General features: G+C 32.1%; 6 protein-coding genes and 1 pseudogene across 13 annotated transcripts in view; 3 read left to right on the top strand and 4 right to left on the bottom strand.

Annotated features, from left to right (window-relative positions):
* Positions 1-1,646: 1,646 nt before the first annotated feature.
* Positions 1,647-3,780, bottom strand: LOC100801528 (ethylene-responsive transcription factor RAP2-1). 3 transcript variants are annotated; one of them, XM_006577973.4, is made up of 3 exons: positions 2,842-3,680; positions 2,307-2,377; positions 1,647-2,085 (listed from the first exon to the last, which is right to left on the bottom strand). In XM_006577973.4, the coding sequence occupies exons 1-2, from the start codon at positions 3,321-3,323 to the stop codon at positions 2,350-2,352; spliced, it is 510 nt and encodes a 169-aa protein (XP_006578036.1). In that variant the 5' UTR covers positions 3,324-3,680; the 3' UTR covers positions 1,647-2,085; positions 2,307-2,349. The 3 variants fall into 3 exon arrangements, with proteins under 3 accessions (XP_006578036.1, XP_006578035.1, XP_025983950.1); XM_006577972.4 differs by lacking the exon at positions 1,647-2,085 and having other exon boundaries at positions 2,225-2,377; XM_026128165.2 differs by lacking the exon at positions 1,647-2,085 and having other exon boundaries at positions 2,225-3,780.
* An 11,881-nt stretch (positions 3,781-15,661) lies between these two features.
* On the bottom strand, positions 15,662-18,681 carry LOC113001471 (long chain base biosynthesis protein 1-like; annotated as a pseudogene).
* An 8,816-nt stretch (positions 18,682-27,497) lies between these two features.
* LOC100802585 (kinesin-like protein KIN-4A) lies at positions 27,498-39,562 on the top strand. Of its 3 annotated transcripts, none has more exons than XM_003523912.4 (26): positions 27,498-27,890; positions 28,840-28,986; positions 29,072-29,221; positions 29,359-29,612; positions 30,218-30,399; positions 30,485-30,609; positions 31,391-31,427; positions 31,930-32,021; positions 32,117-32,224; positions 32,495-32,608; positions 32,802-32,889; positions 32,990-33,099; positions 33,552-33,650; positions 33,733-33,846; positions 33,947-34,063; positions 34,146-34,226; positions 34,480-34,551; positions 35,487-35,580; positions 35,818-35,849; positions 35,929-36,026; positions 36,110-36,205; positions 36,356-36,577; positions 36,815-36,977; positions 38,263-38,418; positions 38,490-38,806; positions 39,080-39,562. In XM_003523912.4, the coding sequence occupies exons 1-25, from the start codon at positions 27,774-27,776 to the stop codon at positions 38,703-38,705; spliced, it is 3,084 nt and encodes a 1,027-aa protein (XP_003523960.1). In that variant the 5' UTR covers positions 27,498-27,773; the 3' UTR covers positions 38,706-38,806; positions 39,080-39,562. The 3 variants fall into 3 exon arrangements, with proteins under 3 accessions (XP_003523960.1, XP_014629944.1, XP_014629945.1); XM_014774458.3 differs by lacking the exon at positions 27,498-27,890 and adding an exon at positions 28,488-28,505; XM_014774459.2 differs by lacking the exons at positions 27,498-27,890; positions 28,840-28,986 and having other exon boundaries at positions 29,074-29,234.
* A 1,139-nt stretch (positions 39,563-40,701) lies between these two features.
* LOC100817172 (probable inactive receptor kinase At5g67200) lies at positions 40,702-44,377 on the bottom strand. Its single transcript, XM_003523558.5, has 2 exons — positions 42,712-44,377; positions 40,702-41,551 (listed from the first exon to the last, which is right to left on the bottom strand). Exons 1-2 carry the CDS (start codon positions 44,087-44,089, stop codon positions 40,971-40,973), a joined length of 1,959 nt encoding a protein of 652 aa, XP_003523606.1. The 5' UTR covers positions 44,090-44,377; the 3' UTR covers positions 40,702-40,970.
* A 2,406-nt stretch (positions 44,378-46,783) lies between these two features.
* LOC100807362 (cysteine proteinase RD21a-like) lies at positions 46,784-50,521 on the top strand. The gene is given in 5 exon segments (NM_001255731.2): positions 46,784-47,280; positions 48,405-48,640; positions 48,735-48,875; positions 49,093-49,360; positions 50,222-50,521. Coding segments are annotated over 4 exon segments (1,104 nt in total). The 5' UTR covers positions 46,784-46,802; the 3' UTR covers positions 49,342-49,360; positions 50,222-50,521.
* Positions 50,522-55,146: 4,625 nt separating this feature from the next.
* On the bottom strand, positions 55,147-58,365 carry LOC100817704 (protein RICE SALT SENSITIVE 3). 4 transcript variants are annotated; one of them, XM_006577974.4, is made up of 9 exons: positions 58,113-58,365; positions 57,818-57,871; positions 57,573-57,710; positions 57,321-57,429; positions 57,134-57,175; positions 56,998-57,054; positions 56,699-56,912; positions 56,511-56,590; positions 55,147-56,073 (listed from the first exon to the last, which is right to left on the bottom strand). In XM_006577974.4, exons 1-9 carry the CDS (start codon positions 58,253-58,255, stop codon positions 55,996-55,998), a joined length of 915 nt encoding a protein of 304 aa, XP_006578037.2. In that variant the 5' UTR covers positions 58,256-58,365; the 3' UTR covers positions 55,147-55,995. The 4 variants fall into 4 exon arrangements, 3 of the variants coding, with proteins under 3 accessions (XP_006578037.2, XP_014629946.1, XP_040870731.1); XR_001387779.3 differs by having other exon boundaries at positions 55,149-56,073; positions 56,396-56,912; XM_014774460.3 differs by having other exon boundaries at positions 55,151-56,073; positions 56,511-56,912.
* A 12,105-nt stretch (positions 58,366-70,470) lies between these two features.
* The window catches only part of LOC100818770 (protein DCL homolog, chloroplastic), a 4,470-nt gene continuing 2,851 nt past the window's right edge, over positions 70,471-72,089 (top strand). The window contains exons 1-2 of the mRNA XM_003523561.5: positions 70,471-70,877; positions 70,954-71,068. Coding sequence (XP_003523609.1) covers positions 70,552-70,877; positions 70,954-71,068 — 441 coding nt within the window. The 5' untranslated portion in view covers positions 70,471-70,551. The remainder of the gene's footprint in view (positions 70,878-70,953; positions 71,069-72,089) is intronic.

The following is a 72,089-nucleotide window of genomic DNA, read 5'->3' on the forward strand; positions in this document are numbered from 1 at the left end:
CTCCTGCCCCCTATCTCACCTTGGAGGAAAAGTTTTGAAGTAGAACTCTAAATTTCTAAAGCATGGAAAAAATTTGGAGCTGAACCCAACTGAATGAAAGAATTAGAAAATTTGTGAAAATGGGTTCTGCTGTAATTTCTTCATACTCTGATTCTAGTGTTCCGGTTTAGCCAAAAGCCTATACTACGCAAGCTGCAATAATCTTCAGTGTTGTACAATTACATGTCTTAGAATTAAACTTTCAGCAAAGAAACAAGATCGGTAACAGATAGACATAACCCAACTAAGCCTTAAAGATGCATCTGAATTACTCCAACTGTGTATCATTCAACTTAAAGATGCATCTGAATTATAATGTATATAGGATAACCAGATTAAGCCTTTGTGAAACCTTTTAGCTTTAGGTGTTTCTAGATATCAGATATTCATAAATGATATCTTTGTATTTTTTTTTTTTTGGCAAAAATAGAGATCTATGAGAAGATAGTCGATCAATTGTGGCATGTGAGATTGATATCAAACTTTCTTGCTGCTTGTTAATTAAATGGAGCAAGATTGAAGATATGCTGAAATCAAATCCTGTGTGGCATCCCCAACTGCCTTGTAAAAAAAGTTAAAAACACATTTATTTGATGATTTAACAGTTGCTCATTCAATCTTTCTTTCTAATTACATTTGTGCACGGCATTCCCTGTCGATCATAATTATAACTTTGTGCATTGGTTCCTTCATAAGTTACTCCACCAAGGTTTACTTGCTTCTTGTTTTAACCCATGCTGGCAAATGCCCTGTGAAAGTTTTTAAAAGAATGTGAAGCCAAATCCCCTTCTTTTCTTGTTAACACAGATTCAGAAAATATTACATAATTCAATAATTAAATTTGTTGAATTCATATTTATAAGAATTAAACAAAATTAAGGGTTCATTACTTACTTTTAAGCGGATTCATTTCGTTTATTTATTTTAAAAAAATTATTCGTAGCAATATATAATAAATTTATATAAATAGAACATATCATTCATTTTTTTAGAGTACAAGTATTTGTTATTCACAGTGGAATTTGAAGTTTGACCAAGGGGAATCAATGATTGGAAAGGGACAGTGCCGCATATAGTCGCATTGACTGAGGGCATCGCGCGCTCACCCCAAGCTGAAGATGATTTCTCCAACATTACATTTGGCATATAGCACGTAAGATTATGGTGCATATGAGTGCCAGCTAGCATAGATCGTACATGTTAACTGAGAAACATTAACACACTCGTCGAAAAAATAAAATAAAAATTAGCAACACGAATTTGTAGTTCTGTTTGGTTTCATCTAAAAGAAGAAAATGCTCTCATGTTAAAAATATTTGACGAACATTTTCACTTGATTCTGTATGGTTTTCTTTCTTTCTATTTTATAAATATAAAAATAAGAAAATAATTTTTAAATATAAGACGAAATAAGAAATTTCTTATGCGTCAAAACGAAAAAAAAATCATGTGCATATTAGTGGTTACATTAAAATATTAAGTTATAAGTTGAAAAAAATATGAAGAAAGAGACGAAAAGCATAGAATCACATCATTTATATGCTATTTGTTGAAATGTTTTCACACTATGCAGCTATTTTTTAAGGAAATGTATTGTACAAGAATACTAAGGGGAAAACAAACAACGAAAGTATCATTCAAAACTAAAGAAAAAAAAAATGAAGAGCTGGCTGAGGCCCTACCCTTACAATGTGTATCTAAGGCAAGTACGCAGCTACCCTAAACTCCAACTTTCCCATGACTGTGACAAGTGACAACCTCACTTTGAGATAGAGCCACACTGTTCTCCGCCTATATCGCATATTCTTTAAAGAAAAGGAAAAAAAAAAGTTTTGTGGGGTGCCATGGGTAACTGATGCTTTTGGTGCTCAATTCTTCCTTATCTCTATATCCACTTGCTACTACTGTTCGACAAGTGAAACATTAGTGTTTGTTTGTTTCATATTAATGCGGCTTTGTTGGGCCACTGCTGTTCCTATCTTTATCTCTTCACCCTTGCCCTTTTTCCACACTGATCATGAATTCCATCATTTGCTCATATTTTGGCTAATCATCATGATAACATAAACAGGATCGGTCGAATTAATATAGTTCACACACATGAACTATGCATACAACTTATATATGAAATCATTTTCACCACATGTATGTGAAATTATCGAATTCATCAGAACATAGAAAAAAATTAATCTAAAACAACAAAACACGGTTAATTTGATCCGATTGTGTAACGGATATCTCGTTACAAATTACAACACACCACCGACCTGAGAAAAGACCACATGATATGCCCCCCATCATAGCGAGAACCTACGTAGCTACCAGTCCACGACTCCAGCTAACATACACATATTGAAAGAAAAAAAAAAACTATAATGAGTTTCTTCGTGAGATGAGCAACAACAGCAAAATCAGGTCAACAGCATGAATTACACGATCTCATTTGGTTAAAGGTCAAACGTTGTTCTTCATGTGGTGATGAGCAAGTAATAGTATATATACCCCTTAATTTATATATATTTAAAGGAGTTACTCGCCTCATAAACAAGTTAATTAGCCTCATCTCAATTCTCAGGTGTGTCTGTATATTTCTTCCTACACGTTCTAATATTAAAATAAATAGACTGGAAGAAAAATATCTACTAAGATATATATATAATCATATGACAAATATAAAAAGGTTTTTTTCTTCTTCTTCAAATTAGCATAGGTGAAGAGGGCAAGTTGAAGCCCTATATATATGTCACATCAGGACGCGTGATTGGTGGATCAATATTAATCTTGAAGGTGGAAGAAAATTACTAATCTTCAGGTTTGGGATACTCGTTCAAGTCTGGTTTGTCAGAGCTGCTGACGTGGCTGGAATTAGCGGAGTGTGAGGACGAGGATTGCTGAAGCGCGGTTTGGAGCGCGTCGACTCTGGCGCCGACTTGGGTGGCTTTTTTGCGAATTGAATCGGCGGACATGTTGCCCTGTTGTTGGGTCGAAACGTCGTCGTCCTGGGACAGCAATTCGGGGAAGTTGAGGCGAGCGGAAGGGCCTCGGAGGTGGAAGACGGCGGTGTCATAGGCGCGTGCGGCGGCGACGGGGGTGGCGTAAGAACCCAGCCAGATCCTCGAACGCTTATTGGGTTCTCTAATCTCCGCCACCCACTTGCCCCACTTCCTCATCCTTATTCCTCTGTATGGCTTCTCTTGTTGTTGGTGTTGCTGCTTTCGCTTATCGCTCTTCCTCGTAATCGTCGAATTCGAGGAACAACAATCTCCTAAACCTGCTTCTTCCATATCTGGGACAACAACTATAACTACCAACTACCCTATTCAAAACCAGCTACCTAGTAATTAATAAACTTAACTATGTGTGACCATGAAGTAATACATATATATATATATATATATATATGTATATATATTTATATTTGAGTGCAGTTGCAGTTGCGAACTGCAGCAAGGCAAAGGTGTTGAGAGGAGATTCTGTTCATATTAGTACCCTCAAGAAACTGAAACCATCATGTTGCTGTTGTATTGGTTTCTATTTATATGGAGGGTGGAAAATGAAAATTGTTTGCGTGGAAATAAATAATAGTATTAAATTGGAGAGAAGAGAGGGTGAAGTGAAGGGAATGAGTTTCCCACTTGGCTTCTAGTCTGTCGTCTGGTACGGCCGCCACGTTGAGCTTTCTTTAAGAAAACCAAAGATGGCCGACACAATCCATCACACCTCTCTCTCTCTCTCTCTCTTTGAAACCCATTTTTGTTCGTATCTTATACATTCCACGTAGCGTTTTGTGCCCACTGTGACCGCCGACGTGGACGGGTTACGCCTCTCTATACTCCACCCCGTATCTCATTCTATTGCTTATCTCTTTAAATGTTTTACTTTGTTTTAAAATATTTATCATTAAAAAATGCACTTATTGCGTATTAACAATATTTTTTTTACTAATTTTTTATTTAAATACTTATTTTTTCAGTTAAATATTTAAATACTTAACTAAACATCAAGAAATCTATCTGGTTGATTGAATATGTTATATGAATTATTATAAATTTTTTAATATTTATTTTTAATTCTTACGGATAAAAAATATTTAATTACAATATTTATTTTAATTTTATAAATATTTATAATTAGTAATTTTTTTAAAAAAAACACGGTAACAATGAATAATATAAAATATTCCCGTCACGAGATATCTCATGTAAATGAATTTGAAAATGCCTATTATGACCAATGCATTTAATGTATGTTTTGTCTAGAGTTTTTTTTTTTTTTTTCCATCCAATAGTATGTACCTCAAATTCATGTTTGTCTCCATGTTAAATCTTTTCAAAGGGCATTTTTACTCATACATGATAGTTTAGAAGCGCTCCCTTGATTCTAGGGTAGCATCGGTACATGCCCAAAACTATAAAGTACTAATGAAATCAACTACCAATCGATTTAATTAGTCATTAAAGAGTATTAAAAAGATTAGACTTTAACTAAACATACTTAAACATATATACTTCAAACTTAAAAGACCCAATTCTTTATTGAACATATGCAATCACAGTCAATCAAGGAACTAACAGAGCAAACATATAATTGAGTACCTTTTTGAGAATAATCCAGTATGATAATGAATTGATGGTCTACATAAACTCTCAAAAGATACACAATTCTCTGGTCTCAAACCTAAAGTACAGACTTTATTCAACCTACAATTTGTACTACATAAAAAATAAATGCATTCATAAATAAAATAATAATGTGTTTATATGCCTTGCCAACTTTTTTTTATCTTCTTTTTACAAAATTACAAGTATATTTTCTAAGAGAATTTTTTAATGAACTGGATAACACTATGATATATACAACAAAACTCTTCCTTGGAATATTTTTCTTTCTCTTGTTTATATTGTCAAAAAATTGTTGTGGATTTTTTATAAAAAAAATTGCTCGGAAAGGGGTGGCCTCGTTGCTAGACAGTTGACTATGAAAATAATTAAGAATTAATGAATATTTTTTCACTAAAAGATTTGTATAAAAATTTGGGTAGAATTTAAAAATGCATATATCAAATTTTTTTAATTAAATTAAAATACTAAGTTAAATATGAATAGTAATAATAATAATAAAGGGTTAGGTAAAACGAGAAAATCACTTTTAGGTAAAAGTATTATTAATTTATGAATATGAGTAAGTCTTATACATTTTTAATTAATTTTTAATTCCTGAATAAGTTTTTTAAATATGTTTTTAAAATATTAAATATGTAAATTTAATTCAAAATACACTTAAAATATAAAAAATAGACTTTCATCCAACTATAAAGTGTTATATATTGTAAATGTATTGATTTTTAATGATATTTATTTTAAAAGTTTTACATCCAAAATAATTTTAATTAATTTTCAATAAATACATAAAAATATTTATTCAATAATAGGAGAAATATTTATTAGAAAACTAGTATTTTGTAAGAATAAAATATTAGTCAATAATTAAATAGGGGATTAGTTTAGAGTTTGTCAGAATGATAATTATTAATGATATTGGTGGATGGCTTGAAGCTTTAACTTAATGCAGGAAGGAGGGGATGAAATCAAAAGAAGACAGTAGTCGGTGGTATTGGACGGATGGAAGGGGTGCAAATAGAGGAAGACTTTCCGTCCACGCAATGAAAAATACGCTGTATGTATGGTTGAATTTCCTATTTGTTTCACTCTATGACAGCTATAGTTTGAGTTTTTCTTAGTTGAAGAATTTAATTAACATTTATTAAGAAATCGCATGCAAACATTACTTGACGATCAATCAAAGCAGAAATACTTAATGAAAATATCTCATATTTAATATTAGGAACCATTTTATTTAATATTTTTAATTCTAATAAGCATTTTAAAAAATCATTACTTCTTCGATTCCAAAACTATACATGTTTAAGGTTAGTATACACTCATTAATAAATAGTAATCAATAAATTTTAGACTAAAATACCCTTATTTAATCATGTTGTTAGAATTATCATTAATAATAAATATTTAGATAGTGAAGAGTCTAGAGATAGTATTAAGTGAATATTTTATTAATGAGTAGAGATAATATTAAGTGAATCTTCTATTAATGAGTAGTTAGGTGTTGGTGTCTATTTTGAATAATAATAAATATTCAATACACTAATAATTATTACTGTATAATTGAAAAAAATTATAAATTTAATCTTGAATTTGTAAAGCATCTATAATTTTGGAATAAAACTAAAACGCTAAAATATGTATAGTTTTGAAACGCATAATATTTATCATATTTTAATTATAATATAAATATTTTCTTATTTAACGTTGATAGAAAAATATATAAAGCAACAATCAATCAATCAATTTTTAACTCTTTAATTTACTACTAGTCTAACTTTCTCATAATTTCTTTCTGTAGAAAATTATTCTTATATTTTATCTTGAACATGTCTTTAGTTAATTGTATTTTAATTTTTATTATAACACGTGTCTTTTTATTATTGAAACTATCAAGAGTGTGAATTATGCAATTACCTCAACTTAACTAATCGGTAGTTTAGTTTACGGTTCAAGTTTTAAGCATGTGATCACATTAAATACTTAAACAGAAAATTTTATTTTTTATAATAATTTTATAAAATTCAAATAAAATTATCTTTTTCAAAAAATATTTGTGATTTATGAAATAAATAAATAAAAGTGTTGCAGAGATTGCACTCGTGCTAATCTGTATAATAATTCTCTTAAAAGCAAATGTTGCGGAAGTCCAAAATTACAAGTTTTAATCCAAGTTAACACAATAATATACCAATAGCAAGGTAATTAATCTACATTTATGAAAATATCTCAATTTTTTTAAAAAAATAAATACTAAAAACATACTATTTAATACACTTTTTGAACATATTTTTCCTATTTGTTGTATAATTTATTAGAAATCAATTTTTTTTCTCACATCCTATTTAATAACTATCTTTTTAATTTATAGTTTTCAATAAATTTAAACGAAAGTATGTTAAAAAGGATATTCCTAGTAATTTGATTTTATTTTTAATTCAAACCCACCCAAATTTAGATTTGGTAATAAAAGTAGGCTAGTGAAGAACCTTTTTGTTAAGAGAAACCTTGTTCTTGTTGTTTTTGTCCCCCAAAGATAGCTTCTTAAATTTGCTGACCATCCGGTCGAACCACAATTTTCTCACCGACACACTGGTAAATCTATTGACTTCTAGTTCTAATAAAACAACCGCCTCCCTACGACTAGAAACAACAGTGGAAATGCTTTGAGGCAAGGAAAACGAAAAGGAGTGACAAGAGCTTGTAATTATATTATTAAAGTTAAACAAGGAAGAGAATATTTCCATTCTATAATTGAAATATTATATCATAATTTAGCTCATTAAATGATTAATAAATAAATAAGCTTTTGATTAACTTTAAATTTTAAGTTTTCGACCTCCTTACACTTACTAATATTATTACCAAACGTGTTGACTGACACAACTTTTGAGGCCTTTCTTTTACAACCGTACAAAGGATTTAGAATCAAAATGACGTTTAGAAGCTCCCGTTGAATCTTATGGAAACGGGGAAAAAATGAGGATTAAAAATTTAAAAACACCGGTAATTTGTCTTCATTTATTTTTATCTCCCCTTTTTTGTTTTATTAATTTAAAAGTGACAAGTGGTTAAAAATTGATATTCTTTTTCTATGGCTGTTAGTTTTCTTCTTACATGTTAACTATTGATTGGATGGCATGAATTAGTTTTAGAAAATTTATATTATAGTGTATTAATGAGTTTTAACCTGCGCATTAATTTCCACTACTTGTTTTAAAATTCCAGTAACTGATTTGTCTGAAAAAATATATACTTACTAAAAATTGATGTATTTTATTAAGAGTATACGAAAACCTAATTAAAATAAGTTTTTCATTAAAAATGTATTATATCTGTCTGTGATTACTTTAATTATAAACTACAACATCGTAATAATTGAAATTAACTCTAAAATAATCTGATAAAAACTATAACACGTAATTTAATTACCTATGGCATTGGATTAAATATATATTTGGACAGGATAAAATATTTATAAGGATTTTTTTTTTCTCAAAGACGGTGATGTTAGTTTTCCTCCGACGGCATGTAATTATGTAAATATGTAATGATTAATGAGTTCTAATTGGTCCAACTGGATAAGGACGACGAGATGATCGATTCAGAATTGAACGTTCCACTAACGACAACCAAAATTCCGCATGTACAAACCAACAAGGGTTAAGGTCACCGAAAATTTTTCGGGAAGAGGCTTAAAATGCTCAGAGAAAGAGACTGCTGAAATGAACATTGAACGGTGTATGTATGTGTCGATCAAATGGGTAAGTGTTGTAAATCAGTTTAGTACCACTGGTAGGTGCAACTTGCTTAACTGAAATATTAATTATTTGATAAACAAAACATGTTAATTGGATATATATTTGATAGTTGCAGAATTATTCTTTTGGGTGTTGTGAGATGTTCTTTTAAAAAACAAAAAATGTTCATGCTGTGGTGTGGGGAAGGGTATATAATTATATATTTATGTTGGCTAGTTTGGAACGAGACACTAATAATTAGTAATAAATAAGTTTAATGTGAACATCAAGCTCAAGAATAAATAATTAACAATGGACCAATGCAAATGTGTTGGATGCTGGGTCCTTATCAGCATGATAGAGTTTCAGCATAGGATCACTCCGAACAGCTGACATCCTTTTCTTGAACTTTCATTTAGAACAAGTGAATATATCATATAGTTTGGTTTTGAATCTATCCCTTTTTTAGATTTTTAATTTATTTTCCCGTTTAGAATCTGACAAATTTTTTTTCCAAGAAAAAGAAACAACTTTTACACTAGATTTGTCGACGCTCACAAAAGAAATCAGGCCATGAACGAAAAATGATAAAACCCTAGCTAGTTTGTACGTATTTTCACATATTTCAATAAGGATATTGAGAAATTCAATTCAATGTATCATATAAATACGAAGAAAAACGATGGAGAATTAGCTGACTCAGGAAACGTGGGCTCCACCTAACTGCCCAAGATGGAGGAATTTTAGTCGGCAGTCCAAGTTGTCCACTAATTAATGACATTATTATAATAATAACAATTCTCAAATAATTTTGCCTTGATAAATCATGACGCATTTGACATTATTTTCTAGCGTCTTTATCAATGGCTAAACACATCCAATAAAGGAAAACCTAACTTGGCTACTCACTCACTAATTTGTCATCTAAGGTTTTGCAGCAGTAATCAAGAAAGATGCATGAATTGGACACTAATGGCCAAGAACAATGCAACTTGCAGCAGTTCCTTCCGCAAATGGATATCTAAGCATCTCCATGTATGTATTAACCACCATATAGTATGTACCTATCCAACCGTCATAAATACATGAAAACACATGTTTTGCGGCGACGAGACAATCAGCAAATCCCATATTGCTATCAGGACAGGAATTTAACATCGGTAGTCCCCACCGAGGTTCCTGTTAAACGTATCCCCCGGCTAGCTACGACAGGGTACATGAATATCTATTTGATTTAATTTTTAGTTTCAAATTAGTATAATCAAGGGCCTTAAAAGAATTTAACATGTTACTAATTTGAGTGTTATTGAGTTTAATCTTTTTAAGTAAAATCTCAACTTCAAAACTCATGAATAAAAAAAAATTGATAAATTTTTGGCGGCTTATAGACTAATTCTCTAATTTATTGACTAGGCAACTTACTCTTTTTCCTCACACATTAATTAAGCCAAGTTAAGTTATGTCCATGTCCTTAAAATCAATTAAGGAAATCATATCAATTTTTATGCTGCATATTTACAAAATTTGAAGAAAAAGATTGCCAGATTACAAGACTGATGTCAACATTAGATTAATCGATGGAGAATAAATTGAGGAAGATAATAGCTACAAGAACAATATTGTTGTAATTGAAGCGAAAAAGACAAACACTATAGTTGACTACAACTGGAAAGCTGATTAAATATAACTAGTTAATCAGATTTAATAGTAAGTTGATGAAAAGCTTCTGCTACACTTTACTCAAATGAACTCCACTTAAAAAAAAAAAAATTGATAAGAAATATTTATTAATTTTGACAATAATTAATCCCTTTTGTGTTTTGACTACTTTTGATAAGATTTTTGTTTTTAATTATGTTTTTTTCTTCTACTTGATATTATTTAAAACCATATCTTATGTTTCCGTTTGAAAGAGTTTATCAACAATTTATTTTAACTTATCTTATGCTATAAGGACCTACGTGAATGTTTGAAAGAGTTTATAAAAATATGTTATGGATGATCCATAAAATTTTTTGAGCTTATTTAATAAGCTATTCAAGGTAGCTTATTAACAAGTGCTTAACAGGTACTTTTAGTTTTGGATATGCCATGGTTTGAATCCTGTCAAACCCAATAAAATGTTTCGGTTTTTTATGTTTCATTTTTCATTTTTATTTTTTCAATACTTCTGCACCGCATAACAATTTTGGTTATAGGTAAATGGTAATTAATGATTTTTTATTTTTAATATTTTTGTGATATATAATGTTAATTTTATAAATTTTTAGTTGTTTTTTATAAATTATTTTTAATCATATTTTGATTATTATTTTTAATTTGTAAAATATAATAGCATTCTGTAAGTGTTTATACAATAATGTATCCAAACACTTTAAAATTGTGTTAGCACTTTTTAACATGTACATATTCATTTTCTTTTTATCTCTTCCTTCTTCTTTTTCATATATATTACTCGTCATGACATCATATTTATCACTTTCTCTTTTTCTTTCATTCATCCTATACACACCAAAATAAGGTGCGTGGTCTGCATTTATCCTCTTTTGAATGCATATCTTGCAATTATAGTAATAAAAGGTTCAAACAAGGGAGTACTTATCACTTCTATATTTTCAGTGGTTATTGAACAACATAATAGTGGTCAAAGATTGCAGGCAATCTCAACCCTATAGTTGTTTTAAGCTACCAAAGAAAAAAATGTTAATCAAGGAGTTTGATGTAAAAAATTAAAAGTCTCACAATATATCTTTCCTTATTAGTTTCCTTTTTTTTTTTTTGCTGTATGAGTTTCCTATTTAGTAGTAATTATTTCTTCAAATATTTAATTTTACTTCTTATGATTTAGATATTAATTATTTTTCATAATAGTATAAGATTTATCTTTTTATTAACAATAATAGTTGATATAAAGTAATAAGAACTTGTATTCTTTATTGGATACGAAATAAATCTTGTTAAAAGAGAAATATTTATCTTATGTGCATTCACAATCTTTATTGTTTTTTATGAGATTCTTTTGTAACAATGAAAAAAATATTTATCTTTCTTAAATAACATTTCTTCCTTCAACTCCAATGTTCTTTAAGCATGGTGGGAGCCTAAAAATTCTTATAATAGTTTGCATTTCAACATTTTGTGGTGTCAATCCTTTTGTTGATAAAGGAAAACACATTGAAATGACATCTCGGATCTTCCCCTTGACAATTGTTTAGAATTGATTGTTAGGCGTAATAGATCAAACTACTTTTTCGTTTCAAAGCTGGTTTGAAAAATTGAAAACAAGAGTACTTTGAAAGAAAGTTAGCCTAACCTTGAAATTTCATTAAACTACAAGTTAACTTTATTTCAAGGTATAAGACTACATTTTTAACAATGACATTCTCGGGAATACTATAACTAAAAAAATATTATTCTTGAGTACATTAAAAAAATGAGTTCAGTTAAATTATAATATTCCTAGTAATATTTTTAAAAAAAATTAAAAAAATAATAGAATAAAAGTAAGACTAAAAATGAAAGTTATAATTGGGTTACATATAAAATACATTTCTACATTTTTGTAGGAATATATAACTGTCTCACTTCTTATCACGTGAATAAAAATAAATATAATATTACCACCTTTTTGAAATTGAACAATACCAAAGAATAAATTTTCAAAGCTCATAATAAACATAGAAATATTATATTTTATGTTTACGTTCCTAAAAATAATTTGTGAATCTATAAAACAAACACACTCTAATTAATAATTACTTATAACATCAATGGCTTTTGTCACACTTCATGATTTGTAATTACCTTTTGTACTCTCTTTTTCGCTGCACTCCCCACATTTATATTCTGAAAATTAGTTTGTAAAATGTATAAAATAAAATGTAAACTTCCTGCAAGACTTTCTCATTCAGGGACATGCTTCAAACGCTTCTTAATGTTGAGGCAATTGCTTCCTACAACTTCGGATTTGCATCCTGCACTTTTTTAACCTTCTGAAAAGCCTAATCCAAAATCCAAAATGTAATTTTACATTACGGATTAAACTTTTCAGAATATAATCAGGAATTACTAATCCAGAATGTAAATTACATTCCAGATTAGGGTGCAGAAAGCAAGTCTAGAGCTGCAGGAAGTAATTTCCTAATGTTGGTGGTTCCATTTATTTTTTATATGTGCCTTTCTCTTCAGTCCATGTGTGTCTAGTTGGATCAAGATGGGCCACGTTCTCCGAATCAAACAAAAAAGGCCAGCCTTTTTTTTTTTCTATACCTTTTTACATCATGGTCGAGTTCATGTGTATGTTATTTGACATCAACTAATTTTTCTCTCAGCTAATTTGATTACTTTAAAATATGTTTTATGAAAATAATAATTAATAGTACTGTATAAGCTAAGAGATAATTTCTTTTAAATATTTATCATTATAGATATAAAAAAAAGTATCTTTTCTTTATCTATTTCTTTAAAATATATACAATTGAATACATCAATTATATATATATATATATATATATATATATTAAGCTAATGTATTTTATTTGTTAAGAGAAGAGAGTATATAGATTTTGACACAAGAAGGAAGACGATGAAACTCATCTTTCAAGAAATAATAGTTCAAAAGATATTTTGGTAATGTTTGTTTTAGGGATGTTAAATGAAAAATTATCCTATAATAGTAATACTAATATTAGATAAGATAATTATTCTTTAGCACTTTTGGTCTGGTCTTCATAGATTGTTTGATCAAGTTCAAGTAGCTCAGTTATGACTACTAGCCTGTACTGTATATATGTTCAAAACTTGTACTCACTTTGGGTACAAAAGCTATCTCTATACAGACAGGGAGTGCATTTGGTACTCATGCTCGTTAATTAACTCTTGTGCTGACGCATACGTGACATAGAGTAACATGTCATATTCTTTTGTTCTCTGTTAATTAATGTTTGAAACATCATCCTTTCTGCAAAAAAGTGATGCGAGAAGTATTCCCTTATCTAAGCCTCTTCCCTGTTTCGCTCCCCCCATCGTTGATTGTATTCAACTCAACTAAAAATAATTTACAATTCTGTCTATATATAACAATTACAATTACGTAAGTGTCAACTAGCCTCAGTTAGTTAGTAACAACTAGCATACAGTTGTCATAACTATTAACACTTAACTATAGATTAACTACTAACTATAGTTAAGCCTTACAGATTAGTTGAAGGAAAAAAGAAAACTATTACACCAAGTAAGAATACTCCTATACCCCCGCAACCTCATAAGGGGTTGATAGAATGCTTTTCAACCACCACTTTGAGCTTTTGGACCTATAAGAGTCTCTAATAGAAAAATTTATTTTTAGTAGAGAAATTCTCAAAAGTTTTTCTAGCTTGTATTTAGGATTAGTTGTATAACCAATGTAAATAATTGACTTATAAAAATATTTAAGAGTTCAATTGAAAAGTCAAAGTTCCAAATTACTATTTTTTTTTTAAAAAAAAAGAAAGAGAAATAAAGCACCATTTATAAATTAATATTTATTATAGGCTAAAATATTTTATTTTTTCTTCTTCTATATTTTTTTTTTTACTTTCAAAGGAACGAGTGAAAGTTTCAATCTGCAACCTTGTTAGATGCGGAACTTTATCATATAAATATTTTTATCTTAATAAATAAACATGTACACCTTTTAAAGTTTAAATTTGTTCTCTCTCTTTTTTAACATAGTATTCTAACTTATTAATTGTAATGTTAATTCTTTCTTTCAAATCCTTTGTCTCAACTAACATTTTTTTTTATGTCTGTGAGTCATTAATATGTTAGCCGAGTCTTAATTGGTAATTGAACTTTTCAAAACATTGTCATTTCAAACAAACAAAAGAATAAAGTGAAACTTCAAATTAATATAGAATATTAAATTAATAATTTTGCACAAAGAAGAATTTAGGAGTCCCTTTTTCTCATTCTTCTGCTGATATAAATGTGCAGGTCATAGATGTTTGTGGCTATGGCTTTTGTTTGGTAAAACATTGAAGGGGAAACTGAGGAAGCACGGGCGTTGCAAAATATTGTAAGGATATTCATAATTATAGCTTGTTCCTCAAAAAGTAATAATTTAAAATAAAACAAAAATTATTATTATTATTATTATTATTATTATTATTATTATTATTATATTTTGTGTGAGATAATCTATATCTTTCATGGAGAATTGATTGGATTCACATTTTACTTTGAAAAAAAAAAGAATTCCTTTAAATGTATCTATATCTTTCATGGAGAATTGAATCTTCTATTTGTTTATTTGTAAAAAAAAAGAATTCCTTTAAATGTATCAAAAGAAAAGAAAAAAAAAATCTTCTATTTGTTTATTTGTTTTGTAAGATTTGACCTTTCACAAGTACCACAACAAACAATTGAAAACGAAATGCGTGTGGTACAGTTTGAACGACAAATTTTTAAATGAATTAATGAAATCTATATTGTACAACTAACCTAATTAAATTTTATTAATCCCCCTTTTCAATCATGACAACTAAGTCTAACTAGTGTGATTAGACATTAGTTAAAAAATTAAAAGAATTTTTTTATTGAAATATTTAAAATTATACTATTTATAATTTTTTTAGATTTTCTTATAATTTTCTCACTAAATATTTTTTTATCCTTTAATTAATACCCTAAAGACACTTGTTATAAGAACATCCTTCAAACATTTGTTCCATCCTCCTCCCCACCATTGCATCTCACGGCTTTGGCAGGATGCTGTTGGAATCATTTTTCTTCTTGAGTTTTGTTGTTAGTTCTAGGGTTTGACTCCTCCTGTGTCTACCATTATCTTTGATGGCCACTTAAGAAGAATTTCATCTGTTCTGCTTTTGCCTTGGGTAGTTGGCAACTGGGCATTTAACAAACCTATAAATTAAGCAGGATCAATGTACCAAAAATAAAAATCAACATATAATCACGTGTCAAACTGCCAATCCTTAGTTTAAATTCGTCAAAGGTCAGAATAATGTTTTTTACTTTCTGAGTGGTCATAAACAGAATAATAAAACCACTTACTAATTATTATTTATTTATTTATTTATTACAATAGAAGCCACTTGCCTAGTTGATTCCTTGTGTCACCTAACTTTAAGAAGAGCAATTTTAACTGTGGAATGGTTGCTCTTCGCTCTCGTCAATTTTTTTTTTTTTCTGAAAAAAACAGTGAAAAATATATTTGGGAATCTTTTTATTTCTTTTTCTTTTTATTTTGCACCGTTATTTATAAAAGCTAGTAAACTGCATCTGTATGTGGTTGTGTTTTTCAACAATCTAGGGAAGAATTCCTGTTAATGATGCTCTTAAGGTATGCGTGTGCAGTGTGATGCACATTAGAGGGTTCAAAACTTGTGTTGCCTTATTAATATTGGTCTGGTTTTAATTTACTTTCAATAAATTTGGGTTTTTAGAAATCTGATTCAATGTATATTAAGGTCGGGTTATGTTTTGTATCGAAAATAAATTATCAACAGCTACAGAGCGATTGATCAGGCCAGGGTTTCAAATTCCTCATTTTAACATAGAGGAGAATGCAAATTGAGAGACAGCTGGAGCGGTGAACATGTTCAGTTATGACACCCCAGGACTAGTGTTGCAACTCTTTTCAGATACCTTAAGAAGATCTTCCTCTGAATGCCCTAAGGAAACAAACAATATAATTCCTACAGGTAAACAACATTTGTCCAACATTGATCTCTTGGAGGTCACTACAAATACTGAATCTTTTGACAGAACCTGTCAATACAACATATTAGGAACAAGCAAAAGTAATAATAAGCCATTAGCATTGTCAAACAACATTCCCTAATTATAACAGCAATTGTGAAGTGACTTCTCTAATCTCAGATAAACAATTGGTGACTCTGCATTACTTGCAATTGTGAAGCCTGATATTTTTGACAATCCTGTAGAATCCAACACATCTCCAAAAAACTAAAACCTTTGTTTTATGGTTTTCATTAGAAAAAGAAAAAGTAAACAGCAATTCACACAATCAGATGATGTGCAAAAGTGCTACTATACAATACGATTCCGCTAAAGGAACATGCATTGAGATCAAAGCTCACCTTAATTTCCATAATAGAGCTCACTCAGCTCAGCAATGTTATTATTCAGTTTTGTAATTAATTAGATTGGGATTTTCCTCCCGGATGTCAATAGCTGTAATTGCAGCACTAGCAAGATATGGGGGCAAAGAAGCAGAAAAGACATAGCCAGAACTACTCAATCGCTGCCAAGGTTGAAATAGAGATATAAATGTGTGGAAAATGGATAAGAAATAATTGCAGGCAACAATTAATAAAATAGTGATTGAAACTCCAAACCACATCTCTCCATCATATAACTTCTACAGTTCAAGCTTATATTGTAGTAGTATTCGGAAAGAGCTGATAGAAAAAGATGAAAAAATGAATAAAGAAACTTTTGTAAAAAAAAATGACTAAAGAAACCAATCCTTAATTTCCACACTTGTGGATGGTTCCATACTTGGTGTTCTATAAATCTAGCACAATGTGAAAAGCAGGCCGAGTTGGGCTGGCTTGAATTTCTAATTGGCTACAAATTTGTTGGCTTGGTTGGCCCATCAAAACAGGACAAATTGGCTCTTTATTTTTTCCCTCAAAATTTACATAATTTTTATAACAAGAAAATTAAAAATTCTAGACCAAATAAACTTAGTTATGTAACAAAAAACAAAAAAGACCAAATAAACTTAATTAGCAGCTTTCAAGGCTACATTTCATGGTCTCAACAGACCCATTGGCCAAGCCATATTGGCCCAGTTTTTGGCGAATCTAAAATCTAAAAGTTTAGCCTAACCTTATTTGCTTATTTTGTCGCCTCTAATTCCTTCATTTAACTTTAAGCACAAATCAACATACATAATAAATTATAGAGAACAATGTTAAGAAATTAGAAAAAAAAGTTATGAACATAGAGTATTTGAATCTAAATACAATACTTTTCTGTTTATTAGTTTGATGTGATGTGTTAAATAAAAAATAAATTTAAATCAAGATTAAATAAAACTAATTTTATTTATACTACGAGAAATATCTTTAATTTGCTCTGATATGGCAAGATTCAAATTTAATAAGAAATAACATTAAAAAATATTTACGTTCCTAAGTAAATAGGTAAATTTATAATATAAGAATAAATTTAATATAGTTTTTAATAATTAAGATTATTGAATTAAAAGTAATGAAATGTTTTTACCTTTTTAGCGCGCGCGGCACACCAATTATTTCGTTAAACGTTAGAATGGGCCGGGCTGTAATACTCACACATGAAGGAAATGTTCAGTCCAGAAGAATACGGATCAAACTAAAAATCAAGCTTGATTATGTCCAAAAACTAGAAGGCCACACTATCAAGCTTTTCGACTCTTGCTATTTACAAAAGGTAGTTTTCATTAAATATCAACGTGTACATAGGCATGGAAATATCAAAAGTATTAGCTTACGTGTACAAATTAAGATGGTAATAAGAGCTAAACGAGAGATGGTTGTTAGATAAACTATAATTGACTAACTTGAATAATTATTTTCGGTAACTAAACATGTGTGCTTTTAGACAAAATAAGTTATTAGATATCAACAAAGAAGTTAAGGGACATAAGATTGGTCGAGTCATGAAGAAAAAAAAAAAGAGAGAAAAAAGTAACGGATTTGAATCTTTCACTAATAAAAAATTAATAGCATCAACAACTAATATTTATTAATAAAAAAATAGTGGATATAAATCGTTGTTGGGTCCATTAAGAGTGTTGATGATTAGAGTTTGATTAGTGATGGTGTATACGGAAAATGTTTTAATTTGTTAAAGAAAACTCAATTTGTTGATCTTTGTTTTTTTTATGTATATTTACATTTCAAAAGGAATTTATGAAACATTTGAAAGCTTATTTGAGTTTATAAAAATCGTTTATAACTTGACGTGAAACTATTCTTTTTTGTGTGTGTGTGAATAAACTGTGAAAACTATTAAAACAAATTTCTTTTAAGTTGTTTTAATAAATAATTAAACAGTTACGTTTATGCGTAAGCTATTATTTATTAAAAACTTATAGAATAACTGAATAAGTGCTTAACGAAACTTAAAACACTTCTTAGTCTCTCTACTCTCAAACTATTGACCGAGAGAGGCACTCATTATTGCAAGTAACAAATAAATGAAGGAAAGTGATTGGATATGAAGGGGTGAGTAACAAATGTTTCCCAATTAGCTAATCATACGCAAGTACTCATTGTCCTAAAGGTCATGCATATGTGGGTACTTATCTAGCAATGCCTCCGACAGCGCATGCTAATGACATCGATGAAAGCTTGCAACGTTGCACATGCTGTGTCTCCAACTCCAATTCCACAGCAAGAGCGAGAATATATATACTTAATTGGTAGATGTGCAACTAATCATGCATTGCAGATTTGATCCCATACAGGATATAACGAAGAGAGTATTAAATTAAGCAAGAAAACACAATAAGATTGCGTGTTTGGATTGAGTAGGCAATTGCAAGGGGTTGCGGACGGGACACCTTGTATTATTATGGGAACCACATTGATTTTTATGAAACAAAACATATATATTGTGTTGATGTACATGTACGTACTTGAAATGAGTGTGTGGGAGTCAATTAATCTTAATAGTATCCGCGTTATTAGTTCTAATATAATTAATTAATGATTGTGATAAATAAAGTGAGGAGTTGCATGGGAGAGATTAATTGATAGAGCTCAAGGAGGCAAAAAGATCGATGTGGGATTTGTCAGAAAAAAAGAGCATTAGGAATGATGTTAGCGATGTAAAGGAAGGTGGAGCATGTGATTGAAAGGTCCACATGGATAAAAAGCACGAGGAAAAGAGAGTGGTAAGGGATGATGGGTTGAGAATAAAGAGAACAGTGGCGCAGAGTTAGCAGCCTCACTCTCGAAGCACCAAGGAAAAAGCTACACTCCCTATTAATTTATTATTGCCACGTTTTCCAAGATATCAATCCTATGTTTTTAACCATGTGATTTTGCTCTTGCTCTAGGGGGAATATTTAAGCAGGCTCGCATAATTAAGATGCAAATGGAAGATTTAAAATTTTAACAGTGTTTGATGGGCAGAACTACTGGTATCTACCAGTTACCTGCATGCACTTTTTTTTAATATATATATCTTTCATTATTTCCCTATATTAATTTTAATTAGACACTTTGCTAAAATGTGGGCCTAGGCTGATAGAAAATACAGTACTTCTTTTCTTTATTAGTCTCCAGTGTGCTTGCTATTGATCCGCGCTAGTTTCAAAGTGATAGGTTTTTGGTTAGTTGAAATATTTCAGGTCGTGTTTGTATTTATTGCAGTAACATTTCTTTCATTAATGCAAACTCATCTGATAAAATGTAGGGTTTATGTTAAAAAATTGAGCATGAATTGAATGAGAGTTTTTAACCCAATATGGCTAAGCTTTGATCTAGATTTAGTTTGTAAAAGCTTGGCCTTTTACAAATCAAGCTTAAGCATGGTTTTAGAAGTACAAATTGAATTTGTTTTTTTTTTTTTTTTCTAACTCGCTATAGCTTGCGACCTATATTAAGTTCATGATTGCTTACCATGAATCTGTTGAATGAAATGTAAGACTTGGCTACATTTTGGATACAAATTAAATTTTAGTCTTTTTAATTAGCCATATAAGAGCTTAACCTTAAAAAAACTTGTATTAATCAACTTTAATTAAGTGCGAGTCTCATTTTAAAAGTCCTAGTTAAATTTAGGTATTTTGGCTTCACCCACTATAACATACGATCCACATCAAGTCTATGATTAACATGACTCGAATCTATTTTATATAAGATTTGAGCTTCACATTTTAAGTACAAATTAAATTAGAGTTTTTTTTAGCTTAATTCAATCTTAATTGATTATAGAAATCTAAATTGAATCTTGATTATTTTTCCTAAATTACTATAGCTCGTTACCCACATTAAGCTCATAATCAGTCTAAAGTCACTCGATGAAATATAAAAGTGATCGTGGGAAAAAAAAACTCACAAAATTATATTTTTATTGATATTTTTAACCTAATTTGACGCAATAACAGTAATAACATGATATGACAAATAATAAGATAAGTAAATTATATTCCATTGATGCACTAAATAATTAATTAATTACAGCATAATAGGATAGGATAGTATTGTATATTGGATTAGCCTCTATTAAAGAGACATATAATTATAAACTCCCTTGTACGTATTACACCAGTTCTTGCTCATAGAGGTTGGAGGCGCGCGAATAAGTTTATTCTTTTAATTACGTTCATACTTAATTGTATGATATCATAATATGAGAAAAATATAAGTGAGAATAAAAGAAAGTGAAACTGGAAAAGAAAGTGAATAAAAGTGAGAATAATTGACAAATATTAGTATACAAGAATATATACTTTTTAGATTATTAGTTAAGTTTTCAGATTCATTTAAATAGTATAACTATTACTATTTTTTTAAAAAAAAAAATTGAATCAGTCACGCTTATTATTTTTTTAAATAAATTCATATTTTTATTTATACTTTTTTTTTCATAATATAAGATTTTTTTTATAATACATTTATATGTGATGAGAGATGAGAGAGATTGAAAATTTAATGTACATGAGAGGAGAGAGGAGAAAAGTAGAGAGTGTTTGAAAATTTTAATGTTGATTAGAGAAGAGAAAAAATGATTATTTAAATTAAATAATAAAGTACTATAATATCCTTAAGCTAAACTCATTACAAATTTACAATAAAGAATTTTATCAATTTTCTGTCCAAAATTTATGATATTAGTTACTAATGCATTAATACTAAAAAAAGAGTGTGTGCATCAACATTTCCATATATATATATATATATATATATATATATATATATATATATATATATATAAGGTTTTAAATAATTAAAAATTATTATATATAATAAATTACTTGATTTTTATATAACTACATATATATCTTTAAAATCGTATTAAGGATGATAAGGTAAAATGGGGCGTTCGTGACCTCCCTCTCGAATATGCATGGGAGGAGCCTCCGAGCTTAATATTAGAGGTGCATGCTTCTATCTAATTCTCTGTAATTCTTTAGTTCCGTCTTTTCTTTCCTCATAAGAGAAAAAAATTGTAACAAAAATAGTATAGGAGTAAATATAATTGCCTTACTTAATTTTGATGCACATTAGTGAAGTATTAAATAATTGTAAATTAATGAGGAAAAATTATTATTTTATTGAAATTTGTTATTTAATGATACAGGGGAAGAAAACTATTAATTAAATGAGTGTCAGACGTACGTTATAATCATAAGTTATTTTAATAATTCTTAAAATTGACATATAATTGATTGTTTTAATCCTATTCCTTGCTATTAAGGGCCTCTTAATTTGATTTCCGACTTTAGTAATTCTCCGTCATTTTAATACCTAACTTTGGAAGGTATTAATTAGTTTAATCACTGACAATTTATTATATATCAATCATTTCGATCTTATTAGCAAGGACCAAAACAATTAATAGATGTCAAATTTAGAGAACAAATTACAGTAATTGTCAATATATAAACCAATTTGATTGATTTTGTAATGACAGGGACCAAATTAATTTGTAATACCAATTTCAGATACTAAACTGATTACCAATTGCCAAAGTTAAAAACTATTCATGCAAAATTGTCGGTAATCAAGTTAAAATGGAGATAATCGTCTCACCTAGTCGAGTCCAAGAGACCAATGGGTGAGGTAATTAATTGGCAATGATTATGAGAGTTTTATTTTGCACAAGTATATCTTGGACTTCGGGGATAAAAATAGTTTATATTCAGATTACTTGTTTATTAAGAATTAAATTAGTGATTTGGACTTGTATAAAACAGATTAGAGAGAAAGAGAGTCATTTGGTTTGTCGTCTAGTAAGCATTAAGGACAAAAAAGTTGGTTAGGTGAATGTTATAATCATAAATCAACTCAAAAACCTATGTTTTCAGCGCAATTTTCATTACAGTTGTATACTAGTGCCATTTTGGCATATTTTCAGTCACATACATACCTACCTAGAAGAAACACTATTACAAATTTCACCTGATGGTTACTGTCGCTAGTGTCCATTTTAACTACAGGAGCTAAAAAGACGTGCTGTCCCGCTAAGCCTGGATAAACAGTTAATGGGGACCACTCTGTGGTTGCTTTCTTTGCATCTGAGGTAACGTTCTGATGGCAAAATCCAATGAATGAAGAGTTAGGTTGAGACTTGATGAGAGGAAGCTTGAGGTTGGGGTTTTAATTTTATGCACCCACCTCACTCCACGCTCCTTCAGTTCTAAATAAAAGGAGGCAGAGAGAAAAAAATGCTGGAAAAGAAAAAACAACTGCCAAGTTTGCTTTCCTTGCAGTCCACCACCACATGAAGAGAAAATTAAAGGCACACAAAGTGACAAACAGAGGAGAGGTCGTTTTCTATATATTCGGGATTCAACAATAGAATAATCGAAAATGTCACAACCATTTACCCAGTTAATGTTCTTTTCACACTAGCAAGGCCACATTGCTGCTATTGTTCTTTCTTAAACTCCTGACCAAACTAGTCATGATACCCCTAACTTAATACTTTTCAAGAATACTGCTTAAATGTTCACAGGTACAGTATATTGTATGAGTATTTTTTAAATAATATAAAAACACATTTTGTAATTGAAATGAGTACAAATTTAAACCGAATTCACGTGTTAACTCAATTACATCACTTTTCTATAATCACACTAATTAAGAGAAGAGTTAAATTTTATCAAGAAAAAAAAACTCTATTGTTATAGATAATAGTACAAAAAGTAAAAATTCAAAAAATATCTATTTAAAGTCATTTGATATGCTAAATTAAAATTGTAAAATACACTCACCAACGTAATCATACGTTTATCAGAAACTTTGATTAAACTTCTTCACAGTAACGATTATTTTAGTTTCTACTCAAATTAAGTACAAATTGATTACTGAATAATTCAATATAGTAAAACATAATCAGATTACCTTCAAACATATCATTATTTTAAAAAAAACAAATTATATAAAAATAATTGAATAAAAATGTGTAACTTATATTGATGTAAATTGTTTCTTCTTTGCATGTGTGTGTAAGAGATTTCGAAATACAATTTTAAGAAATTTTTATACTCAAAATAATTCAAGTTGGTAATATTGGGTACGTATATACCAAGGAAATGGCATTTATATGAGTTTAATTTATATATATTATTAGTGTAAAATACTACATACATTTAATAAAAAAAATTAAATTCACATTGTATTAATAATATAACATGATAAAATGATTAAATTTTATTAAATGTCTGTATGAAGAAGTTTTATATTAACCGTGTATATGATTAAATTATATTTATAATGGCTTTAGTTTCATAAATCAGAAAGCAAGCTCACCATGTGTGGACCTTCAACTCAAAGCATAGTCTAGTTAGTCATTAAGAGAGTAAACCCCGCCGGAGCCCCCCGTGCAACAACTTTGATCTGTTTTTCAAGCTCTCTTTAATGTTCCACCTGTTACCGGCTTTTTATTACAATCAGAATCAGAATGAATAACTCCGACCTTAACAGGACGAGGACAAATAATGTTATTCATATAGAGACAGATGGATACTACGATGTGCACTGATCGAGTCTCATGTTAATTTAATTTGTAGCAAAAAATTCAAGTAGTTTAAATGCCCATTTAAGATAAGGTTCTAGCTAATAAGTGTTCTTTGTACATTGTTTAAGTAACTGAAAGAGAAGAGAGAAAGTATTTATTATACAAAATTATATGATAACTTAAAAAAAAATATGAATAACATAATTTTACATATTTTAATAATTTTTTAATTAATATTCTAAAGATATTGATCAATATTTGTCTTTTGCTCTCAAACAAAACTTTAATTCTTACATGAAAAAACTGTTTATGATTTAATTGTTTTCTCCAAATTATATCAACGTTAGACTTGATTTTTACGCTCTGCAATATTTTTTTATTCTAGTCCTGATAAAACAAGTAAGATGTAAGTGGATTCCCCCTCAACAAACACGAGTCGACTTTCACCGTCTTTTCTTGTTTTATTGTTGTCAGTAATAGAAAATCAACGAAGTCATCTACTCTATGTATGAATTTCTGAACTTCAATGTTGAATTCACACGTCGCTCATTCACGAGACAGGGCCCTTAATATAATTAAATAAGATTCATTATTTAAACATAAAAACTAAAATTAATAAAACGTATTTTTTTAATATATAAAGTAAACATGTAAAATATAAAGATGATTTTTTTTTAATTTAGTGTTCAAATAAAAAAGACAAATATAAAATTTAAACATTGCGTATTCTACACTGCTAGTGCTACACATGGGAAATCCATTCCTGAAGATAAGGCAGACAACAACATCAATTTTTTTTTTAAATATTAATATTAATCAGAAAAGTTATAGAGTACGTTCCTAAATAATTTCTCCGTTTCAAAAGTCATAACAATTAGCAAATACAGTTGTCCAATGAAAATGAAATATTTTTCCACTTGCAATACCATGTGAGTATAAACAACATATTCAAGAACTCTGAATATAATGTACTTAGAAATATTATTTTTCTCTCATTTTTTTTCCTCCGTTCAAACGTACAGTAGGATGATACGTACAAATAAAAGCGACGCGCGTATGCATTATATCACTCAAAACTTATTGGTCGATGTTGGGACACGACCGTTGGGATTTTATGTCGTTTTTTTTTTGTTTTTTTATTAACGATGCTAATTGTTGAGTGAGAAAATGAGCTGGTTTTACAGGTACACACATACGAAGCTTGACACTGACAGGGAAGGGGGTGATACCATGCTTAAAGTGGCATACTACAAAGATGAATTTATGAGCTGCCACTGCCACTGCCACAGATTGTGGGGACTATCACAGTCTCACCAATTGGCCCCACCATGTTGTTCAACCTTAGCTTAGCGCCATGTGTGGGAAGGACACTAACCCAGCTGGTTCTTTTGCCCAATAGGTAATTAAGTCTTCCCTCTCTTCTTTCACTCCTACTCCTACTATTCCCATTGCTTCTAATGTGTTATGTTATCCAAATCAATGCTTATACTGTTATACATTATACTCTTGCTTTACCGGTATCGATCGGAAAGAAAAAAATAAATAAACAAAGATGTACTCCTCTACCATTAACATTACAAATATTTTCATCTTAATTGCCACTGAAGTCGCTATACTAGCACAAGATTGTTGCTGCGTAACTAGTTATTTCGAGTTTAAGTTCAGAATATTAGACTCAAGTAAAACTAAATTGTATCTCTCGTAAATAGGACATGTAATCAATACCATAAAAAACCTTTCCTTGTTAATTTATTTGTTCTGCTCCTGGCTCTTTCGGTGTAATCTGGATCTTTAGTCCTTTTCTTTTTTCAATGCCCCCTCTCCCTACATAATTTATGAATAATTATGAGTTAAAGTTGTCTAAGTTGGCTAAAGTAACGCCTTCCAATATTTTACGAAAATAAATACCCTTCATTACATTATAATATAACAAGATTATATTCATTTTTTTAAAATTCTTTTAATTTGAAATTTTTTATTTTTCTAACTTTGTATATTATGCTTGATTAGTAAATACTTGTTTTTGAAAATAATTTTTCTTAAAAAAATTGATAAAAGATATATGTATTTTCTTATGAAGTTACCTGAACTAAGATAAAAATCAATGTGAACAGCGATTTTTTGGGTCTGAATACTTGACGCATTACGCGACTGTATATCCAGCTGCAATGATACATGTATTTTCTTAATTATAATAAATTAGTTAACAAAAGAAAGGCAAATACAAAATTTAAACATGATATACGATAAAATTGTATATTATTTAGTATTTACATTTGCATATGCAGAGATAATAGTAGAGCAAGATTTGGGGCACAAGGGCGTGGATCGAGGATGAGAAATTAAAAACCTAGAATCTTTTCACGACATATGTGCACACATGCAAACGCGGTATCACAGAAACAAAAGAACAAGCACATACTATGGCACTTGTGAAATGTGGACGTCAGTGATTATGACTGGGTACCGTCAAAGACGCAAACCTCCCTCCTTTCTCTCCATAATGGTGTCTGTATCTGGTTCCGCGTCACGTGGCTTTGTGCGTTGTGTTATTCCTTTTCCTACCTTTGTTCTCAAATCCACATCCCAACTAGATTACGTTAGGTTTGTTCCATTTTCTATAGCTTCCTCTTTTCCCCTTTCATTTACTTATTTTTTTAATACCATTTTCCGTCAAAAAATTAGGTGAATTCATTGAGCATTTTCTAAATTTTGGACCACGTCGAATATCTTTTATTTTTTCTTTTTCTAACTTTTTGGAAAATAAAAAAAATACTAGTGTATTTGGTTAAGCTCCCATATACCTCATGCTTCTATTTATTTTTTAAAAGTGTCCTAGTAGGTTAAAAGACGAGAGTGTTTACAAATGATCATTATTATGGATTTGAAGGGATATAAGATTTTTTGGTATATTGAAACAGTAATTCTTCTTGTCCCGCCCTCTATCGAGACCAAGGCGCTAGAAGGCCATGTGGCTTATTATGTATATGGCTTGGGCCCTCATTCTAATATATAGATGTTGTGACTTTGAATTTGCTTAATCGCTATGTTTATTACATTGGAGATAGTATATTTTAGCTCACAGATTTCATAATTTTGTCTAAAGATTTTGATGATGAATTAAAAATGTTTAAAAGTTGCTCTTGGTCTCAATTCCTATGCCATATAATGTTTTTTTTAGTGTATAGGAACAATTAACGCAAAGTTTTAAGGATGTAAACCAAAAATTATTTGCTTGTAATATTAAATTAGACGAAAAACCAAACACATTAAGAAAACGAGGGTGCGGGTAAAATGGTAAATACGGCAAGAGAAGCTTTGATGCGGGGGTACAGTTGTACAGGGTCGTTGAGGAGGGGTAAATTGGGGAAAAAGGTGAGAAAAGGTTGAAAGCACGCGACCACAATGCAGTGAAGGTGAAGGGAAAATGATGGTGGTTGTTGTTCTTACAGATACCTGGCGCGCGTCGCTTATGAGGCCCTTTCGTTTCCACAACTACCCTTTTTTCCCACACGCTCTCTCTCACCTCTTCTAATTATATTACTTTCTCTCTCTAGCATTGTCGGAGGAACAACACTCTCTCTGTTTCACACCTTTCTCCTGCAACCGAATTCATCTCTGATACACACACACTCTCTCTCTCTCTGTGTCTCTGTTACTACGCTGCTTCCCCATGGAAGCAGGGGAAGATTGCTGCGTCAAGGTCGCGGTTCATGTACGGCCACTCATCGCCGACGAGAAGCTTCAAGGATGCAAAGACTGCGTCACCGTCGTTTCAGGGAAGCCGCAGGTGCACTTACTCTCTCAACTCAATCGTGTCGTTTAACCTTCGCTATAGTCAAATGTGAATACGAACTGAAGTGCATTGTCGTTGACTTGACAGTGTTTCAGTTCCGCATTCTAGCTAGTATTAATGTGAGAGATCTGGATCCGAAACTGCTTACGCAACTAAACATGCGTTATAGAGTTCGGAATTGGAATCACTTTTGTGATCTGATATACTTACCTAATTTGGATATTTTTGACTCGTGTCTATTTCTGCCTTCTGTCATTCTAGCCTTACTTAGGCTTGACTCGTAAGTTTCTGAAGCGTTATTTTTGGGGAAATAAGGTTTGCATTTGGTAGCTTTTTTTTTTTTTTTTATTACTGTGTTTTTGGTAGCTATATTTCGTCTTGTATTTTCAACGAGAGAAGGTGAAGAAGGCTTTTACCCTGTTTGGCAGTTTCGCTTTTTTGTTTCGTACGATCTTCAGTCCGTAAAGTTACTATGATGCAGTATTTTGAACAGTTAACTATATATATATATATATATATATATATATATATATTCTATGGTAATAATTCATCAATCATTCTACGCAACTTTGCAGAGGCACACTAATTGAACATAATTGATTACCACGGGTAGGAAGATTTGTGAATGAAAGTAGCTCTTTAATTTTTTTGCATCATCAGGACTTTGGTTCCATTGCTTGCTGCGTTATTTTTGCCGTTCCTGTTTTTCGGTTTCTAATGTTAAAATTACACTGCTGTATCGCCTCAGATATTATCGGCAGTTTTTTTTTTTTTGGTGTAGAATTTCTTCTTCTTTATAAAGTCATTACAATGGATATTTCTGTGTACATACATATATATATATATATATATATATATATTATCTCCAATAGAAATCTGTTTAGTGATTCTCTTATTTTCAAAGAAAGCTAGTGATCATATTCTAATTGTCACCATAATACAGGTACAAATTGGTGCTCACTCCTTTACATTTGATCATGTTTATGGAAGCACCGGTTCTCCCTCAAGTTCCATGTTTGAAGAATGTGTAGCTCCCCTTATTGATGGTTTGTTTCAAGGATATAATGCTACTGTTCTCGCATATGGTCAGGTATAGTTACTGCTAAAGGAAACAGAAGTTACATGCCACTAGACTGGTGGTCTCTTTTGCATTTGACACTTTCACTCCACTGCAGACAGGTTCTGGGAAAACGTACACCATGGGAACTGGCTTTAAGGATGGTTGTCAAACAGGAATAGTACCCCAAGTTATGAATGTTTTGTTTAGCAAAATTGGGACCCTAAAGCACCAGATTGATTTTCAGTTGCATGTTTCCTTTATTGAGGTGTGTCAATCAGGTCGTTACTGCTTGCAGCATGGTTTTCATTGTTTAGTTGTGCTTTAGTATATGAAGCTAATAGATTTTATATGCGCAATAATATTTAGATTAAGTATCTGACAATAACATTTAATTGTGAAAAGATTCTTAAAGAAGAAGTAAGAGACTTGCTGGATCCCTCCTCCATGAGTAAACCAGAAACTGCAAACGGACATGCAGGAAAAATGACCTCTCCTGGGAAGCCACCAATACAAATTCGTGAGACATCAAATGGTGTCATCACCCTTGCAGGATCTACCGAAGTTAGTGTAGCAACACTAAAAGAAATGGCTGCTTGCTTGGAACAGGGATCATTGAGCAGAGCAACTGGGAGCACAAATATGAACAACCAATCTAGGTTGATAATGCATTTTTCTTCTCTTATTTGAACTACACAGATTAGTCGTGAAATATTTTTCATCTGATTAACTACCTTTGGATAACATATGACTGCAAGATAGGAAATCAATAACTAACTGATAAAATTGTGTATTGTTTACCTTTAACATTCCTATGTTCTAAACTGTACTGGCAGTTTAAGCATCCAACAGCGAGATTGACTTAACAATAAGCTATGTATGAAATGCTTTGGATTTCTGGTTATTATAGTAAATAATTAGTGTAATTTCTTTACACTGTATGGTAAGTTTGTATGCCTTTTAAGGAAATTATTGTAAAAGTCAATAAACTTGCCATACACGGTGGTTTGTGATTGGATGATAGTGTAAAAGCCCTTTACACTTTAGTGCATAAACTATTTACTCATAATTAATGCATGGATCTTTTGTCTCTGCAAGAATGCTTGCAATTTGGCAAGACCACTAATCACTTTTGCTATGAAGCTTCCAGCAATTTACTTGCTGGTACCAATCCATTATTAAAAAGTTTTGCCTCAAACTGCTGTTATTGTTTATTCTGCTGGAGGTCTATTACTTATTCTTCTTCTTTTATGTGTCCAACTAGTCGATCTCATGCCATCTTCACGATCACATTAGAGCAAATGCGCAAGCTCAATATTCCTGGTGACAGCTGTTCAAATGATACCATGAATGAAGAGTATCTTTGTGCCAAGTTGCACTTAGTAGATCTTGCTGGATCAGAACGAGCTAAAAGAACGGGGTCAGATGGTCTGCGTTTTAAGGAAGGTTAGTTTGGGACATTTTTTCACCTTTATCGTTCAAGCATGCTTTTGAGAACACATATTCACTAGTAATTTAATCTTTCAAACAGGAGTTCACATTAACAAAGGCCTCCTAGCACTTGGTAATGTTATTAGTGCACTTGGTGATGAAAAGAAGCGAAAGGAAGGTGTTCATGTTCCATATAGGGATAGTAAACTTACTAGGCTTTTGCAGGTTTGATATCTTTATATTTAGCTTCCTTTTTGCAGAACACACTTTTCTTTATTATGATGTAAAATGTATTTTGTTTGGACAAGAATCAGTGTGCACTCTATCAGTCATTTCTGCAAAATCATCATATAAATCCATAGGAAGCTCCTTTATAGGAACTCAGACATGTACTACAGAATTAAAAAGGATAGAGAATCGTAACTGATAGCATGAGCTTTAAAATGCTGTGGAATGGAAACTCTGAAAAAAGAAAATATATCAAAGAAGGCTCCTCTGCCCACACCCTAAAATCTTTCCCTCCCTCCCCCCCATAGCACCCCCTCATCCTTTTCATATTCACGTTCCCTTGCATGATTCACAACACCTCCATCTACAATCTCCTTGCGACAGCTGTCCATTCTGTTAGATCCCTCCACTTCCTCTCTAACAGAATTGAGAATTTGTATTCCCAATTATGTTCTCATTTCTTCCCTTCCTTCTCCTATGCAACTTGATTGGAGACCCAATTGTTATGGGCCTATCACTTGTATTTTCTGGCTGTGTTATGCTACAAACATATCCTTTTGTATCACAAACACTCACCTATGTTGAATCTGGTTCATTCTCAACTGAAATATTTCAATTTCCTAGATAAGAGAAATAATTATTGCTGATAAAAGAAGAAAATATAAGAAAGGAAACATGTGTACGAAACATTTTGTTTTCAATTTTTCTTTCTTTGATCTTTTAGTTTAATCATTTTTATTATTTGATATTTATAGATGAAAGTTAAATGATTTTGCAGGATTCACTAGGAGGTAACAGCAGAACTTTCATGATAGGTCAGTTGTTTCTCTTACTTTTTCGTATACCAGCAAATACTATACTTCTTAGGTCCCTTAAGTGGCCTTTAGCTTCAAATAAACATGTCTAATCTTCAGCACAGATATCAAATTACCAATCTGATTTTTAATCCCTTTTAGCTCTTTAATGTTCACATTCATGAACACAATTGTGTCTTTCTTATGAGAAAAAGTACAAGGGAGGCTTGAATGTTATAGATGTATTAACAAATGCCATAATAACGCATAAACTCTTGATTTTGTATTTTACATTCTCAAACTTTTTTCCCCTACACTGGAAATAAATTATTTTTCAGCAGATTTGAACTTCTTGCAACTTCTCTGTGGTAATGAATGATTGATAGCAAGAATTAGAATTCTCTGTTCTGTGCTACTCTTTTTCTTCAAAACCTTTCATGTTGCATCTTAATACAAGCTTTTGTTAAATATATGTTTTGATTTTCTTCTAATCTTCTTACGTAAAATGACATTTCTATTTCAGCCTGCATAAGTCCTGCTGATATTAATGCTGAGGAAACCCTTAACACTTTGAAGTATGCAAACCGTGCACGCAACATAAAAAATAAGCCTGTTGTAAGTGTCTGCATAAATTTTTGTTCCCCGTCTTTCATTTGGCAAATCAAGATAATTTTGTTTTGATTGATGTTGGCTTGTTTGTTCTTCTGTAGATCAATAGAGACCCCATGTCCAATGAGATGCTAAAAATGCGACAACAACTTGAGTATTTGCAGGCAGAACTTTGTGCTCGTGCTGGCGGCTCTTCTGAGGAAGTTCAGGTAGTTGGATCGAATTAACTTTAATCTTAAGTGATGTCTTGATTCCTTCAATATATTTATTATAATAGGCTAGTAGTAGCATTAAATGGTTTAGTTTAATGGTGAATTGTTGGATACCAATCAATACTCAAAAGAAAGGTGCTTTAGGCTTCATTGGATTTTGTGCCTCTATTTGTGTAGAGACTTGTAATATGATTTACTTTAATTGCAAACATTGAAATGGTTTGTATTTATCATAAATAAATAATCATCTTATAACTGATTATGTAGGTCCTTAAGGAAAGAATTGCTTGGCTTGAAGCTGCTAATGAAGATCTTTGCCGTGAACTTCATGAATACCGTAGTAGATGCTCTATTGTAGAACAAAGTGAAAGGGAAGCTTATGTATGTCTCATACTTTCTCTTACTTTATGCTAATATTCATCTTTAACTAAGAATAGTTTTCTCGGATACTGTTTTGATGCCTATCTTTGTCCTTTCATCTCATCTCAGTATTTTTACATTCCACTTATTAAAGTGAGTTCAGGATATTGGCTTGATAATTTATGCATGCATGGTTTAAACCTTTTTTTTCCAGGATGGTAGCACATACATTGTGAAGACTGATGCAGTTAAGAGGAGCTTACCTATCACAGAAGCTGAATATCCAATAAGTGAAACCGTGGGTAAGCCTCTTCTTTGGCCTTCTAAAAACATGCAGTTGCTCAGTTCTTTGTCAACCTCTTTCACTGCTATGATTCAGGGTACTAATTGCCATTTTAACAGGTGATTCTAGGGAAATTGAAGAAGTGGCAAAAGAGTGGGAGCACACACTTCTACAGAATAGTATGGATAGAGAGTTACATGAATTGAATAAACGCTTGCAGCAGAAAGAGGTTGTTGCAGTGTATATGTGTAATTACATACATACCCATGACACACTATGCATCAATCACTAGTGTATTAAAATCAACACAACCATGAGCAACTTTTTTTTCTATAATTTCACAAACCTTATTGTGAGAAATTTATTTCTGATGCTTGAAATGGGTGCCCCTTAGTAAATGATTGTATAATACTTGAGTCCATTTTTTTTGTAACGTCGGCACATATGTTATTAAGTTTGTTATGCTATTGAAAATTATCAGATTATTCATCATATGGGAACTTAATAATTTAACAAGACAACAAAAGCAAAGCATATCACTTAAGCAGTAGAATGGTTTTCTACCAACATTATTGGAGAATTAGAAAATATTATAGTTAGATTCTTTTAGAAGTTTCTTCTATATTTTCTCCTGTGATGTATTTTACTAGTTTACATATTAGTGTATTGATGTCTATACAGTCTGAGATGAAGCTTTTTGGAATATCTGATGCTGAAGTACTCAAGCAGCACTTTGGAAGAAAGATAACGGAATTAGAGGATGAGAAGAGAGTAGTTCAGGTTCAATATCAGTTATGCAAATTTATTTAACACTACAAAAAAAAAATTAAAATTCATATATGTGCTTGATTTATGAATGTAGCGAGAGAGAGATTGTCTTTTGGCTGAAGTTGAAAATCTTGCTGCCAATACTGATGGACATACACAGAAATTAGAGGATATCCATGCCCAAAAATTGAAAGCACTTGAAGCACAGGTGCCTCATCCTCAAATTTTTATATTAAAATTAAAATTTATTTTCTATTTCAGAAGATATTCTAAATTACCAAAAAACTTTTCAAAACAATGCCCACTAGATTCTGGATCTGAAGAAGAAGCAAGAGAGTCAGGTCCAACTTCTGAAGCAAAAGCAAAAAAGTGATGAAGCAGCAAAGAGACTGCAAGATGAAATACAGTGTATAAAGGCCCAAAAGGTTTAATGTTGTATTTCTTCTAATCCATGGTTGTAAAATCACTTAATACACTCTCTCCATTATTACCTGAATAATGTTGCAGGTTCAATTGCAGCAAAGGATAAAACAAGAAGCCGAACAGTTTCGGCAGTGGAAGGCTTCAAGAGAGAAAGAGCTGTTGCAAGTATGTTGAGCTTCCTCTTTTTTCAGTTTCTTGAATTTGTTCAAGCTACTTCTTAACAACATCTTAGTTATCAATTTAATGTTTCTTTGTAAAATAATAAACATCAATTCTTGCATAATTTGAAGTTTGAGTCCTGACTACTCATCTACTCCAAACCTTGCAAATAGCATATACAAAAGTTATATTTAGAGGCAATCTTATTTTTCACTTATATATAATGTGATAATTGATCACCTTGCCTTTGCAAAAGCAGTTAAAGAAGGAGGGAAGAAGAAATGAGTATGAAAGACACAAGCTGCAGGCTTTAAATCAGCGGCAGAAATTGGCAAGTATTTCTAAGTTGTTTGATTTTTACAATGTTTTACATAATATTTTTGCTTTGCATACTTTATAAAATTAATCTCCCGCGATATGAAATTGACTTTTGCTAATGCTCTTGACAAATTGGAGTAATTTTAAGCATTTATACATAGACTTCCCCTTAGAAGATGCTCCTGCAAGTATTTAATAAGTATGCTAACTTTAGCAATAGGTTCACTTTGACCTTGAGAAAATTGTTTAGTGTTTATTTCAAATTCTTAATAATCTCTAATCCCCAAGAATGATGATTTTGTCTACATTAGGGATAAATATTAAGATTGAGAAAACTGTGGTGGGAGAGTTTTCCCCCCTACAGTGGCTTTTTTTAGCTGGGAGCGGGGGGACTTTTTCCATGCTGTATTTGTTAATTACTAAAAGACTGTTAGAGTCTGCGTTTGTATTTTATTTTTGAGTTTTTGTTCAAATAAGTGTAATGAAAAGTAAAGAAAGATTGTTCAAATGAATTGAAGTCTTGATTCTAGAACCGTTAGATGTGTAATATGGTTGAATTTAGAGGTACTACCTTCCAAAAAGTTCCCCCCAAAAAATCATGTTTAGAAAATGAAGTTGAATTCGTGCATTTCTAAAGTGTTTCTACTTGGTTATGAGTTATCCGTACACTCTTAAAGATTAATATTCACTCGTGCTTAAAATTAGCATATGCATATTTTAGATGATGTCAAATATGCAGAGAGACATGTCTTCTTTTTAAGTTATATAAATCAAATAGACATGTGGTGAATACTTCCTTTTATGTTTTCCACTCAACATGCAAAATTCATAATAGGAAAAAGGACTGATTCTGAGAACCAACAATTGATGTTAATGTTGACTTTTGTGATTGTCATGGATGATACAAGATTAACTGCTTGTGTTTAAATAAATGTGTATATCTTTCAGGTTCTTCAGAGAAAAACTGAAGAAGCTGCAATGGCCACCAAGAGGTTAAAGGAGTTGTTAGAAGCACGTAAAACTTCCAGCCGAGAAACTTTAGGTGTGATTTTTTATATGGACAATAATCAATTCAAGTTTTTGAAAGTCTAAGACAGAAGATATTCATTTTTAGTAATTTTATATTTTCACTTGTATGGGATATTAATTTATCAGGTTTTGGCTTATTAGACCGTTAGAAATGGATGTTCTTTTAAAATGTCTTAAATAAAAAGGACTGTCTTTTAATGAATTGCATGTACTCTTTTGTTTAATATTCAAATTCTTTTTCATCTTTCAGTTACAATGAATGGAAGTGGAACAAATGGTCAGGTAATGAACTCTCCTTCCTTCTCTTAGATTGGCTTTAATATCATGTGGTCTTAACAAAGTTTTTGAGCTTCATCTTTAGAGCAATGAGAAATCTTTACAACGGTGGCTTGATCATGAACTAGAAGTCATGGTAAAAGAGCATGAAGTTCGTTTTGAGTATGAGAAACAAAGCCAAGTGTATGTAACACATGTTCAGTACTTATTTTTGCTACTGATTGATCTATATTGGGTAGTTTATAATTTTATAATGCAATCTTCAGGCGAGCTGCCCTTGCAGAGGAATTGGCCATGCTGAAGCAAGTAAATGAGTTTGCTGCAAAGGGTCGCGGTCCTCCAAGAAAGAATGGATTTGCCAGGTTAATTTTATTTTTGTATAAATTTAATTTAATTTGCTAATGCCTACCTCTCAAATTCTTGAAAATATTGGATCTTTGAAATAATAATGCATGGGATATGTGAAGGATAACATCTGTTTTCCTGGTTACTTATAAAATTTATCTTTCTAGGGCATCCTCCATGTCACCAAATGCAAGAATGGCCAGAATAGCTTCACTTGAGAACATGCTGAGCATATCATCTAATTCACTTGTAGCAATGGCTTCTCAACTTTCTGAGGCAGAAGAAAGAGAACGAGCCTTCTCTAATCGTGGACGCTGGAATCAGTTGCGCTCTATGGGAGAAGCCAAGAATTTGCTTCAATATATGTTTAATTCTGTTGCAGATGCTAGGTGCTTTGACCTAGACCTTTTCTCTCTTTTATTAGCATTTTTTTCAATGCTCTAGAAATAAGATAATTGAACAAAAGGCACAGATGTATGATAACAAGTGGAATATATGACATCAGAAGTCATGTTAAATTACTGTATAAACTCGTATATTTTATTGAGTATTTCATAGTGACATTGGCATAGGCTATACTGTATAGTCTTGAAATTTGAAGTATTGAGTTCCTATGTTAACAATAGGTGCCAACTCTGGGAGAAGGACATGGAGATCAGGGAAATGAAAGATCAAATCAAAGAACTTGTTGGTCTCTTACGGCAAAGCGAGATGAAGAGAAAGGAAGTTGAGAAGGAGCTAAAAGTAAGAGAGCAAGCTGTTGGAACCACATTGGCTACACCACCATCTGTAAGATTAGTGTTACTTGGCGAAGCATTATATGCCAAGAAGCCTATGATTTAGGGAGATATGTCAGAACTTTATACTTTGGTGCTTAAATATTGATTGAGTGCTGCTCCCTGGATATGAACAGTATAAAATTGGATTTAGGATTTGATGGATTCTAGAATAGATTCAAGCAAAAAATCAACTATGGTTTAGAATAAACAAATAACTAATTGTAGTGCTGTCTGCAAACTAAACCTACTATTAGGAAGACAGATGCCTGAACTTTATACTTTGGTGTTTAATTGTTGATATTGAGTGCTGCTCCCAGGCTGTGAACAGTCTGCAAATTTTTGGATTTAGGATTTTATGGGTTCTAGAGTAGATTCAAGCAAAAACAAACTAGGGTATAAAATAAATAAATAATTATAGTGCTGTCTGTCAAAGAATCAGATCCAGGCACCTGATCAAGTTGAAGAAAAAAATATTAGTCTTGTAGGAGTAGAAGAAATTAACCTCGGCAGGGCACCTAAGGTTCTTCAGTTCTCGGGTATCACACATAAAAGGTCGTTGTCACACATCTTGGTGACGAGAGACAAAAAAAATTTAGCCCAGAGACAAAAAAAAGTTGTATTCCATTATCAGCCGCTCCACATTTTTGGTTTACTAAACAAGTGTAAAGCTTAATTCCAAATTTTTATCTCCTTATTTTCAGTTCCTCATTAACTCAACCAACTATACCTTAATACTTGACCTATTAAACCTTGACAAATTGATCAAAATACTCGAGACATATAATGTGAACAGAAGTAACAGCTGACTAATCCTTGTACCCGCAAATATTAAGTCAAGTAATGTCTTGAACTAGTAGAATCAGCACAGTAATCAAAGTAAACCAAAATAATGAGATTCTTTGATCTTTAGGCTTACACTGTCATGATGCTACTGCTACCTGAATCAGAGACCTTTGGAGCTTGATTATAAATGAATTTGAAGTTGAAAGTTTAACCTCTATTTTGCATAGTTTTAAGGTTTCCAGTACTTAGTAGAAGAATAGGACAATTATGTTACATTACTTATAGACCATAAGGATTTTCTCATAGCTTCATAGTTTCTCATGAGTCACAACTGTCTCCTTTATTAGGATTCTGCCAATTATTGTCATAATGAGTGGCAGCTGAGATTTTGTGGTTGTTGCAGCAAACTTTTTGGTTGCATTTTTTTACTTTTGTATATCATAGCATTGGTTGTCAAATTATTGCTTCCTCTGCAGTTAACTACTTAACTTATCATCACTCAACTTCAACAGGGAGACTCCCCAAATCCATCGAAACAATATGCTGAAGACATGAAGGGGCTCTTATCACCAGTGTCTATGCCAGTGCCTAAACAGCTAAAATACACGCCAGGGGTTGCCAATGGTTTGGTGAGAGAATCAGCAGCATTTGTAGATCAGGGTAGAAGGGTAAGTTAATCTTCATTTGAATCTGTACAAGTCTTTTATTGGATACGGATGTGAATTTGCTGGTAATGCAGATGGTACCCATCGGACAGTTGTCAATGAAAAAACTAGCAATTGTAGGACAAGCTTCTGGAAAGTTATGGAGGTGGAAAAGAAGTCATCATCAGTGGTTACTACAGTTCAAGTGGAAGTGGCAGAAACCATGGAGACTTTCAGAATGGATACGACACAGTGATGAGACAATCATGAGAACAAAACCACGCTCACAGGCTTTGTCACGTATCAGGTGATCTTTTTTAGGATCAGCCCAGTTCATGTGGCTCGGTATCTTTCGACCCACAAGAATTATCCTAGACACATGGCATTGGAAATAACAGGGCACTAGGAGCAGGTAATAAGCAGTAACCCATTTTAAATTTATGTCTTTAATAAAAATTTCATGCAAACCATTCCGTCATTGCCGAACATATGTTCTTGCAAAATTATATCCTCCAATATCCTTCTTTGAACGAATACGTATCCGACCCTTATCTTTTTCATTTTTTTATATAATTATGTGCTAATCATTAGTTATATATGACTTGAAAATTGTTATCCAAACACTTCTTTTTATGGTAAAGTTGTAAAGATGCATCGATCTGACATTCCTCGTTTCTTGCAACAGTGTAATATAATTGGTTGCTGAAGAAATGTATATACCTGTCAGTATTGAATAATGCTGTCCAGATCTTGGAAATTTTGCCATAATTTGTGCATATGGAGCATCTTGGAGGTATGTTGAAATGTGATGTTTGGACGGAGATACCCAAATAATGAAAAAAACAAAGATGTCGCTTGCTTGAAGTCAGTCGTAGATTCTGGACAGAAACTATCTTTGGAAAATAGTCTCTGTTCATACTAACACTACAAAGAAACAATGGGAAGATTCTTTTGTCAAGTCTTGGGAAGCTTATTGTGTACTTTATTCCGTACTGCAAACTCTTACGCTCCTATTGTGTTTAAGCAAATTGATTTTGTTGATAGGTTATGTGTTGTAGCATTTGTCACATAACAGAAGGAAATTCTTGTGTAGTTTTTTTTTTTTAAATTCTCTAGTGCTTCTTGTGTGTAAAGAACATTAGCTACTATATTGAAAGATATTCTACCATACAGATTGTATAATAACATCAGCAACTGTCTCATGTCCTCTTAAGCCTGCTAATAAGGGCGACTCTAAGTAAAGATATTTGTCAAGTCTGCCTGCTATTTTGATGATGCTAAAAAATCTTTACAGAGAAGAAAAAGAATTTAACTTTTTGCCTAATGTGGTTCACAGGACTTGCCGTTTCTTTTTATTTGTTGTTTAAGATTATTTTGTAGAAATCAAGAATACAATCAATTTTCTTGATTCTGTTGTGTGATTTTCTATTTTACCTCCTTTTTTCTCACTCCACAATAAATATACGTGTAAATTAATTAAAGATTAAAAGGCACAGTAATGGTATAATTAATAAAATAATATTAATGTGATATTCAATTTTGCAAAAACTTTCCAAAATTTTGACAATTAAAAAGGGACAGAGAAAGTATTAGGCAGAGCTAATCAGTAAAGTATTTTGCAATTTTAAAATACCTCCATCGTATAAATGCTAGAGGTATCAGAAATACGCAAAATAACATCATAAAATATCTTGAAAGAACAAAATTTGTCAACACATGACATAGATCATATGTTGGCATACGTTCCCCTTACCAAACTCATCGTTATACTCATTATCCTGCTACTCAAGCATTTTGGATCTTCAAAGCAGTGTCCAGTATTGTGTAGGTCGAGTTCCGCCTTATTTCAACATATATTGTACGTGGCTGTCTCACTCACTCACTCTGCTCAGTTCCCTTTCCCTATGAAATTTAAACTTCCGAGACGAGACGACATCAATGATGGACGATAGTAAGAATTCGTCGGGCCTCTTGTCCCTGGACACATCGCTGGGCTAAGCCCAATAGAAACCCACTTCCAAAGGAACAAAATGCAATGCATATCTATTTTAATTGACACGGGATAATCCTACGGACCCATTGCCATAGTAAATAATAAAGGAAAAACAGATAAAACAAGAATGCCCCAAATTGGCACCTTGGAAATTATAAATAGAAATTTACTCGTTAGCCCGGATGCAGAATTCTGTAGTGACACGCTCAGCTAGCTGTACACTTGACGAAAATGGGATGCAGTGAATTTCTCTGGCTACTTGACCGCCCCACAGCCGATAGCTTTCAGCACTAAACAACAAAAGCTGAATAAAGTTTAAACAACCAAGAATGACAATATTTTCTTTAAACTTCCCAACCCAAGCAGCGATATACAAAGCCCAAAAAAGGGACGTTATGCGCTCTCCCAAACCTACAAAGTTAATACCAAGATGGTAAATTCTATTTAAGGAATACAACAAAGTATAATTTATGGATTTCTTTCTTAATTTTTTTACCCGGTTAATATACTACTCTTCTGTCCTTCTATCCACCGTTTATCACATAATTAAACCGAAAAAAAAATTAAGAAAAATAAAATAAGACTAAGGCATGGCATTACTACTGCGTATGTCCAATTCACTACTATCCTCCAATAGTACAATCTCTTTGATTTCCTGCAACATCTTCAAGACCTGCCACATAGTTGGCCTCTGCTCCGGTGAGGTCAAGCTACAAGTTGTAGCCACCTGAAGAAGCATGTCCATTTGGTTATCTTCGCTCCCATTGTCATCCCTGATGGACCTCACCCAACTTGACATGTCACCAGGAACCATGAATGGGAGCTCGGAGGGAAATTTCCCCGTCAGAAGCTCAAGCAACAAAATCCCATACGCATAAACATCGGATTTGTGGGTTGGGTGATGATTGGGGTTGCGAGTCTCCGGAGCTCTGTATGCTGCTGAATCCCCATCTTCATCAAATATGGATGGGTGTGTCAACACAGAAAGGCAGTAATCTGTAATGCATGCCTCAAAATCTGGTCCAAGGAGAACATTGGAGGACTTGAGATTGCCATGGACCAGTCTCCATGCCTGGTGGATGAAGGCCAGACCTTGTGCTACGTCCTCTGCTATTTTTAAGCACGATGTCCAATGCAATGGCCTTGCCCTGCTTGATCTCGAACCTGCACCAAAAAGTTAGCAATTATCAATGGATCATTTCTAGTTCTTTGATGTCATGTTTATGTAAGTCAATCATGTGTAGGAGAGTATGAAACACTCCATTTAGGTACGGTATTGGATTACTCATTTTAACGTAGGAAATAAATAGCAAAAGTCAAGCCTTAATGTTAATAGAAAACAAAGAAAAATCAAGAATGGTTAGTAACATTGGTGTTGGATTCGTGGTAGTTGATTATATGCAGTTTGGTGGGCATCTAGCGAAGTTCAAAACCGGAGTCACACTAAGATGGTAGGGTCCTCAGAATTTTCACTGAGGAATACAACACAAGTAGATGCATGCAGCAAAGATGGTAGGGACCTCAGAAGGAAAGGACTACTAGATAAACGTCAGAAATCTAAAATCACCGACCATCTTGGATTCCACCTCCTGCGTCCTGCCAAAATGGTTCAGTGATTTCAAACTCCTCAATCAGGGCGTGGGATCTTCCTCCGGTCTAACGGCTTATATAGATTTAATGGCACATGAATGCCCGTGCCATCATCACCCCCACATAATAATTCCCATGTTCACCTTTCAACCTGTCCCGAATTCAACGGGTATCTACCAACGTAATTAACATCTACCCCGCCCCCAACAGCCAATGGCCAAAGTCCAAATCTGAAGTAAAAATAAAAACACCGTTGTCATCTTCTGGTGTTAGAAAGAAAAACACTTCATTAAGAAACAAGAAATAGCAGCACCGGTCCGCATAGGACCCAAAACAAGAAAGGTGCTATAAAACAGCTCGCTACACGACAGAAACCAGACACTCCAACATAGACCCATGCTTTGTTTAACTAATTCCCCATCAAATCCAATCTTAAAATAATCCATTGATCCACAAATATTATATTAACACAAAAGAATTCCTATTCCTACGTAGTTACGAGCTAGTCAGCAAGATTCTCGGTACTGGTTGAAAAGCTTAACCTCAATCAAATCCAAAAATGCAATCACATGCAAAAGAGAATTTCAAAAACTTTCCACGCACCATTATTTTGTTCCTATCAATGAAACACGGTCACTTAAAAATACAAATGTGAAAACAAACCCCACTTTAATAATAAATTTTAAAATCAGTAAAAGGAGTCGTCGGTAACTGAGTGAGTTTGAGAAGGGTACCGTGTATGAGGGAGAAGAGGCTGCCATTGGGCTGAAAGTCGTAGATTATGAGCCTCTCGTGCTTGGCCTGGAAATAAGCCCTAAGAGGAACCAAATTGGGGTGTCGAAGGCCACCAACGGATTCCATGTGTCGCTCGAACACTTCCTTAGTTGCATGCGAAGCCATTTTCCCCGCATCAAGGCGCTTCACCGTCACCATCAGACGGCTATCAAGAACCGCCTTATAAGTGGTTCCCAAACACCCTCTCCCTAAAAGTTCAGCTGAACCCTTCATGAGCTGGTCCAGCGTATACACCTGCGCCTCACCCGCACAGAATACTAAACTCCCACTCTTCGCCACCTCCGCTCTCTTTACTTTCTCCTCCAGCTCCCTCTCCATCTCCATCCGCATCACCGCCGCAGCCTCCGCCGTCGCCGCCTCATCCGCCGCCATAATCCCCGACCTCCCGTCCTTCTTGCTCCGGCTCCTCTGCTTCCTCACCGCCGCCGCGAAGCACACCAGCGAGCAAACCAGAACGAATATTCCGGCCGAGAAGCCAATAATCAGCGCCCTCCGGTCGTGGCGCTTCTTCTCGTACGGCTGCCGGATTATGCCGTTGACGCCGTGCACCTGCGCGCTCTGGCCGAGCGCCGCCGTGGGCGGCGCCGCGGGTCCGAAGAAAGGCTGTGCGGGACGGCATTGCACGCGGATGATTTCGCCGCAGAGGCTAGGGTTGAAGGCGAAGGAGGAAGGCGGAAAACGGAACAGGGTCGGAGTCACTGGAACCGCGCCGGAGAGGTTGTTGCCGGAGACTTCGAAGACTTTTAGGGAGGACTGGTTAAACGGAGGGATTGAACCGTTAAAAGAGTTGAAGCTTAAACGGAGGCTGTGGAGGCGGTCTAGGGAGGTGAACGCGGCGGAGATAGGTCCGGAGAAGTTGTTGTGGGAGAAATCCAAGTTTCGGAGACGGTGGAGAGAGAAGAGTGAGGGAGGGAGAGAACCGGTGAAGTAGTTGTTATCGAGGAAGAGGCTTTTGAGATTGAAGAGACCGGTGAGGTCAGGTAAGGGTCCGGTGAGTGAGTTGTTCTGCAAGCTGAGGACGCGGAGCTGGTCGAGACGCGAGAGTGTGTTGGGAGCCCACGCGCCTCCGAGATCTAAGTTTTGGAGAACGAGACGGACCACTTTGGGGCCGTTGCATTCCACGCCTTGCCACGCGCAGAAGCGGAGGCCGCGCGTGAGGGGGGAGAAGTGAAGGTGGTCGTTGACGTCGGCTTTTAGTTTGAAGGCGAGGAGAGCGGTTGCGTCGGTGAAAACTAAGGTGGGGAGTTTGGAGCAGTGGGCGTTTGAGGACGCAAGCAGCAGTAGTAGCAAGAGTAATAAGTGCGGATGAATCGGCATTGTTGGAGATCAAGTGATTTTCCTCTCTTGGGATGCCAATGCCATTTCATACAAGAGGAGGAGCAGCTGTCTGAGCGTATAGGTCAGAAATCACGTGAAAACAACAAAACCCTGCCCTTAATCTATGTCATGTCATCATATGTTGTCTAATTTACAAACACCCAAAAAAGTAAGACAAGTTTCAAAATCACCTTCTTTAGTAAAAATGAATTTAAATACAATGGTATTAAACTATTGTTATTTGAAGTGGAATAAGAAATAAGATTATTTTATTTTATTCAATTAATTTGGAATATGAGACTCAGGCTTACTACAAAACTATTTTTGACCTTTAATTCTTAAATTAAATGCTTTTTAACTATATTTTTAAAAATGTTTGTTTTTACCATTTGGTCAACTTTTACGGTATCAATTTTCTGGCAATTTGCTTTTTTTCTTAAGTGATAGTTTATTTAAGTTAAATTAATGTTTGAATGAAATTCATTTAATAAATTTTATTTTAAATCGATAGGATAAGTTTATTAGAAATGTACATATTTAAATTAATTCTAATGAATATCTTAAATTAACTTGAGTTTAGGGCGATGAAATTTATAGTGAAACCAAAAGGGGCACTTGACTTCTGAATATGTACCGATACCCGTGAGGCCCCGTTACCCGTGACCACCGTGAATTGCTTTTCAGTAGTTTTTTGCCATATATAGCTACTACGTCTAATTGCTCGGGTCCTGTATAAAAATAGATTCAGACTGAATGTAGATGGTAGTTGCCACACCCAATATTATCCGAGGAAATTAAACCAAATAATAAGGGACATTCATCTGATGCCTGGATACTGGATATTATTCATGTTGAATTGCTAAATTTTTGTTCTTTTCAATATTAAAAGTAGATTAACAAGGGTTGCATACTGGCATGGCATTGTAAAAAAAAAAATATATAAATCATTCAATCATAATCCACCATATATAAAAAGTTTATTTATTTTTAAAATAATTACTTAAAAATAATTGTTTATGATTAAATAATAATAATATATATAACTATTCATCAACATTAAACTCTTAAAAGTATCGTATATTTAAGATAAAGAAGTGGAATTTATTTATTTTTCGAATTATGGTAGAACCAGGCACATTGAAAAGCAGTTCCATTTGAAAAAAAATCTAATACTAAGAAAGGGTAAGGTATAATGGGATCATGCAGAGCCTCCTTCCAAATTGTAACAGTTATTTATTGTGGAGGGGTTGAAGTTGGTGAGGAGATGGTTGCAAGGGATGAGGGCATATTACACTTGACGAAGATGAGGGGGTTTATTATTAATTTGGACTCAATATGTATGATGATAGTCATGAGCAAATTTGAATGTGAAGATCAGAGAGAGGAGGTAATGAAAAGGTCCCCGCCTCTTTAACTCTGTTTATTTTTGTGGGCCAAAAACATGTGTGATGCATATAATTCAACTGTGTTGATTCATTTTTTTGCTTCTTTGCCCATTGCTCTTTTATTTTGCCCTTCCACTTGCAATATATGTTTGTGTTTGTTGACTTACTTTTTCAGGGGTCAACAGGTTTATTTCGCTGCAAAATTGACTTTACTGTTGTCACGTTTTGTTTGTAAAAGTTCTCTACAGCTTCTCCCATATATGTGTCCAAGATCTGAGCATCTTTCTTTCTCCAACATCTCTTTCTTCTTCTTTAGCTTTATTTATTTTTTAATTTGTAAAAATTAAAGATAATGTCAAAATATTTGTAATAATTTATATATTTTACCCAACCAACTAAGTTAAATCTCTTATTCTTTTAGCTTTCCCTTGATGACATTAACTTCATGCAAAATAATTGTTACTTTTTATTTTATTTTTAATATTGAGCTCAAATTAAACTCATTCACTAAGCAAAATGCTGAAAATATGGAAACCAATATATTCGATTCCTTGTTTTTTTATCATCCTCCTTTATGTTAAAATATTTATTTTTGAACGAGTACATTTTTTAAATTATTCTCATTCTCGTTAACTCTCATTAAGTAATATGATTTCTCATAAATATTATAAAAGTAATCATAAAATTTTCATCCACACTGGTCTGGGTTCATGCGGCTCATTCTGCTCCTCTGGTCCCATGTTCACTGTTAGGCCCATACCATCACTTGGGCCAACAGACATCTCTGGTTCAGACATAATTAATACCCTAACTCGTATCACAAGCTTATTGACAAAAGCCATCCCTTAAAAGACAGTTACGATGCCTTCTACAACGATTCCAAAATCTTAATACAAGAGAATTAGATTAAATTCTGTAAGTAATAAAAAAATCATGAAATAATAACTTTTTTTTATGAAAAAAACATTTTTTACTTATACAAAATATCGCCGGGAAAAGATCAAAATTAAATATTCAAAGTTATATTAAGAATTATTTATTTCCGTGCCTCACGTGTAAAGAATAAGTATCCCGCAGCAAATAACCCTCGTGCCTTATTTAAAGTTGTTTTCTTTAATAAAAAAAATAGCCAGAATGCCATATAGATAATTTATTTTTTCTACTGCCACGCCGTTCGTGAGCACCCGTAGTCGATATTTTATATGTTTAACCCCAATAATTTCAGCCATCAACTTTAATTTTATATATTATCATCACTTCCGTGTTATGCCTTTATAAACCCCATAGCATCTCACTCCATTCACGAAACATCGAAACAAAAATAGAAAATGGGTACTAACAGATCTTTAATGGCCACGATCCTCATCGTGTTCTTCACGGTGTTGGCAGTGTCATCGGCGTTGGACATGTCGATAATCTCGTATGACAGAAGCCACGCGGACAAGTCAGGGTGGAAGAGTGACGAGGAGGTAATGAGTATATACGAGGAGTGGCTTGTGAAGCATGGGAAGGTGTATAACGCCGTCGAAGAGAAGGAGAAGAGGTTTCAGATCTTCAAAGACAACCTCAACTTTATCGAAGAACACAATGCTGTGAACCGGACATACAAGGTTGGACTGAACCGGTTCAGTGATCTTAGCAACGAGGAGTACCGGTCAAAATACCTGGGAACCAAGATTGATCCCAGCAGAATGATGGCCAGACCAAGTAGACGTTACTCTCCGCGCGTGGCTGACAATTTGCCGGAATCTGTTGATTGGAGGAAAGAAGGTGCTGTTGTCAGAGTCAAAAACCAATCAGAATGCGGTAGGTACTGTACTATACTGTTTCTCGTCTAGTATTATACAAAACTCTTGTATGATCTGTTTAGTAGGAAGAGAAAAAAAGATTAAAAAAAGGGATAAAAATAAGTTAGAGATAGAATAAAAATAAAAATGTTTGATACTTCGACCTAAAAAAAACTGAATAAAAATCAGTGATAAATAAAGTAAAAATAATTAATGAGTTTCATACATTTTTATTTTTCTCTTCTCTCACTTTTTACTTAGCACACCCATTTTTTTTTCCTTTTCATCCTATTTTTCCTTCACCAAATTTGTTAATTAATTAGAGAGACATGAATAAAGAGTTAATTAATTCATTCTTATTAGAAAAAATTAATTTAATTAATAGCATATGTCTGTGTTCTACGTACATCTAAATACTTTACATAAATAATTCATTCCAACGTTAAGTTTATTAAAATGAATATTATAATACCTAAAAAATATATTATTTATGGAATAAGTATTTTAAGCAACAATTACTTGTATAAATAACACTATATCATCTCTAATGAAAAATAAGGTTGAACAACCTTACTTAAAGTTAAGTTGTACAAATAATTTGTTACTTGACATATTTGAACTTTAATAAAAAAAAAAATAAAGACGGAACACTTTATCATTATTCGTCCTCTTAAGAATTTCTTTTATCTCTTAAACTCAAATTTTGTGAAAACAAACCAAGTTTTGTTCATTCTCTTATATTTCTAATCATTTTATATTACAAGTCTATCCGTATCTATTATCTAATATTGAAAATTTCATAGAAATAAATATGTTACTTCTATGCAATATCTTGATTTATACTTAAAACTTTTTTCCTTTTCATTCTTAATAAATCTTACTTGATTATTATTTTTATTTCTTTTCCCTATTTTTACTAATTAAGCATATGTTTTTCATTTTCTATTCCTTATCCCAAAATTTGGTAAAATTTCTTAGAAGTATTGAATTGTGCTTCACTCACAGCTTCTTTTTTTTTTTATCTTAGTTTTAGCCAGCATTATCTCGCTTAATTTTCAATATTATTGTAATTATGTAAAAGCTTATAACGTTACTTTAATTTATCTTGTACATTTATTGTCTAAGTTCCTGTTTTTTATATAGAGGGCTGCTGGGCATTCTCAGCAATTGCCGCAGTTGAAGGAATTAACAAGATAGTAACAGGCAATCTAACTGCACTGTCAGAGCAAGAACTGTTGGACTGTGATAGAACCGTCAATGCAGGATGTAGTGGCGGACTTGTGGACTATGCCTTTGAGTTCATTATCAACAATGGTGGCATTGACACTGAAGAGGATTACCCCTTTCAAGGTGCTGATGGTATCTGTGATCAATACAAGGTTAGTTTTACCTTTGATTCTTTGATAAATTAGTAAATGCTTCTAATAGCTTCATTCTAATACTTATAATAGATTTTATTCTTCTTATCTATAGATAAATGCTAGAGCTGTTACAATTGATGGTTACGAACGTGTTCCTGCTTATGATGAATTAGCCTTGAAAAAGGCAGTAGCAAATCAACCCGTGAGCGTTGCCATTGAAGCATATGGCAAAGAGTTTCAATTATATGAATCTGTAAGTTTCTTAATCAATTTTACTTGAAAAGTAAAGGACTAAAGGAACCTGCATTGTGAGTATAGAGAGTGAGTTAAAATTAGCAATTCATTATATTTAATCTAATCTAAAGAGATACATTGAAAACTTTGTTCAATTCTCAAATATTAATTACAGTAACATTGCTTCTTGTTTACTGGCTCAATCTAATGTATTTTATTTGTCTTAATTTTATCAGGGTATATTCACAGGAACATGTGGGACATCAATAGACCATGGTGTTACAGCTGTTGGGTACGGAACAGAAAATGGAATTGACTATTGGATCGTCAAAAATTCATGGGGTGAGAATTGGGGAGAGGCAGGTTATGTAAGAATGGAACGTAATATAGCAGAAGACACTGCAGGAAAGTGTGGAATTGCGATTCTGACATTGTATCCCATAAAGATTGGCCAAAATCCCTCAAACCCAGATAACTCCAGCTAAACCCACCGGGAATTTACAGGTAGGAACAAGATAAACTTTGCTTAAGCAAATCATGATCAACTTAGTACTCATTTCCTAGCTTTTATCTTGTAGAACAAGAAATGTGTTGGGATAGTGACGGATTAATGGTTTGTCATTTGCTTCACTCTCTTTATGTTGGTTGATGTATTATATTATAACTCTTAATTAACAAACATGTTGATTACTATTGGTTTCATACTTTTGTAGATTAATCTTTATATGATGTTGGAATAAAGTTGTTTATTCACATGATAATTTCTAATTCTAACCATGTAGAGCATAAAATAAAGTTAGGTATTTTAAGATTTAAAGTATAATCTTATAGAGACTATTTGATAAGTATTAATTAAGATCATTGAAACCTTTATTATTTAGATAATACAAAGGTAAAATTCGAAATAGATTAAAGATGACGAGAGAATAAAAGAAAAAAAAAAGTTTGAGAGTCTTAGAAGCGTAGGCAATCATAAGTAACAGTTTAATGTAAAAACTTAATGGCTTTTGGTTTTAGCTCATTAACTATAGGATTACTTATGTTACACAATTTTTTTTTAAAACTTATGTGTTGTTTTTAAAAAACTTTCGTATGCTTAATCTATTGGCACTTAATGGTCATACGATGTTAATTTTTTTTTAGCATACATTACTATTACTACTCATGATATTTATTGATATACAATCCTTAGAATTATCTCTTTTTTTCCTATTAATTTTAGGAGATATTGAGCCACTTTTTTCATGAATTTTAACCTATTTATCTTCAAATAAATGAATTTTACAATGTTATATGTTTTAATTTCTATTTTTTTACTATAATTCCTATTTTATTTTCTTATTTTTCTTTTGTTTTTATTTGCAGGAAATAACAGGAAGACTAAAAGAGTTCTAGACTTCTGTTTAGTGGAAGTTATCTAGCCCATGAATGAAAAGGTGAAAAAAGAGAAGATTAGGCCGTACTCATTCTCTATTCTCTAATTTGAACCAGCCATCAAGGCCGTACGAGAAAGATATTCAAGGTGGGAAGATCACATTCCTTTTTTCCTCTTCCTTCTAATAAATCTTTGTTTTTAGTTTTTCTATGCCTAGCTAAATCCTTTTTGATGGAGTTAGGAGAATTTCTATGTAACCCACAGGGATTTTTAATAAAATTATGTTTTTCTCATGTTTGTGTTCTCTAATCTTTTTGCTTCTTAAGAATTGACGACCATTGGGAGGATTTAGATCTATTTGGTGTCAATAAAAATTTACTTCATAAATGTGCTTTAAGACACGAATTTAGCAACATTTTAGCTAGGAATAGTCACTTGATGTTCGCGATGGTTACAGATGAAATAAGGTGACACACAGGAAGGGATTGAATTGTGTGTGGGCTTCGTTCTTGAAATAGATCTTGAGGGTTGTGCAAAGGAAAGGGGGGTGCGGTGGGATCAGAAAAGACTTAGCTAAAACTTCTGCAGTATGAAAGCAGTCCCCCATTGCAGGCTGTTTTGTATATTTTGGTTAATAGTATCTATTAAGTCTTCAGAAATATTCAGGGGCAACAAGGGAACAGAACATAATGAATCATATAATTAATAATACAATAATAGACATACTGTGAACATGCAGATTCAATCATGACAGTGTCAGGAGTGGGCTGAGGAAACTAACACCAGCCCATGTTCGATCAATTTGACTTAATTTCTTGGAACAAACGGTGTGGTTGGGGTGCTAATATTTTTGGCAAATTTATGTAAAGGGGTTACATTTAAAAACTATTTATGCAAAGGGGTTACTTTTGTATGGAACCCGTCAATGATAATAGCGAGAAAGTATGAGTGATCATTGTCAACAGCGATACAGTGCTGACGTGGGAGGGTGCCGTCAGTCGCACTAGCGATACTGGCTAGCGTGAAGGGACCCGCTTCCTCCATTGGCAACATAGGGTCTCGCCTCTCCCATTGGCGAGACACCTTCAATTTCAAATTAAAAAAAAATCTGCAGTCATGGAGAGTGTCATTAGCTGCAGAAGAATCAGATACCTTCCTGGGAGCTGTAAGAGTCCCGTCAACATCAAACAAAGCAATTAAACCCGGTCTCCTGGAAGCCATTATAGCTCACTCTTATCCACAAAAACCTGCAAAATTTTAAACCATTATTTTATCAAACCTTCAAATAAGCTCTATTTTATTCAATTCCCAAAAGGCGCATACCTCAAATTACAGAACAAGTCCATACTTTATTAAAAAAAATGAAATTGAAAGAGTTCAATTAACATAATCCAAAATTAGATGACACCCTTTAGCAAATACACCATCCAAGTTGTTTTGCAATGCTTATTCATCAGAACAAATAAATAAAATTGGGGAAAATGTGAGATTTTTGTAACTGAAACTGATGCAAATGCAGAAGTGGAATTGAAAGGTGAGAACTTGTCAGAGAGGAGGGTGGAAGTGGAAGAAGGGGACAGAGCTTGAAGCAGATCTCGAAAGGGGTTTATATATAAGAATTGGTTGAGATCTGCGAGGGAAATAGACAGAGGAAGAAACTGTGTGGGACCAGCAAGTTGGAGAAACTAGTGTCTCGTAAGAGACCCTATGTCGCCAATGAAGAAAGCGAGACCCTGTGTGGGACTTCATATCTCCATATTTCTTCTCCATATTTCTTACAAATCTTTTTGTACATGATAGACAGGCTATGCCAACTACTATTTAGTTCCCGTGCTGTCTCCTTTGCTTTATATATATATATATATATATATATATATATATATATATATATATTATTTTTAAACGAAAATAATTGTTGTTGTTGTTATTTCTCCTATTTGACAATAAATGACCAGGAGACATTAAGATTATAGTGATCTGTTATTTTATTTTCATTTTAAAAGGTCATCAAATTAAAAAAAAAAGTATATTTATTAATTATAATCAAAAGAGTTGCGAATTGTCTAGGGCAATTTGATGTTGTTGCCGTCAACTTTCGTATGTTCAACCCAATGTCTTGTTTTATCAAGACATTCATAATGCCGGTGGTGTGTATATATAAGCCCAACTTTACAATATTTGCAATCTTAGATTTTTGTTTTATTTCACAGTAATTAAGATATATTTTATTTTTTAAAATAAACATATTACTAGATCTTTAATTCTTTATGGGCTGTAGTTGATTGCAAAAAGTTGGTATATTGGAGCTAACCTATTGTTTTAATTTGAAATTGAAGGTGTCTCGCGGGAGAGGCCAGACCTTATGTCGTCAATGGAAAAAGCGGGTTCCTCCACGCCAGCCAGTATTGCTAGTGCGACTGGCGGCACTGTATCACTGTTGACTCATACTCTGCGTAAATATTTACAAAACAGACCCATTTACGTAAATAGTTTTTAAATATGACTCCTTTAGATAAATTTGTCTAATATTTTTCTTACTTGCAATTGGTTCCCTGATCCAAATTTCATTTTTAAAGACTTATTAGTTTTTCTAAAACATAGTGTTTTGCCAAATGAAATAATCATTAGTGGTGATAATATTTTTACATGGTAGTTTAGCTATAATTTAAAATTTTTGATTTTGTTCTTTTTATTTTTAAATTAACACATAATTTTTATTTTTTAGAATAAATAATTTTAATTTTTTCATTAATTGATCATTTAAAATTAAACGTTGACCTTCATTCAGTGTATTGGTGCCAACGAGTATGCATCATTAATAAGGAGTTATTAATTTTTTTAGAATTATAAAATTTATAAATTAAAATAAAATATTTTTGATATTTAATTTTACATGTATTTATTTTTATTATAAAATTTTAATTTATAATTAACAAAAAAGCATTTTATTATCATTTTAAAAAAAGCATAAACTAATATATAGGTTATTTTCAAAAAATCATTTAATGTAATTTATACAAATTACATAAATTAAAAATAATATTTAAATAATGTAAAAAATAAAAATTTATTACTTTTTATGATTAAATAAAAATTTGTATTATTTATATATAAAAATAAAGATACCTAATTTTTATAAATTACATAAAAAATTTACATATTAATGTAATTTACTTGATTTATATAATTGGAATTAAAAAAATTGTTTATTAAATATTTTTTAAAATTTAGAACGAAAATATTAACATGTAAGTCTCCTTGAAATTAAATATTAAAATTTATTAATTTATATAATTAGAATAAAAATAATTAATATATCAAAGTAAATTTACTTAATTTGTATGATGCAATTATATCGGTTTATATTATTAGAGTAAATGTAATTTGTATATTAAAATAAATTTACAAAATAATTTATGTAAATAATTTATATATTAATTTATGAAACTTAATTTTAAATTAGTAAAATTAAAATAAAAATATATAAAATGATATAAAATAAAACTAAAAATATTTATATATTAACTTTTTTAATTTATAAATTTAAAATTTTTGAAAAAATAATAATCCTTGGCTAATGATATATATAAAATAATGTTTATAAAACTAGTTAAAAAATAATAAATATTTAGTGATTTATTAGCTTATGTTTAAATATAAGATGTTATGAGTTTGATTTTTATTAAGATTATTTTATTTTTTTTTATTTTATTTTCTGTTATATAAACATCATATCAACTGTCATGCAAAAAATATAAAAGAACCAAAATGATGAATTTAAAATTATAAGAGCAGTAAAATTAAAATTTATCCTTTAAATTTTAATTCAATGCTTCATTGTGATTTTGATTTTGGCATGCGCGGCACGATACCATATTTAGATTAACTAAAATGTGGATGATAGGTCCAATAATTAAACTTGTTATGCATGCAGGTATGGATTTCGATACAATTTTTTTAAATTTAAGTGTCAAACAGGTTCTATAGTTCAACGTAGTATTAACTTTGAAGTGAGTAAAATTAATTTTAAAAAAGTAATTTTTTTGTATCTTTTAGTGAATAAAGACGTTTTTATGTGCAAGACCTATAATTTTGTGTGTGGCTATAATGCATTTTCAGTCTTTGGATACCGTAGCTGTACAATTTTGGTTTTTCAATTTTTAATTGTGTCAATTAATTTATAATAAGATCCCTGCATCCTGATTTCATTGAATGTTTAAGTCATTAATTTTCGAAGAATGAAAATCCATTCCTTTTTGTTATTCATTGTTGTTGTAAAAATAATAATTTACTAGAAGCATGTCAACACAACAGTTAAGTCAATATATCTCATTGTAGTTCAAATATTCCATGTCTTTGGCTAGTACACCCTTTACTCTACTCACCGTTGTGTCATGCTAATTTGTCAAGTTACTTAATTGCCTAAAATATGGGATAGAATTAGGATAGGGGACCTGATTGTACATGACAGAAGATTTGAGGGTTTTAATTGACAAAATTAAAACTTGAATGATCAAAATTGCCTAATTACTATATGCGAAGATTAGAAATGTAATTAAATCTATATTTTTAAAATAAATATATATATTTATGCTCTAAAATAATCTTATTTTATCATCTAAACCAAATTATTTTTTTTAAATTTAACTTTTAAAATATGATTCACAAATATAAATTTATTTTTTAACATATTTTTTAAAGACCAAATAATTTCTTTGAACTTTTTTTTTCAGTTTGATATTTTATCTTTTAAAAAATTCATTTCAATCGTTTTTTTCCTTTAAAATTGTCCTTCCCTTCATTCGGTTGATGCGGTTAATAATTTCAAAATATTGGAGGCTAAAAATTGCTATAAAATATGCTTCTCAAATCTCCCTTTCTCCTCCTCTTCTTCTCCTTCTGAAAACCCTAATTTTTTTCAATTAAATGACTGCTACAACCTTGTCGACAACAACCACCTTCTCTGCCTGTTGCCACTGCATTCCGCGTTTGAAATGTTTGAGAAGCAAAGTGCGAAGATGAACTGCGCGATGTAGCGGCAGGAAAGGGGCTTCATGACGCACAACGAAATGAAGATGGAGCGGAGGGAGGATTGAAGAGAGATGAGGAATGCGAAGAAAGAAGAAGAAGAAAACAGAAAACAAAAAAACTTATATTCGTGGCGATTATAAAGCAAGATTTGATGAATACTAGTCAATAAATTGAAATTCGTTTTTTTAACTGTCAATAGCTTTATTTTATTAAGAACATCAACTTTAAATTTATGAATGAAATATTTTCAACTGTTTTAAAAATGAAGGACCGAAACTAAAAAAATAAAAATAAAAATAAAGAATCAAATAATGACCTTTTTTAAATCATGTTTCTTAACATAAAATTCTACCAAACGTTAAACCTTGAATAGTAATGATAACCAATCTATATAGCCACTTTAAACAACAAGATATTGTAAAGTCTAATTTATGTCACAGTATATTTCGGTTTGAGACCTAATTCCTGACAAGAATATCTAAAATAGTGTGTGTCTGTGAGTGAGAGTTTGTGTACACATGAATTCATAAACATAATTTTCCTACACTCGAGTTGTCAAGGAAACAGTACAGTGTTGGGGGACCAGGACTCAAATACTAATTGTCGCCCAGAGCAGCTTGATGCTGAGTTGCTGACTTCAATTATCACTGCCTTCATTTCATTTCGTTTTCATCACAGCCCCACAAGATGATGGAACACCACGCTTCAAATTAGGATAGGCCACCGTGTCCATTCATCCATCCCCACCACGGTATTCTAATCTCCAACCCCATCCTTCCTTCACCATCATAGGATCATCCATCACGAGTGACTGCAAAAGTTGCCATTAACCAGTTTTATATGGTATGGATCCTAATTGCAAATTATTTCCTCTTTAATTTTCAATTATTGCGCGCTGTTTAACTTTCTAGCAGGGAGTTAGGCAGCATCAATATACTATCTTTTTCAGAAAAAGTAGCAAAGCTTAATGTAGTTTTTGTTCTAGAAAATATTGTCTGCATTGCATTGATCATTAACGTAAATGCGCGCAGAAAGAAACAGTAACAGTGGTCGCTATGATTGATAATTGTCGGCCACCAATAAACATACCACAATACACATTCTGGCCAAGTGAAAGAAAATAAATAACTAACCATTTTCTTAACATATTGACTATGATTTAAAAAGTCATTGTGGTCAAAGTGGTTCCTGTCTCAATTTAATTAATCTTCCAATTCCAAATCCATGCTACTTGTTCAAGGAACCGACCTTTACTTTGTGATCATCATCATGGGTGGGATGAAATTCACAATCTTCAATCTTCACTCTCTCAATGATGCTTTGTGTCCCTGCATTAGGGACTTGAGTGGAATTATGGGAAGGGATTCCAGATGGTAACTTTGATAGCAAAGCTCCAAAATTGCAAGGCATGGTTGGTAATGGTAGAGAAGGAGAACCTGAACAAAGAGATGGGCCTGGTGCTCCATTCTGTGGGGTGTTCCACCCCATATCATATAGAGGCATTGCATTGCTTGCTATGAAACTAGGCTTCACAATGTATGGGTGTTGGAGTCGTAAGTATGGTCTTTGAATACCAAACACACCAGGTATGCTTTGAAGGTAGCTGAATTGCCTTTGTATGCTGATCACCAGATTCAGGTCCTCTGCTATCTGAGGAACATGTGAATTAGTTAAATAATAATGATGGAGATTTTGCAAGAAAGGAGAAACACTAGGGGGCGAGAAAGTGATGTACCTTGTTGAAAGAACCCAATTGCACTACGCCTTCTCTGACGGCGATTATGACTATACTCTACCATAGTGAATTAATTATTTAAAGTCATTAGCTTTTTCTATTTTTCATGTGAAGTTTGTGAACGAATTTTACCAACCTGAATGCCTGAATTGAACTGAAACTCCCACGCCTTTGGTTGCTGTTAGGTATTATCAAGACAAGTACCATGAAAATTAAAAAAGAAAAAAAAAGTCAAGCGTTAAGAATTAAGAGAGAAGGGCAAAATGTGAAGAAATATATTACAAATTAGAACTATTTCTGTTTATAACGATGACTTCTCTTACAGGTTCGACTGAAGCATTCCATGAAGCAACATAGCTAGACTCACACTCGTTGTGACTCTCATTGTAAACCCATTTGTGACTATTATCTGCGGCAACTTTCCCCACGAGTCTGCAGATATATATATATATATATATCAAAGGATGGATTATTTTGTCCCTCTTGCTTCACTTGAATTCTGCAATGCTACTTTTGGAAAGAAAAAGATAATGAATCTTATGGCAAGAAAATGTAAAGTTAATGTCAACGCTCACCCCTCTCCATAATTGTAAACCTCATGCGACATCTTGAAGAATAACTCAGCTCCAAATCTACCGTTCAAGTAACCACTACCACTCTTCCTTTGCTCGCATTCGTTAAAATCGCAGAACCCATCTTCCCAGACAAGGATCCTAACCAAGGAAACCTCTTTTTGGTTGGTCAAAAAAGAACTACGTACTGAAACCAGACACGAGACATGGATTTGTTTAGTCGTAGTTGCATACAAAATTACCATTACCAGTTCCTTTTATTTCCTTTGGAGAGATCAAGAGCAGTTCCTCCTAATTCCCACCTGTAAAACATCAATTATCAGGCCTACAAACATAAACATAAACCCAAAAATCTCTCTCGTTTAAAGCATCAACCTGTCCAAGCAGAAAAACTTAATAGTAAGAAATATTAAACTTAGTGACAGAAAAATTTTAGGTAATTTTTTAAAAAAAATTGTCACTAAAAAAGTGATGTGATTTTTGTTATTAAATTTGGTCATTGATTATTTGTATTTGTTGATTGGTGGTACATTGCATACTTACCTCGGTGGAGGAAAGTTTCGAGGTAATATCCTCCAGAAGACAGCATATACCCACTTGGAAGGAGTGGAAGAATTAGGAGAAGTGCAAATGGTTCTGAGAGTCTGCTGCAAGAGACAATTAAGCAAAGGTAATCCACTTTCCATCTTCTACGGACACGGAGTAAAGAGAGTTGGGGAATGAATGGGGGCAACAGGATTAAAATTTAAAAGGCAAAATACAAACAAAAGTGATGGTACCCACAGGCCTCTTGCAGCCACCAAAGTGCCTCCAACACACACCGTTGTAAAAGACAATTCGACTTATTGTTGTAATTTTACAGTGGGACCTGGACCTTCTCTTTTCCCTTTCCACTTTGGTTGACTGGTGAAGCCATTTATTATAACTAAAATGAAATCCTACAAGTAAATTGGTTAGAGTTTGATATTTTCCATTTCACGGGTTAGCACTACAAATATCATTACGTACGTAGGAAAAGCTTATTTATGAGATGGTTCCTTCTCTTGTCACTTTTTAACTATTCAATCATCTCCCAATGCATTGAGTTCCTTCCAGTTCAGCTGTGTAATGAATATTGAATAGTTGACCATTGCTTCGGTTACGATTTGTTATCACTCGGTTATTATTAGTTGCTTCTTTTATGGTCAACGGTGAGATAAGTTCCTTGATTAAGACATAATTGCAACTATGGTACTACAAGTGTACACAAGACTAAGAAATGAAACTCTTTTCTTGTGTTTTTCTCTAACTAAACTGGGGGAATAATCAGATTTGTTCAAAAAGACAAATCTGTGAGTCAATTGAATTAACAAAATTAATTGTGTGACAAGACTCATATTCAACGGATTTGCATTACCAAAAGTTCAGTGATAAACTTATATACACGAGACGTTCATCTTTTGTCAGTCACTTTGTAAGTTCGCATCAAAAAGTTGATATATAAACTAATAAATCAAGATTATGTTAAACAACGTGAGATTTTACTTTTTGCAATACCATCAAAACTACAATACTATTTATGAAAATATGAGATGAGTTTAATTTTCTGGCACAGACTCTCGGAAAAAATATTATTATTTGGTGTAACAATAAGATAACTTCAATTCAAGTTGAAGTATAATTGATGGATGTATTTTTATAGAACTTATATTTAGGTGTTAATGTCAATCAACTTTGATGGAGGTGGTCTATTATGCATGCAGATTGGGCTTGACTTCTTGTTGAGTGGCATGTTGTGTCATATATATTTTGATCCTTTAAACAACCTAATTAGAGTTAGCTACTTATCGGCAATGCCACAACTATACCGGGCTGTCTCTTGTAGATAGTGGTCCTGTTAGATGAGATGACAATTGATTTCAGCACTTGCGTTGCACATAGTAACAAAGTGGCTTTTCTTTTCCGGCATAACCCTCAAAGCACCGTGCAACCCTCTCTTTAACATTTGTACAACTTATGTGTTGTACTTGGATAACAAGACAAGTTCATTTAAACTAATTTCTTTTGGAAGCCCATTCAATTGTCCAACCTCTCACCACCTCCTTTTTTATTTTTAACTTGAGAAAATTAATTCTTACGCATTCTACTAAAAAAATTATTTTAATATAAAAATGTAGTACTTTAGATCAATTTAATCACATATCTCGACGGTTTAATATTCATTCTATCAAATTTCAAATCAAACGAGCGCATACTCATCACTGATCTCTTATTAATAAAAATAGAATAGGTTCACTTAAAACATACAAAATAATATATATAAAAAAACTTCTATTGAAGAATGTTAGTTGTTAGTATACTAATTTATCAATCATACTATGTCTTTTGAAAAAATTAGATACTAAATTAGGTCGTTTTGTTTTTACTGCAACCAAATTAGGTCGCTTAAAAAATTAAATTATCATCGAAACTGATCCTCTAAAGTATTGGTCACTAAATTAGTTACTTAAAAATTAATTTATTATTAAATTAGTCACTTAAAAATTTAAATTAATTGTTCCCATATAGTAGTAATTCTTTATAAAATACCAAAGTACTGATGATAAATATTTTTAAGAGACTTATTTGACAATAAATTAAATCATTAACGCATTAGGAATACAGTGTTGATTAAAAAATATATAAGAATTAATTTTGAAATCAATTTTTTTTAAAAGATTAATATTTTGGATAAAGATCATTAGTTAGACCAAAATAATTCATACCAATTTATCTACACGTTTATAGTGAAAGATTAATATAATTTGAATATATTAATAATATAATTTTTTTATACAAATAATTAATCATGATTATTATAATTAAAATATTATTTAATTGATTGATAAAATAAGTTTATATATTGCTAAATATATATCAAAAGGAAACTCTTTGAGTTTTTCAAACTAAAATACACAAGGAGGGAGAAAGTAATGCATCTCATTCATGGTTTTCAAAATCAAACCGAACCAATTAATTCAATCGGTTGAACCCATAAATTGGTCAGATAACCGATCCAAAGGCTCTAAAAAATTAGAGCATTCCAAAACTAGTGGAAACTGATCCCAAATCAGTATAGAATCAACCAAAATCGATATTGAACAAGCATAAAGAACTAGGGTTGAACTGATCTTTTTTAATTTTTTTATTTAATTTAAATTATTTTAAGATAAATAGAAATATATTTTTAGATATTTCACATAAGTATTAATTATTTTTTAACTATTATTAATTTTTACCTTATAATAAATATAATTTAGTCATTTATACTCATTTATAATATTTTATCCTAATTTTTAAAATTATATATTATTTTATTACTTAAAATATTATATAATATTAAAAAATATAAAATCAATTTAATCACAATTTTAACTACAGTAAAATTTCTAAACCTTAAATCGGTATTTTTACCACTTTAAAAACATTTATCCCATCCCATTGGGTGAGCATGCAAACAAATTGACAGCTACCGCAATAGACCCCAAAAGAGACCCACTCACCGCTCTATCTTTTCATACTTGTGCCCCATTTATTATCTCGTTCTCGATCTTCTTTAACGGATACACTATTCCAGCGACAACACCGCATTGCCACATAATTATTTCAGCACTGATTGGTAGTATTTTGTAAGTTAGTGTGTTCATCCGTGCAAGTTTTGCATTTGTTTTAATACATACATGAATTAGTGACGAGTAAGAGGAGCGTTAATATATATAATATGTTTTTCAATACTACTCTGACATATTGTTTATTGATTACAATTTATTAATAAAAACTACAAAATTATAAGTGAAGTTCATCCTCGTTGCTGCTTGGGTATTACTGTGGCTACGGGTCTCACTTGCTCCCCCTACCATGGCTGGCTTGGAAAATGAAGTTTAGGCAAGCTTTGGAAAACTTCTGTTTTTGCTTTGATTTACTTATGCTGGACAACGCAATTGGGTTTCTAAAGGAAAGGTAAAAATGAAAGAGTGTTGTTAGGTGCACCAGCATTCTTTGAAAATGACAAAACTTTTCCTGCTAATTTTTCTCCTCACAGATCAAATTGATCCGTAAGTCTTAAAAATTAACTTATGGATCCGTAAGGGATATTTCCACCTTTTGATAATTAGTGCTGAGTGCACCAACAATAATGTTAGGTGCACCTAGCAGCACTCAAAATGAAACCAGCCAGAAATTTATGATCTGTTTAGCCCAAATAAAAAATAAATGAAAAAAAGAGGTTAGAAAATGTTGGGTCTAGGAGGCCCAAGAAAGGTAGCAAAATTAATATTTGTTGGGTCTAGGTGTTTCTTTCTGTATTAAAAAAAAAAACTCATACAACACCCCTTTCTATCAGAATGAGAAGGGATGTTGGAAGTGTTTCTTTGGGTGCAGAAAGTTGTGGCCTAATATTAACTTAAAAAACAAAGAATGAATAGAAGATTAACAAAGGGACAAAATTTATCATACTTAGGAAGCACAATTTAGCAAGGGATAGGGTCCAAACACTTTTTTTAGAAATATCAAAAATACTAAAATTAAAATGAAAGAAAAATTAAATAAAAGGAAAATGAGTGTGAACACATAAATTGAACAATTAGTTTTTTTTACAACTTATACACACTCTTTAACCAAATAAGTAAAACTCATTTGAGTTTACTATATTCGCAAATAAAAAATAATAAAAACATAAGTTATACACAAATAATATATCACACTTTTACATCATCCAATCATCACATATATATTGAGTAATATAATGATATATATTTCAAACTAACTACTCAAAAAGAAAAAGTGTCGAGTAACTACCAAATATATACTAACTAATTATTATGAGCTAACCTGATATTTTGAGCATATTAACCAATATTCAAGCAAATAACAAAGAAGACGGACTATAAAAAAAATTAAGAAATACCTAAGTCTGTGAATTATCCAGCGATATTTGTGGATCAAAGCAAAATATATTCCCAAACAAATGGACCTTCGCTTCCAAACAACTCCAGTTGCTCTAGACTCTGGCAATTGGAAACCAACATTTCCAAACAAGCTTTGGTGGGATTCATATCGATGAGAGCCTATTGTTCGGATGGACAACACTTAGAGTGTGTTTAATTTAGAGGGCTAAAAATAAAAGATTAAATTTTAAATTAAAATAAGATGTATAAATTTCACAAAAAAGTATAAAAATTTTCTTCAATATTATTTTTATACTCTATTCCAAACACACCATTAGCAACCGTTGTCAATGCTTTGTTACCTATTTTGTGGGGCCACCTCCCAAATGACACAATATAAGTTTTCGTAAACTCTTGTTGCATCCCTCCTCAACTTCAACGAGTACTGCGTCAGGGCAATTAGGGGTCCTCACGAGATGAAGAATTTCTAAATTCGAAAATTTTGAAATAGCTATCAAACCAAAATCGCTAATTTTGACGCTATCGAGGTGGTGGACTTCCACCAAGCTCGTAACATTTTGTATCGCCAACGAATGAAAAAACCTATCCCAGCTGTACTCCGCAGCGAAGCACTGAACAATCTTCAAGATAGTCAAATTCTTTGCGTGAATTGAAGAATAGGAATGAACAAATCCAGCTCTGTCGGTTGTGACATGAGAATGCTCCATGGAGAGTTCTTCTAGAGCGCCGAAATGATGTATGAGGGCGTCAACGATGTTGGGTCCAAAAAATACAAGATCTACAAGAGAACTTTAAACCCTTGCAACTCTTGGCTAAGACCTCCAAGGGATCGTATGTGAGATAGCGGCACTCGCGCATTTCGAGGCAGGTGAGATTAGGGCAGTGTGTTGCAAGGAGGACCAGAATTTCGTTCGTGAGGATAGGACATTTGAGAGAAGGTTGGTGAGAGAATCGAAGCGAGCGAAAAGAGATGAAAAACTAAAGCATCTGGGAGAGAACTCAGGAAAGGTGAGGTAGAGAGGGTGATGGGTCTGTCCTTCAATCCAACGGTGACATACGAGGGAGGGAGCAGTTATTGCGGTCGTCGGCGGTGGGAAGTAACCGGAAAATGGAACCCAAGCACTCGTCGGGGATGTTGTCAACAGTTGCTGTCACGTCCATTCCGGGGGGTTATGTTTTAATGCAATTTAGGGCTAAGATATATGAGGGTTTGGGGCAATTAGGAAACAATCCTCCATGTGCGTGCTACTCTTATGTTCCCTAACTTTGATTTTATGGGGAGGAATTTTATATATCACCGGTCTTTTGTCCATGCAGCTCATACTCCTATTTCAATATTACCAACTAATATGCAAAATTCAATAACGATGATTATTTGTATGTATGATAATAATGTTGATATATGTTTAAAAAAAAGAAACAAAAAGTAAATATACAAACAAATTTAATGTTATCGTACATTGTTGGATAGTATTATTGTAACAATGAAACTCTACGATAAAGAGAGATAAATGAGTTAATTAGATTTTTGAATACAATTATTGATTATTTAATAATCAGAAATATGATAATAGACCATATCCAACAATAATAACTTGATAAGTAGACATTTAATAATAATAATAGTCAGGTAAATATGCGATATTTTATTCTATTTCTTTTTTTATAGTCTCTACAGCTAGTGATATTTGGTAAAATAAAAAGAAAGAAAGATGATATAGTTTTTTTTCAAACAAAATATTTTATTTTAAGATTAAGGCACTTTTTATTGTTTTTTATTTATGAAAAACTGATATTTTAATAATGTATAATGTTTATAATAAATTTTTATTATAAATAAATGTTTTTTAATATAAATGTTAGTTTATATTAACATATATTCTATATTGTGATACAAATTTATTTTTAGTTATTTTTTCATATTAATTATCAATAAAAAATCATGCTCAATAATAAGATTAAAATAATTCTAAAAAATAATTGACTCAATTTGGTAAAATGTTTTAAAAGAGTCTTACTTTGATAAATTGTTTGAATCTAGATTGTATACATACACTAAAATTGTTTGAAAACGAATTGAAAGCTGGTAATGCAATTTTCATCATGAGTTAGGTGAGAATTTGCTAGCTATGATGCTATATGGTATTTTATTTACAAAGATCTTTTCTTAAAAAAACAACTTACTAAGATAATGACATTAATTTTTAAAAAACAAAATATTTTATTTGAACTAACATGTGACATGATTAATAGAAAATTTTTGTCCCTTCAACTTGAGTTTCATCTCTATCTCATGTATATATAAAAATATCTATTAAGAGGCATCAACTTCTTAAATAAACTTCAGTATGAATATTAATCTTTGCTGTCAAAGCAGATAATATTATATTTGAAGATGATTTTGCTTATAGGAATTATTTTTGAAAAAGAAAATTAATTTATTATTAATTAAATGAGATATTTGTTAAATAATTTCACTTAACTTTAAGTAATTTATTTAAGCCCGAGTTAGTGATACCTCAAGGGAAATACTCAATTGATTGATTAATATGCATATATTGTTTTAAACCCTATAGTACCTTACTCCAATCCTCGAATAAGAAAGAAAAGAAAATGATGTGTTGATTTCACACACCTAATTCATTTGGTTGAGGAATATGATAATTTGATCAAGTAATATTTTTTCTCTTCCATAAAAAGAAAAGTAATATTTCTCCTCAAACTAAATAAATAACAAAAAAGTGTCAAGTAAACACCAAATATATCCTAACTAATATTAATATTCTCTTCGGATAAATTTGATTGATTTTTAAGGTTAATGCATACAATAATTGAGAAATAAATCATACAGTATTTATATTATTAAATAAGTATATTATATATATATAAGAAAATAATTAGTAATCATACATCAATAATTCTTGGAAAAAAAATTACAGCATCCATAATTTTGATCCGAAAGAATCACGATCTAACCTAATATTTGGAGCATATTAACAAATATTAAGCAAACACCTAACATAAGTTAAGGAGATGTAGTAAATGGGTATATGAATTATTAAAAAAAATTGATATTTTCTTTAATTTTTATGTCCGTGAATCGGCTCCTACAAGGCTCTGTACGGCGCTTGCAAGTTACATGTGCTAAACGGCGGCGGTAGAGCACGTACTCATCCCGATCAGTGACCCCTTTACACTTGAAAACCTTCACTCTTAGCAGCCAACGTCTCCATGTCACGATCAGAAACACGGGGGCAACCCTCGACGTGGAGTTCCTTCAACGCCACACATTTTCCCGCAATGCAGCGTATCTCAGTGTCGCCAAACTTATTGCTTCCCCACAACCCCAAATGCTTTAGACTCTGGCAATTGGATACCAAAATTTCCAAATTCGCTTTGCTTGGATTCATACCAATGAGAACCAATTCTTGAAGATTAGCACAACACTTAGCAACTGCTCTCAAACCATTGTTACCTATTTTGTTGGGGCCCTTTTGAAGGGACTCTTCAATACCAAGTTTTCTTAAACTCTTGTTGCATCCCTCCGCAACTTCAACGAGCCCTGCGTCGGTGCACTTAGGGGTCTTCACGAGATGAAGAGTTTCTAAATTAGGAAATTTTGAAATTGCTTTCAAACCATTATCGCTAACTCCGAACCCATCGAGGCGAACTTCCAGCAAGCTCGTGACCTGGCTTGCCAACGAATGAAAAAACCTATCCCAGTACTCCTCAACAGAGGACTGAACAATCTTCACAGTAGTCAAATTCTTGGCGCGAATTAAAGGATAGAAATTTACAAATTCAGCTCCGTCGGTTTTGACACTTGAATGCTCCATGGAGAGTTCTTCCAGAGAACTGCAATGATGTATGAGTGCGTCAATGGCGTTGAGTCCAAAAGTGCAAGATGTACAAGAGAACTTCTTTAAACGCTCGCAACTCCTGGCTAAGACCTCCAAGCCAACGTACGAGAGATTAGGGCAGAGGTCTGAAATGACGACTAGATTTCCATCGCACATGCTCATGAGATTAAGACATTGGAGAGTGAGTTCGGTAACGGAATCGAAACGAGTAAAAATAGATGCGAGGAATTTTGAGTAGGGAAGGGTGAGGCAGAGACGGTGATGGGTCTGTCCTTGAACCTTGAGGCAGCGGCGACAAACGAGGGAGAAGTTCTTGTGGTCGACAGGGGGAAATAACTGGAAAATAGAAGCCAAGCAGTTGTCGGGGATGTCGTCAATTCTGGTGATTATGTTGGAATATTGCAATTCTGGGTTAGATATATGAACCCTAGGGGATGGGACAAATAAGAAACGCGATACTCTCTCAGTATTGTCTTCTGTTCCTTGATCCTGATTCTGATTTAATAGGGGCTTTAAATTTAAAATTGCCAGTAAACGATGACTTGTTAACGCAAATTTCGTCCGTTAGCTGAAGATTAGCGATATCTTATCTTATTTGACGAAAATATTTTGCTTCTATCTCTTTATGCCCTTTGAAGACACTTACATTTTTTTTTTTTTAACATTTGAATTGAATTACTTTAACATAATCTGATATATATATATATATATATATTAGATTTTGAAACCCGTAGTATTTGTTTAAATTATATGTTTTTATATTCGTATCTACTATTTAGTTTATTTAAAAGAGAAAAAAATTATGCAAATACGCTAATTTTTTTTTAAAAACTATATACTTTTAATATTTGTATTTAGTATATTTTAAGATATATTTAGATTAGTGAGTTATTATTAGATTAAAAAAATGAATGATGAAGATAGAAAATATCTAATTAGACTTTATATAAGATTTATAATTTTTTATTCTTATAAATTTAGACCTAATTTAATGAATAATAAATATTCATTATGTATCTTAAATATAAAGAATTATTATTATTATTTGTATATTATTTATATATATTTAATTTAATTAATATTGTAGATTATGTACTATTTATTTTCCTATAAAATACATGTGAGGCTTTTGCATCAAATTTATTGTTATTTTTGAAAGTGTTATAGGGAGAAAATAATTATGAGACACAATTAAGTGAAACTACTATTTTTGTATTATTACTCTAAATACCATCCATCAATAATAATCTCTCCTCGTGTCAAGTTGAAAAAATAATATTATTATAAGTTTAAAATATAAAGTAAAAGTAAAATTAGTTATTAATTTTTTGCTGTTGAAATTGAGAGGATAAAAATGTATGTATTATTTATTTATTATAATTTAACAGAAAAGGAAAATATAAAAAAATATATGAAATAGTTAAACAATAATAACCAAAACATAAAATAACATAATAGTAAAATGATAAACAAAAAATAAATAAAAAATGTCGTAGGGTTACAAATGTGGAGGAAGCAGTATAAATAATAATAATAAAAAAATTAATGAGCAAATGAAAAGGTAAAGAATGAAGGAATGTACTTGTTAATTGACCATAAATCTTATGGAAAAATATAGAATATACAAGAGAGGATAAAGACACACCAACTTCATATTTTTCATTATGATAATAATAACGTTTTCAATTAAAATTAAAATATCCTGGAAAAAAGTTACAAAATTGTAATAAATTTTATATGTTATTCATCGATTTAAGTATTAAATAACTTATTCTTGGCCTTCTAAGTTAACGAAAATTAAGTATTATCGAAATGAATTAATAATGCTTCTAATATTTGATTTAGTGTTGATAATAACTGTTATGCATTTGACATTTATCTTTTTTATGATAAGGTTTTGTGATGTGAAAAAAAAGAAAGAAAAAAAATAAGAAATATTATTGGAATATTTAAAATTATAAGTGATTCATGTATGATTGTTATTTTTTTTATTGAAGATTTGATACATTTAAAATTGCGATAAAGTATGGTAAGTCGGTGATGCAAATTATCTCACATTCTATTTCTTTATAGTCCAAGTCTCTGAAGTTAATGATTCTTTTTTTCTTTTTCTTTGTTTCAAACAAAATATTTTATATTTGATGAAGATAAATAAACTTTTCTATTATTTCCTTAGTAGTGTACAAGTGTTATAATTAAAATTTCCAATAAATAAAATATTTATAATATATAAATACTCTTAATTATGATGATTTAAAAAAATTCATTTTTCTCCATTTGTTCGATAGCATACTCTCGCAGGCATTCATGTGTGTTAAGTATTTGAAGAAAGAACTTTGTGGTTTATATTTTTTTGTTAAGTTATGTTTGATAAAATTGACGTCAAAAATTTAATTGTGAGTTTGAAAATTATCTTATTAAATTATAAAAATTTAATAAAATTATTTATTGAAATAGCTAAAAAAATTTAAAATTATACAAATGAACATATTTAAGGAATGCTTTTAAACAAATTTTAATTTAGTTTTATTGATAAAAATTATTTTGCAGTATTTATAATTTTAGTATTAAATTAATTTTAAACACTTGAAACTTTTTATTTATAAAATATCCAAAAAAACAAAAAAATACATAAACTTATTATATATCACTATTAATAATATAAAATAAAAAACTAAAAATGAGAAAATTCTATCACATGTAAAAAAGTAAAAAAAAAACTAAAATTTTACCTTAAATAAAAAAAATAATGTAATAAATGTTAAAAACAAAAAGAAAAGAAATATATAAAATTAAAAATTAACAATTTAAAAATGTCTAACAAATGCTAAAAACTACAATAACAAAACTCGTTTAACAACTAAACTTTTTGGCTAATAAAAAAAATTAAAAATTAGATAACATACCCTTCCTCACACCGAAAAAACCCATAGCGTCTGCAGATTGCATGTATCCATCGGACTGAAACAGTTTGGCCAATATGGAAGCTAAGTCGCTATAGCTAATCGAGCTTTTTCCGCGCAACGCCAATCGGCCTATACTCCGGCATTTGAATGCCAACATTTCCAAACTCGCTTTGGTGCTGGGATTCAACCCATCGAGAACCAACTCCTGAAGGTTAGGACAACATTCAACAATGGCTATCAAAACTTTATCACCCATAAGGTTGGCCTCCCAACAATAGCTTCTACGGATACGAAGTTCTCTTAAAAGGTTGCAACCCTCCAAAACTGCAACAAGTCCTTCGTCACTGCACATGCCAATCATCTCAAGATGCAAAACTTCTAAGCTGGAACGTTTTGAAATCGCTTTTAAGATAGAAAAATCAACGCCCTCCAAATAAAGGGCTTTGAGCGATGACGACGTTACAAACCCATCCTCGTCGGCGTTGGCAATATTGGGGTTTGAGTTAAGATACTTGAGGCGGAGTTCTTCCAGAGAGACGCAATGATCCATGAATGCTTTCAAGCCTTTGTATGTGAAAATGCAAGACACGGCCGAAAACTTCTTCAAACCCTTGTGGTTCATGGCGAAATTCTCCAAGCAAGCGTCTGAGTGAATAGAAGAGTGGAGAGTGAAGAAGGTGAGATTAGGGCAGCAGCGGTGAGTAAGGAGGGTGAGAGCTTCGTCCCCAATGCTCTTACTAAGGGAATTTATTAGAGTGAGTTCGGTGAGGGAAGAAAAGCGAGAGAAAGTACATGGGATTGACAGTAGACCATCCGCGGTCAGGGACAGACGCTGATAGGTCTGTCCTTCGATCTTCAGCCAGCGGCTACATACGAGGGAGAACATCTTGCGCTCGCCGGGGGAAAATAACTGGAAAATACAACCCAAACACTCATCGGGAATCTCATCAATGCTTACTGCTTTCCCCATTCTGGGAATTCTCTTGGAATATTGCAATTCCGTATACAAATAGCCAAACATGATCCTCTCTAATTCTGATTTTTAAAATCAATTCACAGACACAAATTGAATTTAAATAAAGTAAATGATATGATATGATATGATAAAATATAAATAAATGATAAGATGTGATAAAAAAATAAAAAATATTGATATTTTTTGTTTGGATAGGAACCCGTTGTAGGTGGGCTTGCATAGGAACCCACTGTGTTTTGTGGTCCATTGAGTGTGACCCGTTACGAGATTATCAGCACCAATCAGCAAAGAACCCAACCCAACCCACCATAAACCATGGCCTCTCTTTTTCTTAGACAGGCTCTGCTCCTCCGCGTTTGCTTCCACAACTACCAACGCTTCACCGCCGGAGGCGTCGCCGCACGTCACCGGCTGTGGTGCAGCGCAGCCGCCAACCTACCGTCAGACGAAGCGGAGAAGAAAACAAACTCCGGCGGCATCAGCAACAGCTCCTTTGCACGGAAAGCTCAGTATCCTCCGTCAAGTGAAGCGCGGTGGGAGGACGACCCCGATTACCGCAAATGGAAGGACAAAGAAAAGGAGATTCTCAGCGACATTGAACCTATCGTTGTTCTCGCCAAGGATATTCTCCACTCACGAAGGTCACTTCTTAATTTCATAAAAAAAAAAATGTGAAGTGATTTTTTGTTTATTTATTCTATATTGCACACACTGCAGGTACATGGATGGAGCGCGATTGAATGAGGAGGACGAGAAGGCTATAGTTGAGAAGCTCCTTGCATACCATCCACATTCTGAAGATAAGATTGGGTGTGGCCTTGAATCCATTATGGTAAGCGCTTGCTCAATCTGAAAAGCGTTTTGTTGTTGCGTACGTCGTCGTTTAGTAATACCAACGCGGCTTTCTTTTTGCCCTGATCATGACATTAATTATATTGAGGGCTTTGCTATGGCTTATTTTATTAGTCTGCAACTTCTGACTGTGGTTGCCATAACTCCTAACTTACTAACACAAATACTTAAAACATTCTAATGATGCCATTTTGCTGTACCTAGATCATAATATTTGGAAAATGGCAAGATCATATGTTTCTCACTCCTTTCGAATTTAAATAAAACACCTTACCTGAATTTTAATTACATAAAACTTTTATTGGGATTTCTAACACTTTCATCAGGTTTAATGGCTTGATTTTCATCTACAACCATCTTGACTAGTTTTTTTATCCCCTTGGGAGGGGTGCAATTGTCTCAGACGCATGATATCAGTTTAAGCAAGGATGATCTGTTTGTATGCTATTTTGAGCTATATTCTGATTATAATATTGATATAAATTTCTACCCCTGCGATTGTGCTGCTAGGATTAGGTGAATTATGATGGATGGCTTACCTTTGTTATGAATTACTTTGAGTTCAAGAATGGTGCACCTAAAAATTTACCCATTCCATTTTTGTCGAATTAGATAGTGCTCGTAGCACTTCTGTCTTGTATTTATGCAGAAGAATTTATAACCAAAAAGAAAAGGGTGCCACTTTATTAGAGCTTAGTTTGAGACAATGGTTTTTGCAGTGAATAGTTAGAAATAAGAATCTGCACTGCTGTCTTTCTGCATAAAACCATGGTTTGCTCAACCACAAAGATTGAACATTGTCCACAATCCACTAGAAGGTCCTGGGTTCATGCTTTTTGGTTGCCTTTCATTGAAAGGTCATTTGTAAGTACCACTATAAGCCATCACTGAGTCATCTGACTTATCTTGACCTTTGAATAGGACCTATTCCCCTAAACTTGTTTTTTCTACCAAAAAAAAAACCTTGTATTTTGGCTCTTCATGTTAGTTTAGTACATTGT

Source organism: Glycine max, chromosome 4 (genome assembly GCF_000004515.6).
Source record: "Glycine max cultivar Williams 82 chromosome 4, Glycine_max_v4.0, whole genome shotgun sequence".
In the NCBI taxonomy this organism is placed as follows: Eukaryota; Viridiplantae; Streptophyta; class Magnoliopsida; order Fabales; family Fabaceae; genus Glycine; species Glycine max.

Excerpts from the sequence above, each read along its gene's own strand:
- LOC100801528 (XM_006577973.4), bottom strand. The coding sequence starts at position 3,323 with ATGGAAGAAGCAGGTTTAGGAGATTGTTGTTCCTCGAATTCGACGATT. Across the intron at positions 2,378-2,841 it reads TATCCCAAACCTGAAGATTA|CTGGAGTCGTGGACTGGTAG; the intron begins GTAATTTTCTTC and ends TGTGTATGTTAG.
- LOC100802585 (XM_003523912.4), top strand. The coding sequence starts at position 27,774 with ATGGAAGCAGGGGAAGATTGCTGCGTCAAGGTCGCGGTTCATGTACGG. Across the intron at positions 34,064-34,145 it reads AGTGTATAAAGGCCCAAAAG|GTTCAATTGCAGCAAAGGAT; the intron begins GTTTAATGTTGT and ends ATAATGTTGCAG. Across the intron at positions 34,227-34,479 it reads GAGAGAAAGAGCTGTTGCAA|TTAAAGAAGGAGGGAAGAAG; the intron begins GTATGTTGAGCT and ends TTGCAAAAGCAG.
- LOC100817172 (XM_003523558.5), bottom strand. The coding sequence starts at position 44,089 with ATGCCGATTCATCCGCACTTATTACTCTTGCTACTACTGCTGCTTGCG. Across the intron at positions 41,552-42,711 it reads CCTCTTCTCCCTCATACACG|GTTCGAGATCAAGCAGGGCA; the intron begins GTACCCTTCTCA and ends TTTTTGGTGCAG.
- LOC100817704 (XM_014774460.3), bottom strand. The coding sequence starts at position 58,255 with ATGGAAAGTGGATTACCTTTGCTTAATTGTCTCTTGCAGCAGACTCTC. Across the intron at positions 57,430-57,572 it reads GTTTACAATTATGGAGAGGG|ACTCGTGGGGAAAGTTGCCG; the intron begins GTGAGCGTTGAC and ends ATATATCTGCAG. Across the intron at positions 56,913-56,997 it reads AATTGGGTTCTTTCAACAAG|ATAGCAGAGGACCTGAATCT; the intron begins GTACATCACTTT and ends CATGTTCCTCAG.